This window comes from Quercus robur, chromosome 8, assembly GCF_932294415.1.
Source record: "Quercus robur chromosome 8, dhQueRobu3.1, whole genome shotgun sequence".
Lineage (NCBI taxonomy): Eukaryota > Viridiplantae > Streptophyta > Magnoliopsida > Fagales > Fagaceae > Quercus > Quercus robur.
The window spans coordinates 61,048,814-61,118,698 of record NC_065541.1 but is presented as its reverse complement, the minus strand read 5'-3'; the positions used below and the strand labels follow the sequence as shown (position 1 = coordinate 61,118,698).

The 69,885-nt window shown below is 35.1% G+C and overlaps 8 protein-coding genes, 1 long non-coding RNA gene and 2 other non-coding genes across 14 annotated transcripts in view; 7 read left to right on the top strand and 4 right to left on the bottom strand.

Moving 5' to 3' along the window:
• LOC126697462 (ubiquitin-conjugating enzyme E2 7-like) overlaps positions 1 to 888 on the top strand; it is a 3,106-nt gene extending 2,218 nt beyond the window's left edge. Inside the window, exons 5-6 of the mRNA XM_050394475.1 lie at positions 287 to 364; positions 572 to 888. Coding sequence (XP_050250432.1) covers positions 287 to 364; positions 572 to 649 — 156 coding nt within the window. The 3' untranslated portion in view covers positions 650 to 888. The remainder of the gene's footprint in view (positions 1 to 286; positions 365 to 571) is intronic.
• A 9,675-nt stretch (positions 889 to 10,563) lies between these two features.
• LOC126697460 (CASP-like protein 4C1) lies at positions 10,564 to 12,167 on the top strand. The gene is made up of 3 exons (XM_050394474.1): positions 10,564 to 11,123; positions 11,539 to 11,674; positions 11,796 to 12,167. The coding sequence occupies exons 1-3, from the start codon at positions 10,852 to 10,854 to the stop codon at positions 12,015 to 12,017; spliced, it is 630 nt and encodes a 209-aa protein (XP_050250431.1). The 5' UTR covers positions 10,564 to 10,851; the 3' UTR covers positions 12,018 to 12,167.
• A 1,298-nt stretch (positions 12,168 to 13,465) lies between these two features.
• Positions 13,466 to 15,883, bottom strand: LOC126697461 (uncharacterized). Its single transcript, XR_007646204.1, has 2 exons — positions 15,739 to 15,883; positions 13,466 to 15,505 (listed from the first exon to the last, which is right to left on the bottom strand). It is a non-coding gene; the product is annotated as an uncharacterized LOC126697461 (long non-coding RNA).
• Positions 15,376 to 15,448, bottom strand: TRNAR-CCG (transfer RNA arginine (anticodon CCG)). Its single transcript has one exon. It is a non-coding gene; the product is annotated as a tRNA-Arg (tRNA).
• A 9,329-nt stretch (positions 15,884 to 25,212) lies between the features above and the next one.
• TRNAH-GUG (transfer RNA histidin (anticodon GUG)) lies at positions 25,213 to 25,284 on the bottom strand. The gene has a single exon. It is a non-coding gene; the product is annotated as a tRNA-His (tRNA).
• Positions 25,285 to 28,925: 3,641 nt separating this feature from the next.
• LOC126697459 (UDP-glucuronic acid decarboxylase 6-like) lies at positions 28,926 to 33,339 on the top strand. Of its 2 annotated transcripts, none has more exons than XM_050394472.1 (13): positions 28,926 to 29,071; positions 29,655 to 29,770; positions 30,026 to 30,112; positions 30,280 to 30,367; positions 31,066 to 31,157; positions 31,244 to 31,308; positions 31,394 to 31,482; positions 31,720 to 31,797; positions 31,935 to 32,028; positions 32,207 to 32,273; positions 32,399 to 32,462; positions 32,559 to 32,599; positions 32,895 to 33,339. In XM_050394472.1, exons 2-13 carry the CDS (start codon positions 29,681 to 29,683, stop codon positions 33,078 to 33,080), a joined length of 1,041 nt encoding a protein of 346 aa, XP_050250429.1. In that variant the 5' UTR covers positions 28,926 to 29,071; positions 29,655 to 29,680; the 3' UTR covers positions 33,081 to 33,339. The 2 variants fall into 2 exon arrangements, with proteins under 2 accessions (XP_050250429.1, XP_050250430.1); XM_050394473.1 differs by lacking the exon at positions 28,926 to 29,071 and adding an exon at positions 29,316 to 29,464.
• A 2,437-nt stretch (positions 33,340 to 35,776) lies between these two features.
• On the bottom strand, positions 35,777 to 42,465 carry LOC126697458 (methionine--tRNA ligase, chloroplastic/mitochondrial). Its single transcript, XM_050394471.1, has 12 exons — positions 42,044 to 42,465; positions 41,383 to 41,526; positions 41,098 to 41,247; positions 40,468 to 40,635; positions 40,005 to 40,129; positions 39,676 to 39,769; positions 38,675 to 38,773; positions 37,671 to 37,851; positions 37,430 to 37,545; positions 36,679 to 36,834; positions 36,232 to 36,360; positions 35,777 to 36,118 (listed from the first exon to the last, which is right to left on the bottom strand). The coding sequence occupies exons 1-12, from the start codon at positions 42,350 to 42,352 to the stop codon at positions 35,948 to 35,950; spliced, it is 1,842 nt and encodes a 613-aa protein (XP_050250428.1). The 5' UTR covers positions 42,353 to 42,465; the 3' UTR covers positions 35,777 to 35,947.
• A 7,173-nt stretch (positions 42,466 to 49,638) lies between these two features.
• Positions 49,639 to 50,129, top strand: LOC126697457 (histone H4). Its single transcript, XM_050394470.1, has one exon. The coding sequence runs from the start codon at positions 49,731 to 49,733 to the stop codon at positions 50,040 to 50,042; it is 312 nt and encodes a 103-aa protein (XP_050250427.1). The 5' UTR covers positions 49,639 to 49,730; the 3' UTR covers positions 50,043 to 50,129.
• A 5,292-nt stretch (positions 50,130 to 55,421) lies between these two features.
• Positions 55,422 to 59,231, top strand: LOC126697456 (ACT domain-containing protein ACR9). The gene is made up of 6 exons (XM_050394469.1): positions 55,422 to 55,814; positions 56,454 to 56,672; positions 56,761 to 56,866; positions 57,572 to 57,926; positions 58,297 to 58,581; positions 58,680 to 59,231. Exons 1-6 carry the CDS (start codon positions 55,661 to 55,663, stop codon positions 58,824 to 58,826), a joined length of 1,266 nt encoding a protein of 421 aa, XP_050250426.1. The 5' UTR covers positions 55,422 to 55,660; the 3' UTR covers positions 58,827 to 59,231.
• A 916-nt stretch (positions 59,232 to 60,147) lies between these two features.
• On the top strand, positions 60,148 to 63,947 carry LOC126697454 (uncharacterized). 3 transcript variants are annotated; one of them, XM_050394467.1, is made up of 4 exons: positions 60,148 to 60,436; positions 61,491 to 61,620; positions 63,023 to 63,115; positions 63,301 to 63,947. In XM_050394467.1, the coding sequence occupies exons 2-4, from the start codon at positions 61,514 to 61,516 to the stop codon at positions 63,815 to 63,817; spliced, it is 717 nt and encodes a 238-aa protein (XP_050250424.1). In that variant the 5' UTR covers positions 60,148 to 60,436; positions 61,491 to 61,513; the 3' UTR covers positions 63,818 to 63,947. The 3 variants fall into 3 exon arrangements, with proteins under 3 accessions (XP_050250424.1, XP_050250422.1, XP_050250423.1); XM_050394465.1 differs by having other exon boundaries at positions 60,150 to 60,436; positions 61,410 to 61,620; XM_050394466.1 differs by having other exon boundaries at positions 60,150 to 60,436; positions 61,403 to 61,620.
• An 843-nt stretch (positions 63,948 to 64,790) lies between these two features.
• LOC126697455 (enoyl-CoA delta isomerase 1, peroxisomal-like) lies at positions 64,791 to 65,974 on the top strand. The gene has a single exon (XM_050394468.1). It carries the CDS (start codon positions 64,925 to 64,927, stop codon positions 65,636 to 65,638), a length of 714 nt encoding a protein of 237 aa, XP_050250425.1. The 5' UTR covers positions 64,791 to 64,924; the 3' UTR covers positions 65,639 to 65,974.
• Positions 65,975 to 69,885: the final 3,911 nt, after the last annotated feature.

Here is a 69,885-nt window from a genome sequence, read left to right as displayed (position 1 = left end):
CCAACTGGTAAATTTGTAACCACAATGGAGCCAGAGATCTTGATTTCAAAAGGTTATTTGCTGTTGATCAAGGCTAGCAAGACTGTCTTAGCTAGGCTCTAGTTTTTTCACTTTTTTGTTTTACTTTGCATATGATTCTCTTCATCTTAAATCGGGTGTTTTCTGCTTCTTTGATCAAGTTATTCCCAGATTTTCTGCTTCATTGTCTAGTGTCCTCCATATCTCATTCTCTTTTTCTCTATACCTTCTTGTACAACCTTACTAACTGATTTGACTTTAATTGCAGGTTGAGAGCATAATTTTGAGTATTATATCAATGCTTTCAAGCCCTAACGATGAATCTCCTGCAAATGTGGATGCTGCAGTAAGTCTCTATATTTATATTTTCATCATTATTATCAACCCTAAATTTTGAGCCGCAATTTTTTTAATCTATATAAAAAAAATTAAAAAAAAAAAAAAAAAAATCGGTATCAAAGTGAATGAACATAATAGGTTAAAGTTTTTCATTGTGGCTTACCTGATTGATTTGCTGATATACTTTTGCAACTTGTTAATTTTGTAACTAAAGAAACAATGGAGAGACCAAAGGGACGAGTTCAGAAAGAAAGTCAGTCGCTGTGTCAGAAAATCACAAGAAATGTTATAAAACCAACTAATGTGCTGCTATTGCTGGCTTCAATTTTTTTCACCTAAAAGTTCGTAATTTGTTATGACGGAAGGGATTGATAGCCATTAAGTCTTACATTACTCAATGTGGTCTTTTATTTTTTATTTTGCTAATCTATTGTAGCTTTATTTTCAGTTCACCATTAATGTCGCTTGTTTTGCACATCTTCTATTGATATTATTAATGAAAACTATATCATACATCGGATGGTTCTTGAACTTATTTGAGTTCAGCTTGTTTATGTTTATCCTAGTTATTGAACAAGTACAGTGATTTCTTCTTCTTCTTTTTTCTACCATGGAATTCATAGACGTATTGTAGTATTGGTTTCCTAGGCCCTATACAATGTAAGTGCCTCTATTGCTCTATTCGAATGGGTATGTAATTTTCTATCTCATCTACACGGAGTTGAGGCTGTGGAGTATAGTTTGTTGGGCATTCAGGCTTATTTGACCCAAAAACTTTTTTTTTTTTTTTTTTTTTTAACCCAAAAACATAAAGAAAGTATGTGTGCAATTTTTATATAAAGAAACCATTCAGATGGCCTTGATTGTGTTGAAACAAAAATTGGGTTATCCCAGTGATCCCACAACTGATCTGCACTACAATGTGAATATTACAGAGGCCGATGACCATGAAAATTTTATTGTGTAATCATCTTTTACCTGGTTATGCAAAGAGATTAAATTCGGTCCGGAGCTGGCGTAAAACACTGCTTTTACGCCAGCCAATGAAAACATGCCATGTGGTTCTCCTTCAAATTATATAACATTTCTCTAGTCTCTTCTTCTTTGGATTTTCTCTCTTTCTCCGTTCCCTCTGTATAACTCTCTCTTCTAGCCCTTTTTTTTTTTTCTTCTTCTTCCTTTTCCATACCATCAAATCCATTGCTTTCATTCTCTTGTGGTACTTATCTTCCCTGCTGATCTATGCATCAACACAGTGGGCATTAAATCTGAAAGTTTCAGAGACAGAAACAATGCTTCAAGTTGAAGGAAAAGAAAATAACACCAAAATGCAAGCTTCGGCCTAATCCAACAATATTCAACTTGGGTCTTTTGCAAGTCTTTCACAATATTCCTTAAACTAATCCAACAATGACAGAAACCCATATCTCAAATTTGCAACTTTTTACATAAACACGTCACATTTGACATCATAATCAAAAGAAAATTTACATCTAAAAGAGAAATCACAAATTCTACAAAGACTATCTTTCCCAAACTAAAATTTCACAATAAAAAAATGGGAAAAGGGGTTTTGTAACACATTATAGGGTTGTGCCAATGCACTGAACCACCGGCCTCCTTTTGAACCCAATTGGCTTCGGTGCTCTTAGCTCTGCCACGGCCAAGTCCATGAAGCATGTTTGGTTTTGGTGGGGTTGAGAAGCAGGGGATAAATGTGGCGGGAAAGATGTGATTATTTGCTTTTATTGAGCACAAAATGGAGGTGGATAAATCAATGAAGGGGAAAGTTTGAGACTTTTTGAGTGTTTGATGATCTTTGATGATGATTATGAACACAAACTCTGCTTTGGGTTGGCTGACTTTTTGTGTGTGAGAGAGAATCAGTCACAGATACTCAGATAGTAAAAGTTTTGTCTCTGAAAATTCAAAGAGTAAAGTAGAGAGAGTTACAGAGGGAACGGAGAGAGAACGAATTAAAAAGTAGTGTTTTACGGACAGAGGGAATGGAGAGAATCACGTGGCATGTTTTCATTGGCTGGCGTAAAAGCAGTGTTTTACGCCAGCTCTGGACTGAATTTAATCTCTTATGCAAATATTATTAACAGTAAACCCTAAATCTAGATAATTGGTGGTAGTGACGTCTGGTTCTTGAATCAATGTCTTTAACTGATTGGTTAATCTTACGTAGGTTTATTACTTTAAAAATATATATAATAGAATTTCAACTTCTTGCGTCTATTTGTCATCAGGCTAACACAAACTGATTTTTTCTATTTATCATTGTACCTCATCTATTTACGTGCACTTGAAACCCTAAAAGACTATCAAAATGAGAAATTTACCTAGTATGATTGTTCAAGCTGAAACAATTTGAATCAGACTTTCGATAATAATAATAAAAATTGAATAAGAGCATTCCCAATGGGTAATATGCAAATATGCATTGCACTGTAGCAAATAAATCATTAAAAAGTAAAAACACAATTCATTGGTTTATCTATTACTGTAGATAACAATATGTTGCTACAATAACATCTAAAAATAGTTGTAGCACCATATATATCAATTTTTTTTTTTTTTGTATTTTTTTAATCTCTCTCTCTCTTGGCATATCCATGTTACCTAAGGTAGAAAATGTATTATTTTAATGAATTGGAAAACAAAATAAAAAATTAGATATAAGGTGTGTTGTAAGAGTGGTTATTTAAAATAACAAAGTGGGTTTTTGTGATGCAAAATGTTTTTTTTTTTTTTTTTTTTTTTTTAATAAGCGGATGGGAATGCTCAGGGAGGACCTACAACACACCATACATTCAAAAGACTTAAGCACCCATTGGGCCTGAATTGTAACCTCTATAAATCAACACACGCACAACGAACCCCAAAATATCCTGATACGAGAATACACAGCTTTAAATGTATGAAGAGGGCTTAGCCCTACACTAGAAATCTATCTACAAGCCCACAAGCAGACCTATAGAATGCCCTCATTAGCACAGACGTGTATATATTTATTTCTAATTCCTTAAAAGTAGTATGAAAGCTTTGTTTTATGGGAAAAAGAACACTTATTTCAGGGACTGCACATCCACATTGGTGTGATTGGTCATTTACTCCACCCCCATTAAAATTCTGTCTCCATCCTTGACAACTTGACACAGCATATGAGAATACTACTACTCAATGATAAGGAGGACTCTATATATACTAGAAAATTAGCTAAAGTTCCGAACATGGGATTAGATTAATATATATATATATATATATATATATATATCATTTAGAATGTTGGTGCAAATGCTGGCCCCATTTATTGTTGTAGGAATTATAGGTTATCTTGACGTAAGAACAAAGAAGTTTTAGTGTCAAATGCTAAATAAAAACCAATTTTTAGATTAATTTTGGTTTCTTAAATACCTTTTCAGATTACTTGAGATGGCTTTGGATTTTGCTAACTATTACCTCACTCAAGATACTATTTCTAGCTCGAAGTGATTATTTGACTTCGTAGACTATGGTCTGAAGTTTAGAAACTCTTTACTTAATGGAACTTTTGACAAATGCACAAGTTAACAAGAAGAAAATGTGAAATGTGAAATCCTAAGAGACTAAGTTCCTAAAATGAGTAAGTTAAGCTATTATTTAAACTATAGTGACTACTCAAAATAAGTCAGATTGAAGTACATCATCTCGAAATTAAAGAACTCGAAATAAATCGTCTTGATTAAAGCTAAACTACAACAAATCAACTCAACTGAAATTGAACTACTTGAAAATAACTAATTCAAGTTTACTGGATTGCGCTAACACTACACTGCTTCGAAATAGATGATTAATTAAATCAAATTACATCAAACAACTAATAATTGCATCAAATTAATGGATACTTGACTGAAACCACAATTACATGTACAAAGGAGCATCAACTTACAAGAAAATAATCTCCTTACATATCTAAAAGACTACTTAATTACAAACTACTTCCTAAGAATCTATACTTATATATCTGAAAGGGAAAATTATTGAATACTCTAGGAGTATAATAAATGCGTACTCTCCCTCTCACATGAATTGTGGGCCCCATCATAAATTTAATTAGTGAGACCCACAATTATGTGAGAGTGAGGTATATATATTTATGGTACTTCGAAAATATCCAATAATTTACCCCTGAAGGTTAGGGATGGCAATTTTTCCCCGCTCCGCTTAACCTGGCCCTCCCCACTTCGCCCCATGCGGATTTTCCCCGCCCCGCGAAGGTGGTGGGGCAGGGATGGGGCAAGATCTTAGCCCCACACCACAGGACGGGGCGGGGATGATTTTAAACTTTTTAGACCCACCCTGCCCCGCCCCACCTCGCCCTGCCCTGCATTGCTAAGGTTTATAATTGTAAGTTTTTCATACCCTAAAACCCTACTATTTAAATAAATATATCAATATTAGTTTATTTTATTCTACCCAATATGGTTCTCTGCCTTTATTTTGTTATGTGTTATACTATTAGATTTTTTTTTTTTTTTAATTTTTTATGATTGTCTTGTTAAACACTTAGATATATTATTCAATTTTTTCTAAAAATTGATTTGATTTGATAGAATAAATTTAGTTGTAATTTCAAGTATATTTTTATTAATGAAATAGATTCCATTAAAAAAATTATACTAGTTATAAGGAATATTAACAAAAAAAAGAGTTTTACGGGATGGAACGGGACTTTGCAGGGCCCCAAGGGGCATGGCTAGAGTGAGAAAGTTTTTTTCCATAATGTGCGACAGGGCAAAAATAGGATAAAATAAAACCATACAAGGCAAAGACGAAGACCCTCCTATCCTTTGGCCTCGTACTGTCCATTGCCATCCCTACTCAAGGTGACCTGCTTGTGCTTTAAATAAGTTATATGTGTATGTGTATATGCATGTGTCCTGAATGAGACCTTTATTTATCCTTTTGAGGATGTAGCAGTTATTTTCTATCTTATTAATGCTTTATGATTACCCTGTGTCCTCCGTGTCTCCTGCTAAGCTGTTCAACCTTTCCTTTTCTGAATTCATGTCATTTCTTCTTTTTCTTGGCTTTTTAAGTCCAATGCTGACTAGTGACCTCTCAGGTTTTTTTATATGCGTGACCCAATCAAATAATGCAATGTGGGTCATTAATGATGAATTTAATTTTAATGGCCCAACACAACACAATGTGCACTCGCATAGCAAAAATCCCATGGAAATCATTTCAGTATATTCTGCCTTAATAACTGTCACGAGAAGCAAGAAATATGAGATTTTAAATAATCGTTAATGACCTCACCATTATTTCATTTTTACGTGTGTGTCCGTACGTGTGTGTATGTATATGCAATGAAAGGGACAGATTACTTCAATTCTAAAATCAAAACTCACTCTACTAGTACCGATTTAGGCTTCATTTAGTATGCGAGTTCAAGCATATAATTTTAATTTTTAAACAATATTACACATATTTTTATATATTTTTTTATTTATATATATTTTTAAAAAAATTGAAATTATTATTTAATCACACATATTAAACAGACCCTTAATTACCAAGTTCATACACTGTTACCATTTTATTAACCTCCACTTAAATTTCTGCCCACGCAATAAATAAATAAAAACAAAGAGATCATATTCATACGTAATCCATAATGCAGATTATTGGGGGGGAAAAAAAAGTCAGATCAAGACAAGGGATTATAGCTAAAAAGTAAAAACTAGTCTTTGCGTAAACTAGTTGAACATTAAAAGTCTGGTGAAGGTGAAGCACGCTAATGACGAATCATTCCGAAAGTTTCTAATATTGACTGTGGCGTACTACACGATTCAGACTTTTTGGCTGTCCTTCGTCAGGCAATTTCCTTATCACATTCATCATAATTTCCCTAGAAACCGAAAGCAGGTGAGAACTCCAAAAAGTTGGCGGGGTGTATCAAATTCTAAACAAAGGAAGGGCTTACTGTAGCAAAAAATGTGTTTAGCTGTTAAAGTAATTTATAGCATGCATAACAAGGGCTTTTCACGGCCTTCTTGTTGAGAAAAAAACAACAGATGGCCACTTCTGAATTTTGATGAGATCTGTCCATCAAGGTATGGTTGGAAGGGATTTAACTCATTTAACACATTCTATGGGGGAACAAAGAGGGGAAATTCTTTTTTGAAAGTGATAGGGAATATTTTCACCGAAACAAAACAAATCTAACCCACGAGAGTTGTCTTGACTCCGAGGGATCGTCACGTATAAGAGCAGGTACTTGTGATTGGCACCCTGCGATGTGATCTGTCCTATGCCAACTCGTCCAGTACCCCATTATGACGGACGATCCTCTACACTTAGTCTTCCAAGGCATTTGCTTGCCCTCCACTTCGTCGTAATCTCCAACTTACACACCACGTCCAAGGATCGTCCTAGACACTCGTATCTCTCAAGTAGGAGAAGTTAGACCTAAAAATCTGGAGACATTAACTTCACTATGCTTCCTATAAGGGAAAAGCCTAAATTCACGGGAATTTATTCAGCTCTATACCACTATATAAGCTCCTTCCCAAGGCAGCTAGAATTTCCTAACTCGTGTGTGTAAACTTTAGACGAGTGATTCACTGACAATTCATTGCATCATTAGAAAATTATTATATATATATACACACAGATGTGGTTGTTTAAATAAAATTCCTTTTTTTTTTTTTTAAGGAAAGAATTAGAAGTCGATCAACTAATAACAATTTGCCCATTAACACCTCTACTGTTAGAGCATCCACACCAGTTTGTCCATTAAAAAAAAAAATGTGAAATTTACACATTTAAGCCACAAATCTACTCACATCAATCCATCTATATCACTGTATATTTACATTTTTGCTATGGTAATTGTATAAATATACAAGGTTACTATAACTTTGTATTTTATTTTATTTTAATTTTTTTTCTCTCTCACTTCTCCCATCACCCATCAGATTCTCTCTCTCTTCTGTCTTTATCTCAACTTTAATCCTAGCAAAATGCTTTGCAAATTCATCATACATACAAATCATAGAAGTCATCAAATGTAGATCTCAAAATCTTCAAACCCATATACAAATCCTAAAATATAGATCTCAAACTCGACGGTAGCGGCAATGGAGAGGTGAGAGGTGAGAGGTGAGAGGCGAGAGAGTATTATTTTGAGAGAGTCATTTTGCTATCCTTAAAGAGGTGATTACGCTATTAATGAGAGAAAATGGAGGGCCACAATAAAAGTGCTATGAGAGATATGTGTTTTAAAATGGTAATAAAATATGTATGAAAATAATAATAAACAAGTTGATGATGCCAAAATCATCAGTCGAGATATTCGTCCAGATGGAACGCGTCATTGGTGCTTCAAGAAACTTGCACGAGATCAAGAGAATGAAACTTGCTTGATTGGCCACCGGTGTGGTGCCTGCCTCTGAACCTTCGATGATAAAGTTAGATGATGATTGAGTATATTGAGCAAAGATGAATGCATGTCTCTGGTTATCTAAGTGTAAGTGTTTTTTTTTTTTTTTTTGTGTACCTATCCCAGGAGTTTGGCATTGTATATATGTACAATACACCAGCCAAGGCATGGGAGAGTGTCGATGTGGCTAGATCTGGACTTTACACGTGGAGTGGCTGTGAGCAAAGGAGAGGAAACATTGGCTATAAGATATCATCATTGGCCCGTGCTAAGGGCGTGACTACCTTGAGAAGGAAGTAAGATATGCATCTAACGTGGGTACTCAAGCACTCACAAAAAGGGAGATAATGACCTTCTAAAGTCAGCTACTATAGAAACACCCCTTATTGGCTAAGTGTATGTTGGACCACTTCTGGGACACGTGTATCATCTTCAGCACCTCTGATGTCCCTTTTTGTTTGTTTTTAGACCCCTTAAAACACAACCAGATTAACCTATGTAATTAGCCAAGTGATTACTTAGTCCAAATTATCAAGTCTAGGTTAACACAAATATCATATCATTGACAAGTGAGGAAAATAAAGAACACAATAATATGATAACCCAAGAAAACCAAACCGGTAAAAAACCTGGGAATGATTTAACCTAGCTATCTTCAAGGTAAACTGAATCCACTATGAAAGAATTGAAATTTACACAATAGTGACTTAAACCACTAACATCCTATTGCTACCTCGAATAGGAAACTTACTACCACGACAACGTGATAGCTCCGAGTTTACGGACTACTTTTTTCTTGGATTCTCAACAAGTACAAGCACCCCCGCTTGTGTATCTTTAAGCTCTAAATGCAGTAACTGAATCCAATCACCAAGTTCTTAACATAATCTTGAATCTTGGAAACCCTAAGTATGTGTGAAGGCAACCACCTCTTGATCTCACAAAAGATTCACACATACAGCATCTGGAGCATCTCCAAAAACGTGGTTAGGGTTTTCTCTTTTATACTTAAGACAAAATATAAAACCCTACACATCAAACGAGCTTGGGCTGAGTTGGAAAATTCTGCAAAAAAACGTTATGCCCGAGTTTCGATCGATCAAGCCAAACAGAATTGCACAATAAATTTTACAGTAACTCGATTCCAACTTTATATAAAACGCATACATTTTAAGCAAGTCTAAACAAGACTAAAACCTGTTTTGATCATAATTTGCCAACATTACAAATTAGAATTCTAATACATTAGTTCTTAATCCTTAAAACCTAACACTCTCATTGGTCAATAATTGTTCCCCATGCAGTGGCAAAGACACTTATCTCCATGCCACAAACCTGATGGTGGCGTTCTCTCTTCTCCAACCACCAAATAAGACCTTAGCTATAGTAAGGTTCAAAATAAGGAAATGATGACTTGACACCTGTCTTTGTACTTAACCATATTCCTTGGACTATAAGAAGAACATACAGCTAGACTATTAGGATAAGAACCTAAGTAGATCTTTTGAGAAAAGAGTAGAAAATTGATAAGGAAGTAAGGTAGAAAACAATGTCTCTTTTGAGGAAGGACATCCTTGTTGTACAAGAGATACCATTTTTTCCCCCACATAATACAAGTTGAACAAAGCAGGAATGATTCTCTCTTGCTCAAACCGTGATTTTTCATCCATTTCTTAGTGTTTTCCATGTACATCATTTTTCTACTTTACATTCTTGCAATCACTTCCTTTTCTCTAGACATTATGATGTCAAAACTTGCATTTTTGTCACTCATGAGCTTTTTCATCGATATGTATTGTTAGATAGCTTATCTACTCTTCCATATAAGTTTAAATCTGACTTGCATGTACAATATATATATATATATATATATAGAGAGAGAGAGAGAGAGAGAGAGAGAGATTTCCCTTCTAGCAGGGGAAATTATTATATACTCCGGGTGTACCATAAATGTGTATTCTCTCATCTTACATGAATGGTGGGTTCCACTAATTAAATTCATAATAAGACCCACCATTCATGTGAAAGGAAAAAAACACAAATTTTATGATACTCTAAAAATATCTAATAATTTTCCTTTCGGCTGTTGGTGGCATTCAAGGTGGCTTGAATGCCCTCTTGTAACATCTTCTGGTGGCTTAAAGAGGTGACTTGATGTCCCTTCCAACAGCCATATCTCCTGCGTTCATTGGTGTGTAACGGTTTCCCATTTAATGTCCGTTTAATGGTGCTTTTGTTCATCCAATTTAAATTGTCTGGACAAAGAGAATTATATGGTTCATCATAATATATCTATGTAAATGAAAATATAAAATTAAATATTTACACTTGGGTGGAAAATGATGGTCAAAATCCATCCCTTCTAAACAGGTCCTGCACGGGGGTCAAGCAAGACGAGATATTTTAATCATCCCATCCATAATAATCAAAATATTATTTAAATAAATTTATGGCAGAGAAAAAGAAGTTCAAAGTCTTGAATAAATCCTTGCAGGTTTACCAAATAAATAAATAAATCGCTGCAGTTAAAATTCACCTATCAATAGGTGCACATCAATTAAATAGACCATTTATATATAATTTTAATTTATATTTTTTTCAGCGTGTATAATTTTATTTAAATGATACATAAAAATAATATTATCATTTACACGTAACTGTAGCTAAAAGAAGAAAGAAGAGTCAAACTTTTGTCCTCGAGTTAAAATTCTACTTTTAAAGCAAGACCCAAACGCAGCACCAACTACCAAAGTTAATAAGTACTCAGTACTTACTCGTAATAATCAATGCCCTCTGTCTCTCTCTCTCTCTCTCTCTCTCTCGCTCTCACATATCCATCATCTGGTCTTCTCCCACACTTTCCCTCTCATTTTCCTCTTTCCTCTTTCCTCATGAACCTCTCGCCCTCCCCCGTGACTCCGTGACTCACAAGTCACACACCCTATTAAAAAAAAAAATTCAAACCATTTCCACCACCACCGGTAAAGAGAAAAAAAAAAAAAAAAAAGGAATGATCTGCATCTTCTTCTACTACTACTACTACTACTACTACAGGCAGCAGCATGCGATCCCCTCAAGCCCTCCGTAACGGCGAGAACCCATCACCTCACCGTCGCAACAGTAATTTCTCAACACCGTCGGCAACTCCTCACCACCCAGCGTCTCACTTCCACTCCACCGTGACCGTACACAAGCTCCGCCGCTTCAACTCCCTCATCCTCCTCTTCCGCCTCGCCGCCTTTTGCTTCTCTCTCACCTCCTCTGTTTTCATGATCACTACCAATACACGCTCCTCCTCCTCTTCTCCGCATTGGTACGATTTCGAAGCCTTCAGGTAACCTAAACCCCCTTTCTTTTCCTTTTTTTTTTTTTTTTTTCAATCTTAGAAATTGATTAAAATTTTTTCTTTTTTTTTCTACTTCAAATTTCAAAATTTAAAGGCACTGAAAACATTTATTTATTTATTAATTATTTTTAATGTTTTGCTTTGGCAGAGTGAAAACGATTTTCGAAACACAAAACAAACAGACAAATAGCGATTTTCGAAAAAGAATTTCAGTTTTGCCAGATATGGAAACTGTTTCCAAGCACAATACTACAAGAACTTTGCTTAAGCTGCACTTTTTATAAATAAATAAAATAAAAAATTGAATTCAATTTTCCTCTACTTTCTCAACGGCCAAACGGAGTGAGACAGACCAAATGAATTTGCTAAAAGAAATAGTAGAAACTTACTGAAATTGACGCAGATTCGTGCTGGCGGCGAATGCGATAGTGGCCGTGTACTCTCTCTTCGAAATGGTAGCCTCCGTTTGGGAAATCTCTAGAGACACCACTCTCTTCCCGGAAAGCTTACAGGTCTGGTTCGACTTCGGCCACGACCAGGTCCAAACCCTAAACCTTTTGATTTATTTATTTTTTTCAAAAAAATATATATATATTCTGGATTTATAAATGTTTTTTGTTTTTTTGTGTGTGTGTGTGTGGGGGCGCTGTGATCTTCTAGGTGTTCGCGTACCTGTTGGTGTCGGCAAATTCCGCGGGAACGGAGATGGCGAGGACGCTGAGGAACACCAACACGTGTACGGCCACAAATGCATTCTGCGTCCAATCAGACATTTCAATCGCATTGGGATTCGCGGGGTTTCTGTTCCTCGGGTTTTCTTCTCTGCTCTCGGGTTTTCGGGTCGTTTGTTTCATAATCAACGGCTCTCGTTTTCATCTTTGAACCGAGAGAGTGAGGGAGAGATAAGAGGAATATTTGAGTGTGTCGGAAACGTAGGCTTTTTTTTATTGTGTACCGTACTATGTGATTGATATGAGTGACGTGGTGTTTTTCTTTGTGTATGATTGATTTGATCTTCAGATCTTTAGCTGTCGAGCCCTCGCACTTGTATAAAAAGTCATTAAAGTTTTCGGCAAACAATTTCTTAAGCTAACTCCAAACAATTTCTTCTTCTTTTTTTGATAATTAGATAGTTTTCGGCAAGTTTTGAACACGAAATATATGCCAAAAACACAACACTAGAAGGTATTAATAAAGTTACAAAGCTCTTAACATATTGGTTGGGTTGTATTGAGTTGAAGACACTTTTCAACCTATAGGTTTCTTTTAGTCTTGCTTAAGATATTTTACAATTCGTATCTCTACAATGACACCAAGTTAAGTTGCTCTCATATCATATGTTCAATCAGTAATCAAGAAATGATGGTAAGCAAGTACGAGAAAATATCAAAAATTCAAAGAAAAATTTTGGCGTAGAAGGGTCTTTATCATCAATTATCTGCAGCAGCACAAAGACACCATATATCAGCACTACACTCCAAAATGATCACGTCGGTTTCATAATAGCACAGAGAAGTCTATTGGCCCCATGACCCAGCTGGAACACAGGTGCTAACCAGAGCAACAAGCTACTGAATACTCAATTACAAACTGATTGGAAGGGAAATGATCATTAACTTGTATGCACTTGCCTGTTCTTCATACAATCATACTAACAAACATTGACTATGAACGTTCCCGTAAGAAATACTAATAGGTCTTATAATGACACATTGCTTGTTAGAGAAACCAATCCTAAATGACGGGCATTTTCAACCACTTTGTGTCTCTAAATTCTTTTCTAATTTTTGGGAGGTAGGTGAAGCGGGGTTCTCTCTTCTCCTTTTTTTTCTTTTCTTTTCTTTTCTTTTTTTTTTTTTTTTTGTGTGTGTGTGTGAATATGAAAACATTTATTTTCAAAAATGTAATTGATTTGAAAGTAGAAGGCATTCAGCTTTCTACTGCTAAAATTTGATTTGCCTTCAACCTAACCATCCGCATCTTCTATTTATCAAGGTTGTCTCCTCAATTATTCATGAGTGTTAGGTAAGGGAATTAAAATTTATTCTCCACCATAAGATAAGACACTTTCTGTTTTTTGTGGAAAGTAATTTTCAGGAAGGCAAAGCAAAAGCGAAATCATCATACTTCTTCTAGTATAGGTAAACACACAGTACAGAAGCTGTTGTTTTCATTAATAAAGCATCATGGCCTCTCTGCTCTCTGTACATTTATAGTTCATTCTCCAGATGGAATCATTCTATCATAGCTGTAATGTGATCAAATCAAGACTTTGCCCCATTAGTCTAAGTTATTGAAAATATGGAAAGTGAAAATGAAGAGGATGCTCATTCACCAAATAAATACTGTCAACACAAAACCATTTCAATAGAAGCATACACTAAAATCTCATAATTTCATGTACCACCAAAAATAACAAGGATGCACCAAAAATTTCCATTCACCAGTTCATAAATATATTCTCAATTCACACTACACCTATCTTCTTGGTCGCTTACAGTCACGTGGTGATAGAAGTACTGAATATCATCAATATCTGTTGTTTGAGGTTCTGGTCAGTTAACATTCCACAAGGAAGCTGACGGGGATGGAGGAATTTTTCAAACTTAGAGACCTCGCAAGTTCTTTTATGAAGTATGCAGTGGGGAAGGGTGATAAGGTCTTCCTTTGACACAATAACTAGCTTCCAGAAGGTGCTTTGTTGCTCAAATAACATTATAAAGCGGTGCTGCTTGTACAATTTTGCTAGAGGTATTCTAGCACGTTGAAGGATGGTCACTGGTGTTGACCGCCTGCAAGATCAGAGGAACTTGTGTCCATTCAAGCTGGCTTGTGTAGATAGTATTGCACATAGTAGATACTATCAAATGGCTTCCTTCTCAATCAGAGGTCACTAGCAATTGTCCTTAAAATAAGATCAAGGCAAAGCAGTAGGAGGTAGATTGGAATAAATTTAATGGTTCCACATGGGAATTCCTAAATACTCCTTTATTTGTTATCTAGCAATCACAAAGAGTCCACTCATGCCAAATGGGGATACAATGTAATTTGTTGTGGGTTTGCTGCAGTCTGCAGAAGTAGGAGATAGATTGACATGAGTTGATTTGTTTCCTAGTCGGAATTCCTAAATGCTCCTTCACTAATTGGCCAATAGTGAAGAATAGACCATCCACAAGACAGTTTTAGCCAAATTAGGATACAATGGTGATTTGTAGTGTGGTTGCTGCAAAAGTGGCATGGAACTATGCGATCGTCTATTTTCAAGTGCACCATTACTAAAAGACTCAGGCAGCACATGTTAAACTGATGTTTGTTCAAAAATATTATTGAATTCCTCGGATAATAATCAGCATTGAGGTGTTTATATGTTGAAAGGAAGAAGTTTAAGAGTTACTATGTGCAAGCTTGTCTTTGCTGTGGTTGTGTATTGTTAGCAACAAGGCTCAAACAAAGCAATCTACTGCATTTATATCTAAATCTTTATCCTTCTGGCTAAAGAATAGAGAACACAGTTGCATGAGAAAAAAACTTTACAGATATTACATAATTGTTTCTTTTAATTCTTTAAATAATGTTCATTTTACCCACCAAACACAAAGGGTAAAAAAACATAGGAGAAACAAGGAAAACAAGCTTTGATCATTTCAAGAAAAAGCATCGTAGACAGACATTAGAGCATACACAGATCAACCACAAGAACAATGTATGCATTAGACGTGAAGGAACGACAGGAGAGTGACAGAATCATGCACATATATTCAGTTGATAATTCTCCAACTTAATCACCTTCTAATCCAATAATAACCAAAAAGGTGAGTGAAAAAAAAAAAAAAAAGGCTTCTAATACAATATCACATTTAACACCTGAATTTATTTGGGCTACACTATTAGTAGAAATCATCACTCAATTGTATCGAAAGGAGACCTTTAAACACTTAACACGCATACTCTAACATCGACGAAACCAAAAGCATTTTCTCTCGGTAGCTTAATTATGTGCCATTCGTTAATGATGTATCTTAAGCCTGCTTATGCTTCCTATAGAAGTTAAAAGCAGCCCTATTGGACCTAAAATTATACAATGAACCTACTGCATTGGGTCCAAGAGTGTAGTAAAAACCTTCAATCTTCCATTCAATCAAATATTCCAATATCATTATGCAAATCACATAAAACAGGCAGAGAGGTAAATGTCACAATGTCATAAAATCATTATAAAAAAAATCAAAAAGAGTGAGGACGATCGCAGTGGGAATCGAACCCACGACCTTTAGATTCGGAGTCTAACGCGATATCCACTCCGCTATGCGATCGCGTGTGCTCTATTTCCTAAATGTCATATCCATATTACATCGAAAACTCATCGGCCCCTATCAAAAATTTAAGAGACAGACAAAGTTTATAGAATTGTTCCGCCGATAACAACAGAAGAACATAATATCCCGATACAAAACCCCAAAAAGAAAAAATCATTAATCAAAAATTATATGCAGATTATTAAATTAACGATGCAGATTCAGAAGAAAACGAAAAATATATGCCTAAACGGCCATGATTCCCCCCACAATTTATCGAGCAAGAGAGAGAGAGAGAGAGAATATACCTTTTGGTAGATCAGATGTGGACACGGCAGGAGTAGCAACCAGATCTCGGGGACGAAGACAAATTGTGTTGTTGTGGCGGTGACGAAAAACAAAGAGTGCTTTCTTATTAAATGGTGGGCCCATGGGCCAAGCGACATGTCATATGGGTTAGTTGAGTTGGGTTATTACCTGTTTATTTTCGACCAAAATTTTGTTAATATAAAAAATTAATTAGTATTTTGGTCTAATGATATAAAGTGATAATTAAAAGCGAATGTCATAAGTTAAAACTCTCTTTCAAAAAAAAAGTTTCAACAAATTTGATAACTTTTTTTTTTTAATATAACAAACATTCATCATATAAAATTAACTTTTGATAGAGTGAGTTATATAATAAATAAGGGTTTTTCTCAATCCAAGTTATATAATTCTCAATAGTCTTAGTATATTATGCTAGTAAGTGAGCATGTTTAATGCAAATTTGAGAAACATCCAATCTACAAATTTCATAACAATTATTATAATAATTAGGATGAGAAGCTTTTATTAGTTTTCGTATGGGTCATTATTGATTGTCACTTTTTTAAGTATGAGAAGATTTTTGTGTTTGCTTGGAATTTGGAAATCTAATTGTTCTATTTGTGTGATTTATTTTTAAGTATATTGTATTTTTCAAAGCCTTGTAATTAGACTGACAATCCTTAGGCTTCGTTTGAGAGTTGTATTTTAGCTGAGGTGTCAATGCTTCAATTTATCCCTACCAAAATTATCAATTTTTTTAAAAATAAATTATATTATTGTAATTATATCTGTACAGCACCGAGATCCCAAGACCAATGTAGGTCCTGGGCCAGGCCCAACGAAATACCCCTGTTGCCCTAGGCCCTTCTTGAAACTGCCTTAGCGCAAAAACGAATTTTGGGCCTTGAATTCTAAGAGGTGTTCGGCTCAAGCTTCCCCGAACCGGCATATGAACCGTGTCCGGGAGAATAGGATATGCTTGGTAAATTGCATTGCCGAGCACAATCGATTAGGCTGGAACCAAGTTCCAAGGATATAAATGCTGCTCCCCACTCTCACCTAAACACCCATTTAAATCAGATAATACTGGACCTCCTATTGCACTAGCGGTGGCTGTAATCATTTCTCCCCACTAACCTTAGCTATAAATAGCAAAAGTTTGGAAGAAGAAGGGGTTCAGAAAAACGGAGAAAAAACAGTCAAGTGAGAAAGTATAAACAGAGTGTTGCTTTGAGTCTCTCTGCCGAGAACGACCCATAGTAGGAAATCCTCAAGCCCACTACAAATAAATTGTGAGCCCAAGTGATTTAACGTCCAGAAGTCTCATACTTGGTTCTTACAATATCAATGATTGTCATCATTTTTTTATGGTTCTATACATTATTTTGAAAAATGTTGATAATTTAAGAAGTCTGATTATATAAATTGTGATTCACGTTGCACACAAAATTCCTTTAAAATTTTACATATATTTTTAGTGAATTTTTTATTTATTGTATTTATTGTATTTATTCAAAATATTAATTGAATAATTATATTATTTATCATGTTGTTGGCCCAACCCCAATCAAACTATAAAACTAAAAATCACTTACTTTTTTTTTTTTTTGTGGCCTGGTTTTTAAAATTAAGGAATGTACATTTTCTTTTTTCTTTTCTTTTTTTGCCTTTTTGTGTTTATTGATTATAAAAGTATCTTATACTCAGTTTGTTTCAATATTAATGTTTTTATAAAAAATGAGTTATTTTCTAAAAATTATTTTCCGAAAAATTATCTCATTTTCTCATATTTAGTAGTGAACTTTAACATTAAGATAAAGTAGTTGTTTTTAACTGTTTTGATGTTTTCATATTGCTTTTTAACTTTCCTTATTTAGTATAGTGTGAGATAGGGTTTCTTTTCGAAAATTTTTGTAGAAAACAATCTCAAAAAAAATAGTCATATTTTTAGTGAATTTTAATTTATTATAAATTTGATTGTATTTATTTATAATATTAATTAAATAATTATATTATTTATCATGTTGTTGGCCCAACCCCAATCAGACCATAGAACCAAAAATCACTCTTTTTTTTTTTTTTTACTGACCTAGTTTCAAAATTAAGGAATATTCATTTTGATTTTTTTTTTTTTTTTTTTTTTGTGATTATGGGTTATAAAAGCATCTTATAATCAAGGTGTTTCAATATTAATGTTTTCTAAATAATGACTCATTTTCTAAAAATTATTTTTAAAATATTATCTTTTTTTCCTAAATTTGGTAGCTAACTTTAACAATAAGATAAAGTTTTTTTCAACAGTTTCCATGTCTCCATATTGCTTCTTAACTTTCTTTATTTAGCGTAGTGTGAGATGGAGTTTCTTTACAAAAAAAATTAGTGGTAAACAATGATCTGAAAAATTAGTTATATTTTTAATTGGATTTTTCGTTGACAAGAAATAGTTTTTATTTGAATTATTTTTTCCAAAGCTATTGAACACTAGAAAATGTTAAAAATTATCTCACAAAGTTTGGGTGAACTTCACATTTATAACAAAATATGGGCAATCTTAGACCAAGAAAGATTTAATTACCTCATTTTCCTATATTTGTTAGCGAACTTCAACAACAGGCTAAAATTGTTTTCAACAGTTTATATTTTTCCATATTGCTTCTAAACTTTCTTTATTTAGCTTAGTGTGAAATAGAGTTTCTTCCAAAACAAATTTAGCGGAAAACAATCTATACAAAAATAGTAATTTTTTTTAATTATATTTTTCTTTGACAATAAATAGTTTTACTTTGCCCTTTTTTTTCCCTCATTTTTCTATATTTGGTAGTGAACTTCTTCTTTTTTTTTCTTTTTTTCTTTTTTTGGTGAAAAAGATAATAACATAAACTAAGAAGAAGCAGCAGAAGCAGCACACAGTCTGTTAAAGCACAAACCAACAATGTCTTGTTCAAAGAAAACAAATACGTCCACAGGCGGACTTTCAAAAATTCTAAAATCTAAGTCTTGATTAGCACCTATCCTGGCAAGAGCATCTGCACATTGATTCGACTGGCGGAAGCAATGTTTAAATTGCACCTGCTAAAACTTGGAGATGAGCATCCTACAATCATCCAAGATGGGAGAGATCACATCATTAACATAATCGGTATTGCAAAAAATCTCCACAATGGATTTAGCATCCAGTTCAAAAATAAGCAAGGAGATATTCAAGTTACTACACAGCAAGAGGCCATCCCTTAATCCCCATAATTCAGCCACAAAACTGTTAGTGATCCCTATATGCCTAGAGAACCCAGAAATCCACTCCCCATGACTATCACGCACAACTCCTCCACAGCCAGCCAAACCCATACTTCCTGCCGCACACCCATCCATATTTAACTTGATCCATCCCTCAGGAGGCTTTTCCCAACGACAAGCAACAACCACCCTTGGCACGGGGCACCTTGGAGAGTTAGCACAATACAAGAACTCGATGTACATATTCTCAATAACAACTGAGAGCTTCGGATTCTGAGCTTTACTAGAGAACACCATCTGATTTCTATCTTTCCAAATCATCCAAATAGAAAAGGAGAATAAAATACTCCAATGATTCCTTCCATACATCACCCTGCTGCCCTTACTCTCATTCATTGTTAACCACGCTTGAAGGTCACTACTCCAAAAGCCTCGATTCGTGAAACTAACTCCCAATTGCAACCATATAGCCTTAACCCGAGCACAATCTCGAAGGGCATGCAAGATTGATTCTTTATCTACTTGACAGATTGGGCATAAGTCATCAGCCCCCATCCCCCTCCTAACAAGGCACCCTTTGACCCCAATACTATCATGCACACACCTCCAAATAAACGTTTTAATTCTAGGTAAGGTATTCGTTTTCCAGATCCACCCCATAGACAAATCATGCATATAGTTGGAATGCTCAGCCAATTTATAAGCACTTTTAACATCGAAACCGCCTCTGGTATTGCCAGCCCAAACTAATCTGTCAGCCCCTCTGTTTGTGATAGACACCGGAATAGCTAGAATCAAATTCTTAATATCCACAGGCAGAGCAAAAGGAATACGACCCCAATCCCAACCTGAATCAGTCAACACATCTTTAACCTCAAGTAATTCAGCTTCACGGGTTAACGGGCCTTGGATCCTATGGCGAATGGGACCCCCTTTGATCCAATTTCCAAACCAAAAACTCTGCTTACTGTCTCTCCCCACCAGCCACATACTCCCTTTGTTGAATACCTCCCTACCTTTCTTAATAGCCGTCCAAATCTGAGAGCATGGCAAGCGATCTGCATTTATGGCCTTTGCTCTCCTCCCAGAACAATATTTATGTTTTAAGACCCTTGCCCAAAGCATATCTTGCTCTGTGTGCAATCTCCAATTCAGTTTTGCCAATAGAGCAATGTTCCTTCCTCTTGCCGTTTGAAGACCAAGACCACCTTCCTCCTTAGCTCTAGTAACTTTTTGCCATCCAACCCAATGAACCTTTCTTTGGTTCTCCATAGTACCCCACAAAAAATTTCAGTTCACCCGGTCTATACCATCTAAAACTCTTCCGGGAAGAGCAGCACACTGCATTACATAGGAAGGAATAGCCGAAGAGGAAGCTTGGATAAGCACCGCACGCCCCGCCAAAGAAAGCAAATTTGCTTTCCAACCCGCTAACTTTTGTTTTACTCTGTCAAGAATAAAATTATACTCTCTAGAAGACGTGCCCGGCTGTCTAATAGGGAAACCCAAATACTTTCCTAGGTAGGGGGTAGAGGCGAAACCAAGGATGTCACAAAAAGCCTCCCTATCATCCATATCAACATTGGGAGAGAAGAAAACCCTCGACTTAGCTTCACTGATTGATTGCCCTGACATCTTGCAAAACTCATCAAGCACATCCCTAACAGCACAACAGTTAACATTATCTGCTTTGGCAAAGAGAACCAAGTCATCTGCAAATATCAAATGGGAGACTGAGGGGCCTCTTTGAGAAGCTTTGACTGGACTCCAAAGTTTAGCACTACATTTTTCCTCAATAAGCTGCCCGAGAAAGTCCATGCAAAGAATAAAAAGATAGAGCGAGAGAGGATCCCCTTGCCTTATCCCTCTTGAAGGGTATATCGGCTCCAAGGCTTCCCCATTGAAAACAATTGAAGTAGACACCATCGTGACACAACTCATAATAGTATCGATCAAATTAGTAGGCATATTAACTCTAATAAGCATGTCTCGAATGAAGCTCAACTCCAATTTATCATACGCCTTCTCAAGGCCAATCTTCAAAGTCATGTACCCAACTTTCCCTTTTTTTTACTGAGAGAATGGATGACTTCCTGCGCTATTATAGCATTATCAATACCCTTCCTACCCAGAATAAAAGCTGACTGGCACGGGGAGATGAGTTTGTCCAAATACGGTCTCAACCTGGCAACAATGATCTTAGACACAATTTTATACACTGTATTACATAGGTTGATAGGTCTATAATTACTGAGAGTCTCCGGACCTTGAATCTTAGGAATAAGGGCAATATGAGTAGTATTAAGGTAGTCCGGAACTCTCCTATCAGCAAAGACTTTTTTAACTTCACAGATAACTGAGCTACCTACAGTAAGCCAGAACCTTTGAAAAAACCCCGCATGCAACCCATCCGGCCCAAGAGCCTTAAAAGCTTTTAAAGACAATAACACGGCCTTTATTTCCTCCTCCAACACCTCTCCACTAATACTACACTTTTCCTCCTCCGATAATCTGATCTGCCAAGAAGAAATCGTAGGCGGAAGAGCAGAAACACTAGAGAAGGAGGTGGTATAAATATCACTGTACCCATTCTTCACAAATTCTTTGACAGCCTTCTCCTGATGAATCCATTCACCCGCTGCATCTTTGATAGCCAAAATCTTGTTCCTCTTCCTTCTCACCAAGGTAGATACATGATAAAAAACCGTATTCCTATCCCCTTGAATCATCCAATTCACTCTAGATTTTAACGCCCAAATTTCCTCTTCCTGATTCAGAACAGTATTGAGGTCACTAAGGAGATCATTCTCTAGTTTAAGAAGAGAAGCCAAGGGATGCACAGCCATAGCTTTCTGGATGCCATTTAACCTAGACATGATGTTTTTTTTCCTAGCAAATACGTTACCAAAATGCTCCTTATTCCACCTGGTTGCCTCTTTAGTGAAAGACTCAATGGCCTGCGCCAACTCCGTGCCCTGTCTCCAAGCTTGATTAACAATGGTAGGGAAGGTGCAGTTAGACAGCTAACAAGTTTGAAACTTAAAGAGTTTCCTCCTATGCTCATGAACTCTAGGCTGCAATTCCATCAGAACCAGAGAGTGGTCGGAATGGCACCTCGTAAGATGGACCACACGAGCCTCAGGGTACATCAAACACAAATGAGAGTTTACAAAAAATCTGTCAATCCTCTCTTGAATAAGAGCCTGAATCTCCCTTCTGTTAGTCCAAGTAAACAGAGGCCCCGAAATGCCTAAGTCAATCATGCTACAAGCATCTAAACACTCCTTAAACTGAAGAGCTCTATTTACACTCAACCCCCTTCCACCAAATTTATCTCCTTCCATTAGCGGCTCATTAAAGTCGCCAGCCATAACCCACGACAAATCATGAACTTCGGCCATCATCTTAAGATTACCCCATTACACCTGTCTTTCAACGCATCTTGGGCTAGCATAAATCGCAGATAATAACCAGTTAAGATTAAAGGAGCGTACCTTTACAATCACGTGAATTTCCTGCTCCGTGTTTGCTAACTGGGAAATTTCCACTCTATCTTCATTCCACAACAACCATAATCCACCTGCATAACCAATTGTATCGGTGTGAATAACTCCATCAAACAGCAAATCGTCCGTAATCTCCTTCGCCCTATCTCCCCTAACCCGAGTCTCCATCACTATCAAAATAGCTGGGTCATGATTGTGAACCAACTCTCTAACATGACTTTTAAAGGCAGCCTTCCGTGCACCTCGACAATTCCAGGCAATAATATTCACAAGGGAATTTAGAGCAGAACGAAAACACTCATCAATAGGACATGGGGGCTTTACCATCACCCACAAGACCCAACCCAGTAGCTTCAGAGCATTCTTTAGCGCTGCACTCATCCCCGGCACCTCCAATAGACATACCCACCCCGGATTGCACTTGCCCTTCCACATGGAGACCACCAGCATGCAATCGCCCTTCACCGTACCTGCTACGGTCAACGGGAGCATCATCAACCATGCTCTCCACCTCCGTCGGCAGGCCCAGCTCCAAACCCAGCTCAGACGCGTACGAAAATTGACAGGCGCGATCCTCGGAGCCACCACCATCGTGCTTCAAATCTTTAATGCTAACGGATTGGACGTTCGTAGCTGCTCCCTACCCTGATTTGCCATTGGGAGAAACACTTCTTGGCGCAGATGTAAAGAGTAGAACATTGTTGGTGACTTGGAGATCAGGTGGACTGTCCCTACTGTCAACAACGTTTGTGGTTTTCCTTGACTGAGCTAGAACTTTCTTGCCTTTAACTTATGCTTGTGGGCTGGGCTTAGAGGCCATTTTGGGCATCTCCATCTTAATACCCTTATTTCCATTCTCAACCGGTTTTGGGCTTAGAGTTGAAAAAGTTAGGCCCTTCAACTCCTTAAAGCCTTCCACTTCCGTGACACTACAAGCACCTTGGGCCCTATTCCTCACCTTAGGTGGTGACATTTTCCTTTTGATATCTCTAGAAGGCCCAGCCGGTTCACTCCTTGAATTCCCTTCTCTAGTCCACTGAACATCCCCAACGTAATGGCGAGCTTGTGGTCCCATATTGGAACTTTTGTTTTTTGCTCCATTCACCTTACGCTTCACCACGATCCACGGATCATATGCACTATCATGTACATTGTTCTCACCGTTACCCTGTACGATATCAGGCACGATCTCACTGGGTCCCTCATTTGCCTTATCAGCATTAGCCCCAGAGAATTGCATGACCGGGTACTGTACTTCTCCGATTCCATCTCCATCGTCTCCTTCGGCGGTACATCTTGGCGGATTGAGTACGGGCAGCTTTCCCACTTATGGCCCATTCTTCCACAGTCAAAACACAGTTTCTAAATGCCTTCATAGCACACAGATTGTTCAAGCTTTCCAATCTTAAGAGCTGTGACTAACGGCTTAGTTACGTCAACTTGAACACACAGTCTAGCGAACCTACCTCTAGCTTCCGACGCAGTGTGAGTATCCACCCTTAACACATTCCCAATGGCTTTCCCAATCAGAAAGAGTGCTTCAGCATTATAGTACTCAATTGGCAACCCATTGAGTCTAATCCAAACAGCAATCGAGGACACATTCGCCAACTCCGGTTTGAAATTCGGCTCCCAAGGTCGTATGGACAAGAAATGCTCGCCAATAAACCAAGGGCCCTTTTGCAACACATTCTCAAAATCTTCTTTGAGAGATAGCCGAGTAAGGAAGAATCCGTAGCCTAAATCCACACAATCAAGTCTGCCCGCTGGTTTCCACAAAGCCAGAAGTCTTGTTGAATATAGTTAAAGCCAGTCGACCTTCCATAAACCTTAACAATCAACGCCCTTGCCCACGGGTGTCTAATTTTCTATTTGAGCTCTCTCGGGAATTTTACAGCAACCAACCCTTACTTAAGAGCCTCTACTTCGTCATCCGACTCCTCATCGTCCTCCATGAGGTCTCCGAAGTTGAAAGCTTGAGTGTATGCCCCAGGAATCTCACCCACAACCTTGTCCTTAAAAGAAATGGTTCGACTCCACATGCCTTGGATTTGGTTTGGAGATGATGGTCTTGAATCGCTGCTATCGCTGAAGCCTGCATGATTCACATTCTTAACCTTCTTGTTACTACGGGCCAGTTCCTCCTGTTCCTCACGCGAAAGGGAGAGAGAGGAAGAGCTAGCCAACATTTTTCATTCGCCAACATTTGGTAGTGAACTTCAAAAACAAGATAAAGTTTTTTTTTTTTTTTTTTTTTTTGGACTAAACAATAAGATAAAGTTGTTTTCAACAATTTTCATGTTTCCATATAACTCCTTCACTTTTTTTTCTTAGTGTAGTGTGAGATAAAGTTTCTTTCTAAAAAATTTTAGCGGAAAAAAATCTCTAAAAAAATTCATATTTTTAATTGGATATTTTGTTGACAAGAAATAATTTTTTAATTTTTTTATCAATTTCTTATATTTGGTAATGAACTTTAACAATAAGCTAAAGTTATTTTCAACAATTTCCATGTTGCCATATTGTTTCTTAACTTTATTTATTTAGCGTAACATGAAATAGAGTTTCTTTTTGAAAAATTTTAGCAGAAAATAATCTCTAAAAAAAATAGTCATATAGTTTAATTGGATTTTTCGTTGACCAGAAATGTTTTTCTTCACAAAAGCTTTGAGTGAACTTCACAATTATCAAAAAATATGGCAAGCTAAGACCAAAAAATATCTGATGACAAATTGTGGCTGCTGGGATTCGAGCCCAGGTCTCCACGGCCACAACGTGGAATTCTTACCACTAAACTACAGCCACTGATTGGTATTATGTCTCCATATAGATTATTTAAATGTTTCTTTTTCCTTAGCATTGATTCAGTGTCTTTTTTTTTTGAACAAGGAGGCAAACCCAAACAAATTATTTTGTCTCGTATAGTATACTACCACTACATGGATGCAGAAACTCAAGAAATGGACTAGACCAAAGAGCTTGGATTAATATATATATATATATATATGTGGAGAGGGAGAGAGAGAGAGAGAGATGAATTCAAGTTATACTATAATAGATTTAACTTTAAATAATATTACACCACTTAATTTTTTTAATTGAATGTAAATTTTGACAAAACTATTATTAAATTATATCATTTTCATATATTCTTCATACTTGCAAATTTGAGAAAAAAAAATTTCAAAGTTAAACAATTTATTAACAACATGACTATTGATCTTAAATAATTTTGAAAATTTATACATATAAATGATGGAAAGATAATGATAACATAGTCGCTAAAGTAGCTCAACAAAAGCATAGAAATAATAAATGCTAAACTTAAGCTCAATGCACACAAATATCCCCATCATGTGTAGTCCCATCCAACAACCTTGATATAAGTGTAGGCCTTAGTGCATTAAGCATGCGGGAAAGATGAAGTTACCCTAACAGGGGTTTCCTAGGATTCAAACACCATTCCAAATACACATAAAAAAAATTAAAATTAAAAAAAAAAAAAAAAAAAAAAAAAAAGAGAGAAGAAGAAGAAGAAGCTCTGGTACCATTTTTTATTCCATTTGGCAATACACATGTTATTGATGTGGCATAAAAAAAACAATTTTTTATTTAAGCCGTCAATCACGTCAGCATTTTTCATCCATTATTTAATAATAGAGGCCATTTTGACACAATACCAAAAAGGTAAGGATCAAAACGATGCATTTGAAAAGTTAAAAATCAAATTGACATATAGTGTAAAGATTAGGAACCAAATACGTAGTTAATCATTTTTCAAGTGAAGAATGTCTACCATAGAGTTTCTTACTATTGATATAAATCATAAACATAGTCAACCACAATTTCAAGTGCGTGTACAGATTAAGCTATATGGCTTTTGATAAGGCGAATTATCATTAAACACTTTTAATAAGGTGAAAAAAAAAAAAAAGTGCTCTTGTAATTGCTTATCTCCCCAAAATCAGTTGCCTAAATATAAGTTTTTGTTAGCTCAACTAGTAAGGTTTTTTTATCATGGAGAAAGAGATATGAGATTCAAATATTGCATACACCAAAAATCAATAAGTGTCAAACTTGATGAGAAATAGCAATCATCACATAAAGATATAGGATCCAAACCCCATCCACATTTAAATTTGCTATATTATAAATTAAGAACAAGCTATATTGGTTGAAAACAAATGGCAAATATCTTTGAAAAATACTCAAACCAATCAAGAAATCTCATATCAATGGGAAGATAATTGAGGTCATTTGAAATAAACACATTGTCAACTATAAGTAATCTAAGATTAAACATATTTGAAGAAAAAAAAAAAAAAAAAAAACCTTAGGAAGACTTCAAAGTTCAAGTAAAAAATCAACGGGTGTCCATGTCTTGGCCTGACGATGATAAAGAGTAATTATCATGAAATATACACTATAAACTATAAAGTTGAAATTTTATAATATAATCTATCTTTAAAATGTTCTTCATAAAAGAGAAAGAGTTCAAAGTTCAAGTAAAAAATTAACAGGTCTTGAACTTATGATAATAGAGAGTAATCATCATGAAATAGACACTATAAATTATAAAGTTGAAATTCTATAGTATATTGATTCATGCTAACAGGTGCCCTTAGGGCAATGGTTAACAATTTATTTTAAGAAATCTTTTACATTACTTTTATGGGAAATTAAAAAACGGTCAAAATATTAATTGCATTTCTTTTCCCATAAATACTTTTTTTAAATGGATTGTTAACCATTTTCATTCGTTAGAGCATTTGCTCTGGCACTTGAATATGCCAAATGTAAGCTTTAATTTACAATTCAACCCAAAAGCATCCTATAGCTGTACTGGTAAACATGGGATATACTAAATTTTTTTGGCATAGTGCTACAGTGCCATCGCAAATATAGGATGGCACTGTAGCAACTTTTTTAGATCACAAATTATTATTTTAATGGTATTGTAGCTACTTTTTAAAAATATATGATGATACTGTAGTAACATTATATTATTTTAATGAGTAAAATAGGAAAATAAAAATTGGGATGTTGGGTATATTGTAAAATTATATGAGATAATTGATAAAATAATTTTTTGAGATGGTAAAATAGAATAGTCTAAAAATACTAAATGTGAATGCTCTTAGCATTTACCTAGTATATTTTATCGTAATGTGGTAAGTTATCGTGAGTTTTAACCTAAGCTATTCCTAAATCCTACTTACTAGAGTCAAACGTGATGAGTCGAATCTGACGGCGCAGATAACTGCGATCTATAGACTAATAATAGACCTTCCATGTATATCAAACTCTAATGTCAAAACATGAGATGTACCTGTAATTGACGTGGCAGACAATATCCACGACTCTGTATAGGAGTATCTTTGACTCTTTGTATTTTGTAGATAAACCATTCAAGCTACTAATCTAAATTGTATGTTCTGTTATTAAAAAAAAAAAAATTGTATGTTTATTATGTTATTAACACATTCATGTCAACTTTTCATTCAAATTAGATATATTTATTAGATATTAAATTTATTACACGCAATCATACTTGCAATGAAGCTTTTTTTAGGTTTAGTGGTCCTATTTTATAGCAAAAAAAAAGTATGTATCTTTATTTTTTATATATAATTTTTATTTTGAAAATCTAATTTTTTAGTGGATAAAGCAATTTTTTTTTTAAAAGTAGATAAAGTAATTTGAAAATTAACAGGAGAGCGATCCTATTTTTTAGGTAATGTTTTAGTTGGAGTTAGAGTTGTATTTTTACCGGATTATCTTTTAGTTTTGTCTCTACTTAAACATAGAGGTGTAAGAACATTTTCGAAAAAAAAAAAAAATGAGAATCCCAAATAAATATGCTATATCCACAATATTTTCATAACGAATCATAAGTGACAGATTGTTACATATTGTTATTGGTGGGTAAAAAATTAATTTCAGTGGTAAGTTTAAATTAAAACTAATAAATTCTCAAAAAAAAATTTAAAACTAATAATAACTTAATTCTCAAAAAAAAAAAAAAAAAACTAAACTAATAACGACTTAACACATATAATTTGTTGTGAAAGTGTCGTAAAAATATTATGGACACAACACTTCTCTATTTATTATTTGATCAATTAACTTATTTTTTATATATAATTTTAGACCATCAAAACTTAAAATTTAATAATTTGATTGATCTTCTTAATATTTTTGATGACTTATCTACTTGATTTTCAAAAACAAATTTAATAATCAAACTTTTTGGATGCTAAGTTGGAACATTTTTATTGGTGGAATACACCATACTTCCCATGAAGTTGACTCTACCGGAAACAAGCCGCGAAATAGGGGAACAAAACCCATGAAAAAGTTAAAATTGTATGTACAACATTTGTAGGATTAAGACGATGACGTGGCGCTAAGTGATTGATAATGATGGGTAACATCTTCCGTTGAAGATAGACCGCGATGTTCGGTTACAGAATGGAACACAGAGTCTCACTTGTGTGCTTATTAAATAAATCATCAAATTGTTTAGATTACTCATTCAATTTGCAAAAACCTTAAATCTCTCAAAACAAAGAAAATTGTTGATATCTCCAAGGTAATTAAAACAGTAATCTTATTTTATAGCTGTTGTAAATGTTTGGTTTGGTTGGGTTTAGCAAACCTCAGTCACACACTCACACATGTGACAATGAGATTCAGATAGCACGAGATTTAGATCTGAAAATCGTTAGGTGTAATGTCTACTAGTTTCTTTGGTGACAAGCTTTCAATTCTCTCTGCTTTTCGTGTTTTTCAAGTTTTCTTAACTCTCTCTCTCCTCAGTGGGTCTGTTTGGTAGTTAAATTTTATTTATTGTTTTTTTTTTTTTTTAAAAGCAAACTTTTTTTGGTGCTGTTCAATTCCATTTTGTTTATAAAGCTTTCATCTTTCACTTGCACACATCAAAAACTCAATCAGTGTTGAGAAAATTTTCACAACTCATATTCAGGTGATCTGATACTCTCTCTTTTTCTATTTTGTTAATTGAACAATTGTTTTTTTCTGGGTTTTGATTATGGTGTAGGTCTAAATCTATAGGGTGTGGGTTGGTTTGACTAGAATTGAATGAGTTATATAATTTGTGGGTTTTTGTGGATTTGATCGTAAATTGAGAGTTTTGACTGTTTTTGGGGTCTCAGGCGTTCAAGAAGGGATCTGATAGCAAATGGCTAAGGAAGCTTCAAACGGAGACACTAATGCAGCTTCCAAACCACCCCCATCCCCATCACCCTTAAGAAATTCCAAATTCTTTCAGGTAATGATGGGATTGTTTATTATTTGTGTGTGTGTTGTTTTGATTTCATCTATTTTATGTTATGTCTTTCAAGCTTAATTTTGGATGATTTTGAGCCTGATTTAACATTTTACTTTTTTAAGTATTTTGGCCTAAGTGCATTTGTTTGTTGGCATTATCTGAAACAAAATTCTTTCAGAGTTATCGTAGTGGTATAAATCCCTTATGTTATATGATCTTTAAGATGTTATGTTAAATTCTCTCTTTTGATGGCAGTCCAATATGAGGATTTTGATCACTGGAGGAGCTGGATTCATTGGTTCTCACCTTGTGGACAGGTTGATGGAAAACGAAAAGAATGAGGTAACTACCCCCCGGCCCCCTTGTTTTGTGCATTATATGAATACTTCAAATCGAATCATAGTTTCAGTTTATGCCTGTGCGTGTGCTTCATTGAATTTTTATATTAAATGTTTATCTTTCTCGTGTCATTAAACTTTATTTTATTTTTCTTTTTTCAATTTACTCAGGTGATTGTTGCGGATAACTACTTCACTGGCTCAAAGGACAACCTAAAAAAATGGATTGGTCACCCAAGATTTGAGCTTATTCGTCATGGTATGTTGTCTCTTATGTTCTCGTATTTTAAATTGTTAACTGGCGAATGCCCAAGATTAAATATGTGCATCTTTTGAGTATAAGATGATGTTCCTAATAGCAATTTTAGAATTTCCAATTAAAATTCAATATTAGAGCCAACCAAAAAAAAAAAAAAAAAAATTGAGCTGGATGGAAAGTTTGATAGACATGTGCATTATGGTTAAATAGAAAAAGGTTTACCCAAATCCCATGGCATAAAATTTCATATAATCCAATAGACCAGATAAGAATTACAGTAGTAACCAAATTAATGGCAATTAAGAAGTAGCTTGATGCAGGCAATTCTTGTAGCATTGTTTCTGAATTTTCCCTTTTCTTTTGAGCATTTTGCATATTATCTAAATTTTTCAGTGCTACCATTGCAGTTCCTGATATCTGAATGGAGCCTTTAATTAGTTTCTTATAACCATGATGCCCATAAGCCCTGGTTCAAATGGCACCTCCACCTCCCACAAGAATGTGCGGGAAGGGTGTTTGTAACTTAACAATAAAATAAAATGAATCTATCAATGTTGTACCATCATATATCTTCCCTCCCCCCCCCCCCCCCCCCCGCCCCTCTCTCTCTCTCTCTCTCCCTAGTTCAACATTTAATGCCATAAATTTTGTCCAGATGGTGTTTGTATTTTTGACATGCTGGGTTTATTTTCTGGCAGATGTCACTGAGCCATTGCTGGTGGAGGTGGACCAAATTTATCATCTTGCTTGCCCTGCTTCTCCCATCTTCTACAAATACAATCCTGTGAAGGTGTGTATATCCGTATTTATTTCTTTCTGTTACTGATATTTGGCATAGAGTGGTCGTCTGACTTGTAAGCTTTTGATACTTGACAGACAATAAAAACAAATGTGATTGGTACATTGAATATGCTGGGACTTGCAAAGCGAGTGGGAGCAAGGTCCGAGATTAGTATGCATCTCGTTTGATATTGCCATTTATGAATATATTCTTGCTTTACTTAAGATATGACAATGTACATGCAGGATTTTGCTTACATCAACTTCAGAGGTGTATGGAGATCCTCTTGTGCATCCCCAGGACGAAAGTTATTGGGGAAATGTTAACCCAATTGGTATGTTTGCCATTCTGCTAACTCCATATTTAGACATGGTTTATCTGGACTTTTTTGAGGTTGCATTTTTGTTGGGGCTGAATCTCATTGCATCTTAATATGAATGTCATCTGTATAAATTGTGAAAAGACATCTCTCAAAGTTAATACAAGTGAAGTTTTTATTCAACACATACTAATTATACCAACTTTTTGCACATTCATGTTATCCTGATTATGTTTTTGACTAAATGTACAGGGGTTAGGAGTTGCTATGATGAGGGAAAGCGAGTAGCTGAAACTTTGATGTTTGATTATCATAGGCAGCATGGGATTGGTAAAAGCTACTTCTTGTCTTTCTTTTTTAGTCCCTCTGCTATTTAAATTTATGAAGACAATGTTTTTGATGGTTATGTTTTGTATGCATCACTATGGAAGTTCTTACGTTATCTAGTTGTAATGATCCAATGACAGAGATTAGGATTGCTAGGATTTTCAACACCTATGGACCTCGCATGAATATTGATGATGGGCGTGTTGTCAGCAATTTCATTGCTCAAGCAATCCGGTAATTTTGTCAGAGCATTGACATTGTCTTTAATAAACATTGTATTGAGTTTTTCTTTTTACTTCCTCCCAAACCTTTTGCATTTTCAATGGGAACTTTCTGTCAATGTTCCTTACCGAGGTTAGATCAGTTGACATATATTTCACATGCAATTTCTGAACGTGTTATTTTTTTCCAGTGGTGAGCCCTTGACTGTTCAAGCGCCTGGAACCCAGACAAGGAGTTTCTGTTATGTCTCTGACATGGTATGCAAGATCTTGCTATTTGGAGATTGTTTTATATTATGGATGGTTTAGTTAATTTCTGAGTACCATTTGGGATTTGGCTGTATATTATTTTGACCCTCAACTCTTTATTTCCAATGTTGAAGGTTGATGGCCTTATTCGACTCATGGGAGGAGAGCACACTGGGCCCATCAATATAGGGAATCCAGGTTCTTATACAAAATCTGCTATTCGTTTACATTAAGTGTTTTCCAGATATGAAATTCTATTTTGGCCAATATTAACTTAGATTTTCTTTGTTTTAGGTGAATTTACCATGGTTGAACTTGCAGAGACTGTTAAGGAGGTCAGTGTTTTTTTTTCTCCTCCTTACTTGAAATGTGATAATAGATCTCTTTTAGTTATGGAGGTTTGTTATCACATTCCATTCCTATGCCAGCAAATATTACATCTCTCATAATATTGATGACCCTTTATAAAGGAGCATCAATATGTAGAACTCTTATCCAAAAACAACTTTTTTTACATGCTGTCTGTGTCCAAACATCACACCATCAGACATGAAACCAAATATTAATTTAGAACAAGAGAAGCTAGTATATATAAACATGGAAACTGAGAATTTATTATGTCACCTGCAGCTTATCAATCCTGAGGTGGAGATCGCAATGGTGGAGAACACCCCCGATGATCCTCGCCAGAGGAAGCCAATTATCACAAAAGCAAAGGAACTGCTAGGATGGGAACCAACAGTCAAGCTGCGCGATGGCCTTCCCCTCATGGAGGATGATTTCAGGACTAGGCTTGGAGTCCCCCGAAAGAAGTAAAAGTACATTTTATAGCAATGAACTGCAAGGATGCAGGCACGCTGTGTGCATTCATTTCCCGGTTTACATCAGCACAAGAGTTTGAGAAATGCTTGAAACCGGCATTTTACTTTGGTGCACTATATGTTCTTTATTCCTATATATGTGAATTGGTATTGGCTCTTATTTTTGTAATGAAGTTTTACTCATAACCAGGAAATTCTTTACCTGGGCATTTTTTACGGTATTTGAATAAAATATTTAGGAAGAATATTTTTTAGTTTGTGGTCTCAGTCATACGTTCTTACTTTATTAATGCTGTTGTTGATGTTGCTCATACCTTTACCTCTTGTGTTTAGTTGAATAGTATTTTATTAGAGCTAAAAATCTTGTGATTCAATGGTACTTTTCAGTTTTTCACTAGGGAGAATTTGGGTTATAAGGAAAAAAAGATAACTTGATATATGATTAGAAGACGGCTGCTTTGATTGTTTGGTTATTTAGACTGGCAGATCATTTCCACATTCTCGCTCCATATAGCTGCATAAAAGTTTCACAATTTATACAGCATAATCAAAATCACTATCCAAAACTCTTTTCATTATCAAAAGCTCTTTTTATGTTTTGGGTACTGCTAGCCAAGTGAAAGGTGGTGACTTGAATGGCTTGATCAGAGTTTCTTGCAATCATTTGGCGCAACTTCAACTAAATTTTAATGACTCTCTTTTATTTTTATTTTTACTTTTTGTTTTTCTTTTATCAGATATTTGCAGAAGAAAATTTCTCTTACCGCAAATTTGATGTACTTTTTTTTCACCTTTTTTTTTAGTTCAGTTGTTCCGTTGAAGGGTTTTTATTCCCTCCCATTTCATATATCTTGAGATATAGCTCTAGATCTACGAGTAGAAATGAAAAATTAAAGAATCTATAATTGAATGGGGATAAAAATTTACACACCCTGTAGGTCGGGAAAATTCCCGACCTATCACAAGTTGACACATCATACTATCAAGTCCACAAAATACAGCCAATTACAAAGCGTCACATTCTACTACTAGGTTTTGCTATCACTACTCAGAAACCAACAGAAATTTGCCAAGTGCTATTGAAATAGAGGCATAAAATGCATGCAAAAACCAATCACACATCAGCGCATGTAAGTGATGACATAAGTAGTTCAGCACGTGTAAGTGATGACATAAGCAGTCCAACACACGTAAGGGATGACATATGCGCGTGTAAGCGATGACATAAGCGGACCAATCAGGCTATGACATGTGTCACCAATCAAACTCCGCCACATGTCGCTCACCCACCCCAAACTCCTATAAATAGAAGCCTTTCTAAGGCAATTAATAGACACCAAGACATCTTGGGAGAGAGACCAAGAGACCGGGAAGAGATCTTGAGTTCAGAAGTCCAAAAGCTCTGCTAGAACCAAGCCCTGAAGCCTCCAGGAACTTCAAGAACTTCAACTTCGAATACAAAGAACATTTGAAGAGAAATCATCCAAATCATCTTCCTAGATCTCAAAGGTCACTGGAATCAAGCTCAAAAGCCTCCAAAAACTATAAATTGGTGAAGTTCTACAGATTCAAGCCTCCAAAGTCTCGAAGAACTTCCGCCACAAACCTTCAAATACGAAAAACATTCGAAGAGGAATCATACAAATCATATTCCTAGTCTTAAAGTTCATTGAAATCAAGCTCAAAAGCCTCTAGAAACCTTAACAAACCACAAATCAGTGAAACTCTACAAATTCAAGCCTCCAAAGTATCGAAGAACTTCCACCACAAACCTTCATAAAAGAAGAATGCACGAAGAACACGAAGAATACGAAGAACATGAAGAACAAAGAATTTCTAACAAGTTCATAGCCAGAGATTCATTGTAATTCCGTTTCAAAGATCTTCGATCCATTCCTCAACCAAATTGAAGGATATCCTGTGTTAAAATCAAAATCACATTACCACAATTCCAATCAACAAATCTTTCAAGGAAATCAAATTAAAGGATCACTCTTTTGTAATCACAGAGAATTGTACCACACATTCATCAATACAAATTCGCATTTGTGAAACTATTTTACTTATTTGACTTATTTCGAACTAGAAATTTAGTCGTCCACACACCCATGAATGCATCAAAATTGCATATTTTTTTGCTCATTTGCCTATATGAGGTCCTGCAGGCCAAAAATTCATGCATCTAATCTCTATCAAAAAGGACGCGATAAAAGAGAAAAAGGATAAATCGTAGATATCAATAATTGAGGGAAGAGTGATTTGAACCTAGACATCTCTGTTAAAAACACTAGAAAATGTTAGTTGAACTACAAACTCTTAGCAATCACATAATTCTAGCGTCACGAGGGTTTTCACTAGTGTCTTAATTAATGCATTTTTACATATTACTTGAAAGAGCTTAGAAAGAAAAACCCTTAATAAGTTTTAGCACCCGCAACATTAGCTTTTGAAAGTTTAAAATCGCCCATCGATTTGGCTAAATTTGATTCCTATGTGACTGTGTGAGGCGTAAAACTATTTATTGCCCCTCAAAAAGACGCCAGGTTACATGACTAGAATCATATTGTAAGAATTTCTTGCACTTTGTTTGAAGTGTATATCAAGCCAGTTTTGAACAGAGCAATCCAGAAGTTCAATGTAACATAATGTATCTTGCATAGAACGTTTATAGAATTGGTTATTGCTCACATAGAACTGAAGATGAAATACTGGATTAATTTATTGGAAGTATCTATTACAAAACAATCTATTACAAAATTATTGCCAAAAATGAGTACAAACTCTTACAATTGACAATTTGATAAATAAATAAAAAAAGTTGGAGAAATTTGTGGTCAGGGAAAGCCAACTATGTCTCTTTCCCTAAGCCTCTGCAACCCCTTGAGCCTGAGGTAGCCTATCCTTGTTTTTCACTACCTTCTTAGCTGCTTCACCCCCATCTTCCTCTTCCACTTGGTTTTCAATCCTTGCGAAGACTGGTTTTGGTTGAGCCATTACCTGACCACCCTTCAGCCCACCCCACTTGGTCTCACTCTACAGCAGAAAACCTTTAAATTAGTTGCTAATCAAATGGAAGTATATATATGCACAAAATTTTTATTTCATTTGTGAGTGTGTGTGAGAGAGAGAGAGAGAGAGAGAGAGACCCATGTTGCAGTGTCAAACTGGTCTTTTGAGAAGCCAAGCTGTGCATATACTCTCCAGCATAAGCTTGGTGTGACCGGGGATAATGCAATTGCTATAATCCTCAATGCTTCCAATATAATCACAAGGTCCTGCTCCAACATCAATAAGAGTAAAGTCTTAAGAAATTAAGGTATTGGCAATTAATAAAAACTTAGAAAAACTTCAATGGCTGAACTCAATTTGTACGAGGTCCAATAAAAATAAAGTAGAAAAACTGGCAATAAATATTACAACAAATAGTCATTTGCCCTATATTGGTGGGTTGCAACAGATTTTCCCCATTGGTTTTAGATGAACTAAAAATGAAATAGAATGCTGAGGTAATTTGAGACTAAAATGCACATCAACATGAATATTATAAGTCACTGATTGAAGCAATTAATAATTTATGTGTACTTATGGAAAACCTTTGCAGCAGCTTCAGAAGCAGCACCCCCTTTCTTAAAGAGAGACCATGGTGCACGTTCATCCATGTAGGAATTCCCCGCATTTCCAATCTCTAGAATAGCCTCACAAGCTGATGATGGTGAGAGTTTTTCATAATGAACCCTAGCTTTTTCAACCTACAAAAGTAGAGTGGGAAAGTCAGAAGGCCTGGGACAAAAGGTTGATGCAATTCATCACAAACAATAATTCCCAAAACAAAACAAGAAGAGAACATTTTGCAGAAGAGAGCCCCTGGCATGCATCACCAAGGTAGCAAGTTGACCTTTATTTATTAATACCATAGGACCAACCATAAGCACATATACTATTCATAAGAACTTTCAATTAGAAACTTTAGTCATTTACGAAAAAATACATGCAAGAAGAAACATGTGAAGTGACAAATAGAAATGAATATCAACATTCAAACACACATTTGCATGGGAGAGACTAGTCTGTCTCCAACACATCTTATATTTTACAACTGCTTTCCCCATTAATAGGAAGTTGAAAATTTGGTAGTAGGAATTAGCTTGCTATTTCAAAATTCAGAATATTCTAACAGGAAGCCGAGCAGCTGCCAGTGTCAAGGGGACCCACCAGGCTACAAGTGCAGCAGTCACAAAAGGCTAGTCATGGTTAAAAATTAAAGTCACTTTTTATCAAGTCATTCCACTAAAATAATGCATCCTTGGATGACACATGAATTTATAAATTTGAACCAAATCTTACCAACTTCTGCACAGTATCCTGGAATGCATTTCCTTCAGCTGCAACGGTGGAATCGACCACTAAAGTTGATTGGCAGTTCTTTTTTAGAAGTCCAAGAGTACGGTTAAGAAGATTTCCTGCAAGGAATAGTTAAGGTCATATATATGAATACACCCATCAGCTTCACAAATTCAAAAAAATATAAAAGCAGCAACCCCAATGATCCACAAAGACTGGTTATAAGAAGCCAGAGTAGATATACCAATTGTATTGGCAAGATGTGCATTGACAATATTGATAAAACGGTCTTCTGAATAGTCCCCATCACTGCCAAATTCCACCTCCTTGAGGAAGAAGTATCTGACTGCATCAGCGCCAAATTTATGAACCAGATCATTTGGATCAAGTGTATTTCCTAGTGACTTCCCCATCTTCATGCCATCCTATAATTTTACAAATAAAAAGCATTGCTGCATGAAATAAAATTAGGTATATGAGACAAATTTAAAAACTCTAGCTCACTCGCATGACTATTGATAATTTAAGGACAAACATACAAAATTTTATGTAACAAAGAAATACACTTCCACTAACTGACTTTAAGATGTCTAAATTTATGAGACAACAGCAACTAACGAAACCGAATTGTAAGACTTGTGGTTCAGAGAAATTGAAAGCACAATATAAAGAAAACTCATACCCACCAGTTAAGGAAGATGAATATATGGATGTACAACTGGTGCAAATTAATTTGGCAAGATATGATATATGCGAGGAATGGGAAGGTGCAAGAGCACTTCTTTCATCACAAAGGAAGAGAGAATGTTAAGTATAGAATTCCACTTAGCAACTAGAAAACAAACTCAACATTGAGTAAATAATTAGCCATAAGTTTACTATATCCATTTGACCACTCTCTTTTGATTCAAGAAAAGTTTGATGAGATGTTTTGAGACCATTATTGAAATGTCCACCATCATACAGAGAAAATACTGTGAGATACTAGAAAAGGCAAGATGCTCAAATTTTCTAATCTGTATGGAGCCCCATCAATGCAAGCTTCACTTTTCAAAAATATCAGATCCATAATTTTCCCCAAGAGAATTTAACCCTCGGGAAATATGAGGCCCAACAGCACAAATAATAAGAAAGAATATAGCTGTTCTAAGATTATAAAACCAACAGCTCTCTTAGGAAGATGTAGCACATGAAGATATTATGCATATCCATAGAGGGAAAAATGAAATATATTCTGAGTTCAAATACCTTTGTCAAAAATCCATGGCCAAACACCATCTTAGGAAGGCTTAGTCCTGCAGACATTAGCATAGCTGGCCAGTAAACTGCATGAAAACGCAAAATATCCTACAGAAGAACGAGAAAACATTAGAGAAGTATAATACTTCTGAACTCCATATAATAGTGTGGGAAACCACCTTTCCAACCATTAGAATTTTAGGAACATAAGACAGTTAGTTATTAAAAAAATATATATTTGTACAAGGCTCCTGACAACAACAAAATGAAAAGAAAAGTCACCCAAAAAACCACATATGTCTTATAATAACAAAGACAGAAAAATGACAAGCAATGAAGCAACACTGACCAACATTGCAAGTCATTGTTCCAGGAAAATTCACGAGTTCAGCATCAAATACATGGATATCACAGAGCAGATTTTCCATCCCAAGATCAAATCTGTGGAATACCCAAACATGCAAATAATGTGCACTGCATCAATTATTCCAGATACGAACTTATTGATGCAAAGCACATTCATGAAAGTGTTGCGCCCTACTCCTGCATCAGTTATACCTCAAAAACAATCTAGCATTATTAATATTTAATACAATTTGAGCCAAAAATATGAGGTCATATTTCACAGCATCCACAATCCAGAGTCGAACGCTGAAATACGCCACCTACTTGGAGAGAAAATTATGTGCAAAAATATTGAATGACTCGGGTCTTACAGCTTAATAGCTTACGAGGTTTTAATAATTAGCATAAAGATGATAAATTTAGTACAGCTATTAGATGGTTAACCACACAGTTTCTAACAAGCATCTTTAAAGAGCATGTGACACAATAAACCACATTCCAGAGAACATGGCCAGAGATCAATTGGAATTACTAACATGGAAAATATCACATTTTGGTGTCAATTGTAAATGGCATGCCAATTAAAGATATGAAACATTCACACTAGTGTAATATACTTTCTGAGAAGAAGAAAAAAAATCATAAATGCATAGAAGATGCCATACCTTCCCAATCAAGTGTAGTGAGGCAGGCCAACCTGAAGAAACAGCACGTTGTAGATTGGGTTGCTCTGCGACCTCTGATAGTGCTGATACATATCTGTTCAACAGAAAAAAAATAAAATAAAAAGTCAATAGAAGTTAATAGATAAACATCTCTAATGATATATAAAGCAGAGGCTTTCATAAATCTATTTCAATTTACAAACAGCTGTTTTCATAAGTTGGAGTTAACTGACTACATGTTTGTGGTGATTAAAAAAAAAACATTTGTCATACAAGTTAGGACATTAGAAGCTTAGCAAATCCCGAATTACTAAAGAAAAGGACTTTACCCTAGTAATGCATCAAACCACACATATATAGTTTGCTTATTGTCATTAGGAACTGGGATGCCCCAATCCACCGATGCTCGAGAAATGGAAAAATCTCTTAGGCCACTTTTGATCCAGCTTTGCACCTTGAAGAAAATTAATAATAAAAGTAATCAATAGAAAATTCCATATAGCAAGATACAAAAAGGATATTCATAACATTTCAACAGTAAATTGCTAAAGGAGAAAGAGAGACAAAGAGAATTTAGAGTAATCCCAATTATTGAGCTTACAACATTGAACATCCTCAATCAGGATGCTCAGGCTCTTAGCAGGAAACTAGTCATGCTGAAAGACACCCCACCCCTGCCCCCCCTCCCCCCCAAAACCCAAAAAAAAAAAAAAAAACTTTTACAGTAAAACTCAGGGACAACTATTAAGGACATACTAGACTAAGTTTTTACAAAATTCCCTACCATCTCACCTCATTTAAACGGAACGAAGGCTGGACAAAATTTGGATTTTGTGTCAAAGTTTCTTCCAATAATTTTTGATATTTTGATAGTGCAAAGAAATAATTATCCTCTTTTCGCAGAACACACGGCTTCAGGTGCATAGGGCAACAGTTGTTATCAAGCAATTCTTTCTCATCCTGCAGATTCACAGAGCTAAAGATATTACATTATTGTAGTACATAAACACAAAACCACTCTCAAACAAAACAACCACAACCACAACAAATACATAAACACACACATTCAAACAAGACAACGCATATATGTAAATGGAAATCATCAAAAACCTATTATTAAAAAAAAAAAAAAAAAAAAAGGAATTCCACATAACAAGTCTCAACAAGTTCTTGCAAATATCAAAGAATATTTTCTACACAAATACTAGCACACACCTCCCCCCCCCCCCCCCCAAACAAAAAAAAAGGAAAGAAAAAGACGCTTTTTATAAAATGCTCCACTACATGTAATGCAAGAGCCCCATCACTAATACAAAAGGTTGTGAATATAAAAAAAATAAAATAAAATAAAAGCCGATAAGGGAAATTAAATTTAGATAATGTTGTTAAATCCACATTTACAAGTTCAAATGCGAATATCACCTTATACTCCTCACAGTTGACACAATAAAGTCCTTCATAGTCAGCCCGATAAATATCACCATTGGCAAGAACCCTTGAGTAAAATTCCTTCACAATTGCTTCATGCTTGGGATCAGTCGTCCGAATGAACTTATCATAAGATATGTCTAACTGCAGGCAGAAAGTAAACAACAAAACGAAAAAGATTACAAAAGAAAAATGGAAAATATGCACGGCAAGTGGAACATTCAACAAGTCAGGCCAAAATAAACTGAGAGTGAATTTCTATCTTGGATTTAATATTACATCTTTCCAGAGTGTCTTATATGCTTGTGAAATGACATCGCAATGTTCACTCGGATCGGAACCCTGGGCTGCAGCAGCAGTAGCAATTTTCTCTCCATGCTCATCAGTGCCGGTAATGAATACAACTTTCTTCCCTAACAGCCTCTGCCACAAGATATGAACCGTAAATATTTTGCCTTTTACATCACATTGCAACACTAGAATCGCCCAACAACATAAAAATAAAACAATGCACATTTTTCCCTGATTTGCTTGTAAAATTATTTAAATTATATGCTATTAAGAATATATACACACATTGTCTTTTCAAATAAAACCATAAATCTATTCGAATTTACTCTTCATTATTATAGAGCTGAGCTCTTTACTTTGTTTTTAGACATCTCATCAATCCATGAAACATATATAAACCACAAATAAAACAACTGAAATGAATTTATTACTTGAACCTTGGTAACAAATAAGCTAGCTCAAATTCAAACATTAAACAAATAAAAGCAACAGAGAAAGCAAACCCAACTTTTTGTTTCTCTTAATTTCATACATATAGCAACCAAATATAAATACTTTCACAAAAATAGCATCCAAAAAAAAAAACAAACTTTATGCAAACCCCACTTGTTTAAAAACATTTTTATCCAAAAATAAAAGCAAAAGGGACCTGAAAGCGAGCAATGGCATCAGCGGCTATGGTAGAGTAAGCACTGCCCATGTGGGGAGGGGCATTTACGTAATAAAGAGGAGTTGTTAGGACAAAGGGCTCGCCACCATCTTGGAGATTCTTGTCTGAGCTAGCGCTTGTGCAAGTGCAGAATAAAGCTCTTTTTGACCGATAAGAAGAAGAAGAAGGAGATGAGAAGAAAGGGTTTGAGCGAAAATGGAAGGTGGGCTTGAGTAACTTGGATGTATTATGCAAAGGGTTTAAGAGCCAGAGAGTGTTCTGTATCGATTGGTTTATTCTCGCTGCCATTTTTTTTTTTTTTTTTCAATCAGTCAGAGTAGAGTTCAGTTGAAGTGTTCTGGTTTGTTTGGGGAGATAAGTAGGGGGGAGTTACGATTGTTTGGGTGGAAGAGATTCAAGTGACTGATAAATCACCACGATTAAGGTCCTTTTTCTTCAGTTTAATTTTTTAAACCAATTTAATACAATTTTTTTTTTAATTCATTTTTTTCATGTACAGAACTTTTTATTTTCTACCAAAGCAAAAACCTTATATTTTTGTCTAGAATTCAAAAAAATAAAAATAAAAATATTTTTGTCTAACTTATAAAAAGTCAATAACTTAAGCCGTTTATTTTTCTTTTCTTTTCTTTTTTTTTTAGAAACAGTAAGCCGTTTAATTAAATCATGGTGGCATAGGTAAAACAAAAACCTCCCACTCCAAGTGTGGGTTTTGACCCCCCAAAAAAAAAAACCGCATGGTTACTGTATCAAGGTTCGATTTATTTATTTTTTAATTGAACTCCATTATAGATTAAATGAACACTTCTCATACAAATATGAATGTGACACTTTTATATGTATATATATAATTCAAGAGTTAAAATAGGAGAGAAAAAATTGGAATCATAAACATCGGGGAGATTTGGGTCATGTCCAGTAGGACTGGACCCGTTGGGATTGTAACACGTGTTCATTTTTTTGACACGTGTCACTATCCAACTAAGTCCAATACACTGGAAGCACTAGACCTAATCCAATGTCCAACTCATGAGCATATAAACTCATATATTATATATTTCCTTTCCTATGTGGGACTCATGATTTTTACCACTTTTAATAATATCTTTGAGTGAACATAAAAAACATCAATTTCTTATTCACTCCATGTTATTTTTCCAACAATCCCCTCGTAAATAGAAATTGATAAACACAATGCAAACGATAATGCAAATACACAGAGAATAAAAGAAAAGTTATTATATCGGGAGAGGTGGTTTTTGGCTTTGAACCTTCCTTTGTGAAAAACTATCGGATATACTAGCTAATCAGTGAACACGATATTTTTAAATTGTCAACCGTTTGTGTATACCAAGACAATAAAATTCACACAGCTCCTTTTTGAACATATTTTGTTTTTATAGTTGTGTTCATTTCAACTCTGGACATATCTTAGTAAATTCATGAAGTGCTTTAGAGAATTTTACCTTGAAACTCTCATGGAAGTGGCCCACTTCACACTCATATAGGTGACTCTTATTAAGAGTATCCTGCTATACCCTACTTAGAATTCCGAGATATAAGAATCATTAAAAGCAGAGCTTATCCAGATCATCGCTTACAGGCATGACCATTTCATCATAAGAATGGAAGGAAGATGTTATCTCTATAGTGATAAAAATAGTCTCCACAATTCGGTTGTCCCTTTGAACCTAGATCTTGGAATCTCCAGTCAACTAGGTTGGGTTGTCATCCCAAAGACTTTTAGGTAATAGGTTTTAACCCCATTCCCCTCGATGAACACGTAGTTTATTTACTCTCCACATAAACAATTGATTACGGATCTGTTTAATAATCTATAAATACTTTAATTTAAGAGCAACTGCCTTATGGTATTGTCTCCAACAAACATGTAAAGACCTACCATAACTTTGTGCCCTACCAATATATACAATTAGGAGACACAAGTATCCAGCAATGCATGTTTGTTTAGATTTATAAAGACTTCTCATAAAATACATATGCTCTTAGTATAAGGTGTTCTCACTAGACTATCTTCACATCTCTCATGTGGTTGAGATAAGAAAAGTCCATCAGATGTATTAGAAAATTTAATTACTTGAATCACATCTACAACACTTACATGCGCATATCCAACAACGATATAGCCCCTTGTGATATATTTCACATTACACACTAGTCGCATTAATCTAAACTCATTTGATATCATCTCATTGTCAAATTTTTCATGTCATTGCATTGAAACTTGTTTCAATCCATACAGAGATTTAACAAGTCTACACACTTTGTTTCCTTGTACAATAACCATAAACCCCTTTGGTTTATTGTGTATCAAGAAAACTCATATCTTCCTTTTCTTTATAGCCTTCTACAACAAATCTTTCCTTGTAATAGTCAGTAGTTCCATCAACTCTCAAACTCTTCAGTGGTAGATCCACCAATTACCATGCATAAATTTCAAAGATTGATTTATTGCACTATCGACAATCTTTTTTCCAAGAAGGCACTTTAGGATTTTGCTTCTTTGAAGCTTTAAGTTCATCTCTAATATATAAATTAGAAAATTTGGACCAAACAACTATGACGTTTGTCCTTTTACTGTGCTTAGGCTCAACCTCTCTTCCATCAACTCTTGATCATGAGAGACACTAAACGTAGACTCAAACTTTCTTTAAGAAAGTTTAACACTTGAGATATATTCTAATTAATTGTCATGCATATAAAATAATAGATTCATAAATTAGAAAGCACTATGCACTACTATTATGACCATAACCAATCACAATCAATGGTTATTTATCCTTTAGGAATAGGAACCACCTCCTTCATTAAACACACCCACATTTAAAGAATTTATAGAAAGACGATCGCTCTTTCCATAATTCACAAGGTGTTTTAGTGGTTTCTTTTAAGGCATCTCAATGAACAAATAATTGGTGGAAATAATAGCTTCCCCCCACAAATTCTACTATAATCAAGAAGTTATTACATTCATTCTCAACTTCACTCTTATAATGAATGAAACTCTAATACCTCATCCTTACTTACTTGCAAGCACTCATAACAGACTCTTGTGCACACCACATTTTGGACAACCCAAATATGTCAAGTAAGGTGTGTAACATATATTTCATCCAAAGAAATATTACAAAACATATATTGGGATTAAACACATTAATATCCAATCAAGTTCACACACGCTCAAAAATTATATATACATGTATGTAATTAAATAAGGCTATATGCACTCAAGTACAACAATCATGTGTCCTTCATATCAATACAAACAATTTAGCCAAGGAGTGAACTGTACACTCTGAGTGAAACCCCATAATTACAACCCTACTAGTGTGCAATTGGTCTCATTCTTGGGCTTATATCCACACATTTGAAATTATTAATAATAGCTCTCATAATGCTATTTTAATTATCAAATAAAGGATCACTTGATGAATTAGTAAAGGCTAACCAAAAACTAAAAAATGGCAGCCATGCCCAAAATTGAATGCATTTAAATTGATTTTTTTTTTCTTCATCGAAATTTCCAATTTCCTCTAGCTCATACGCCATTGCACATAAAGAGGCCAAGAACATCCTTTTGAACAAGCACGACCAAACGTGGTCATCGTTATAAAGTTTAAGGTTAGATATTAATATAAATAAGAGAGATGCTACGTCCACAATATTTTTACAACAAATCATAGGTGATTAGTTGTTATTAGTTCAAATTTGAACTTAATACTAAGATTACTTTTTTGTCTCAACAATAACAACCAGTAACAACTTGCCACTTAGGATTTGTTATAAAAATGTCGTAGATGTATTATTTCTTTATAAATAATTCACCTAACAAATAATCATTGAAATATCTCTAAGCAAAGGCCAAATGAAAAATAAGCATGTCTTCATTTATATATACCAACATATATGATGTGGGGCTAGAGAATTTGTGATTCCGGCCCACTTTCTATTAGGGCCCAAGGCCCGCGCCGAGGAGAGGTGTTGCCAAGGACATGCACCGAAAGTCCAAATGGCTTAGAGATATAGCCGAGGACGATCTTGTCCTCGGCATCCCAAAATCTAGAAGAAAGGAACGGCATGCCATCAAAGGCAGCCCCAGAGCGCCCTCAGAAGAAGGGGCGAGTACAGTGTACAAAACAAAGGAAAGGCTGCCATTACTGCAATTAAGTACTCTGCGCCTGACAGAGCCATGCTCCTCATCTTTTACAACCACCCCCAACCACTTTGGGTATGAGCTGATAAAACTAGTATCAGCTCTATAAAGCTGAACCTACACGTGGACCTTCGAGAGGGGAAAAAAACTAGTATAAAAGGAGGAGGAAGCAAGCCAAAAAGGGAGGCAGATCGTCTCCAGGACCATTGAACCCTATCGTAAAAAGAATAATAAGAACATTAAGCCCCTCGGACGAGGTCCAAGGACCGAAGCCACTTAGGCCGTGCTGAGGAGAAAGTCTTCTTGGACAAGCTTAGTTCATCTCTGTGTAATTATCATGAACACCATGACTAACGACTGTACGTTCACCAAGGCCTAGCCTTTCAGCTCACTCTCTACAAATTTATTGTTTGGGCTTTTAACATTCGAACCCAATACGAATTTGGGATCGTTACAAATTGAGTCCTTACATATGACAATCTGAAACGGTTTCAAAAAATTGTATCTCTTAATCAAACTGTTAAATGCCAAAAATTTATCAAATATCATTATCCTCAAAGATTTACAGCACTATATTTATATCTCCAACCAAAATAATATTTATTGATACATTCACAAACACAAGCAATATTTAACATCTTAAGAATTACTAGCCAAGTTTAAGAAATAATTATAAATATATACTTTCAAACGTTGCTGTGCAAAATAGAAAGTAAAGCTAACTGCAGAAACTGAGCAGGCACAATTCGAACACAATAAACAAAAGACTCTAAAAAGCCCAGCCCAGCAATAAACCGTAAGAGACAAAGTAAGCCTAATATCATATAATATAATCAAAACCACCAACACTGTCAAGCACGAAATCAGCTTTATCAAATGCTTAGAAAATATCTAAGACACAATAAAGTTGAATTTATGTGTGACTTTCCAGGTAGTCATGTGTTGAAAGACCCTGTCCGGGCCGACCTCATTCTAATGGCTGAGTAGCAATTACAACAATTGAATATTGAAAATATCTAAGACACAGGGCAGTCACAATTCGTAAAATGACTGAACAAATTAAAACAAACCCCAGCCAAACAATGATTCAAGAAAGACAAATATCCTAATATTATATAATATAATTAAAGAAGATAGATAGTCTTGAAAAATCAAAATTACCAGCACAGTCAAACACATAAACTTTTGTAGATCATAAATTAATTTATAATATAAACAAGTGGATATTTATGCTAAGCGGTAAACACAACCTCAGTTTTTCCAAGCTTTGCGCAGAGTACATGCAACTGCCGATTCAACTTATCAGTGTCCAGCGTCTTATTTATTTTTATTTATTATTTATTTTGAAGTTGGAGGATCTTGTCCACGGTTTACGGAATCTATAAACCTCTTTTTTAATTAAATTTTTATTAAAAATAGGTCCCATGATACTATTCACAAATTTAAAATTTATTTTATAACAGTACTTTTAATTTTCAATAAAATATGCAATATTCAAACACATTTAGTATTTTTCAACAAACCCGAAATTCCTAATGTATATAACAGGAGTAAATTAAAATATAAACAAATTTGCTTTAAGATTGTTGGATGTATTTCTGTTGATGGCAATGCCAATATTGGTTGACTCAGTAATATGTGAAAAAATATATTTGGAACAAAATTCTTCCATGGTTTGTATGTCAAACAATGCTTTATGCTTGTGTATGAATTGCGTTATCACCGTAGATGTCTCTTATATATCTAATTAGAATTATGTCCTCCCAGTTTTAACAATGATGGAGAGATTTTTGTGTGTGTGTGTGGGGCAATTTGTTCATAACTATATCCTTGTGATTTTAGATGACTTGGCGAATGCTTGGCACCTGTGCTAGATCAAGACCCTTTGGACAGGAGGAGGAAGGGCTTTTGTAAAACTAGCTTGTTTCATTTTCTTTTTTTCACGTTCTGCTAAACATTTCATCGGTGGCTAAATGGATAATGTAGGTGCAGTTGTTGGAGGAAGTCAAACTAGTTCTTGTTGAAAACATAGGTTGGTGTATTTGCAGTTGTTCAATTGATGTTGCTTCTGTTATGAGGCTCAAATGCAACTGTTAAGCCTGAAGATGAATGTATGCACCATTTACAATAGTTACCCTAAAACTTTGTATTAAGTGTTACACTATAGTTCCACTTAATAGCTTATCATTCAAAATGCTTCTTACTAACCCCACTAATTAATATATGGAGTAATTCTCTCCCTTCCTTGAGTAGGGAGGTTTCTCAAAAAAAAAAAAAAAAAAAAAGGTTAATATATGGAGTAGGATAATTACAAGATCCAAACTATGTTTCAGCTAGACTCCCTTATGTGAGTTTGTTTTCTAACTTACACACTCACATTAAATGTCATTGTTCATGAAACCTCCTTAGGAGCTCATGTTTTCCAATTCTCTTTGTTGTTTTGTGTAATATTCAATTTATTATAAAATTTGCCTTTTTTCAATTATATGTTGAAAGTAACTACATGCATGTGATGTGTTACAATTATTTGATGTTATGAACATATTATATTTCTGAGTTACATAAACATATGTCAAATTAACAGGAGGTGAGTACTATTGGGCCTTGTAGCTTAGTGGTATCCGGTTCCGTTATAACTGTTAGCTCAGGGGTTTTATCCCCTGCAACTACCCAGCAAAAAAATATATATATTAACAGGAGGCGAGTTTTGTTTTCTCTTATTGACAACTAATCATTGATTTTAGAGATGAGTTAGGCTTAGTAATAAGAGTGCATTTAGAAATAACTTTTCCTGATGTATAACGTTAAAACTTAAAAATACTCAAAATTTTATTAAATGAGTTTTAGAAACTAACATGTCACAAATCACAAAATAGTATAGTAATTAAAATATTTGTTTATTATGTGTTGAATATATATATATATATATATATATATAGATTTTACTTCATGTTTATAAACTATTATTATTTGTTGATTTGCTTAAAATTGGTTAGGGAAGAGTATAACTATAGAATATAGAAATCTATATAAAAAAAATTATATATAAAATATAAATAAATAAAATTTTAAAAGGCAAAAATATTCTCAAACAAACATTCAAATTTGTCCCAAAGAAAGCGCCATACAAAAATTTCCGTAGCCCGCCACACAGCACAGGCAAAAATAAAAAAGAAAGAACTACGATCCGCGTCACACATTCATCTAAAACCCCTCAACCGTCGATCCTCATCTTATCGACGCTCCAGAACCATCCAAACCCAAACACGCGGATCCATCTTCCCATCCATCGATTACCTTAAAAATCCAACGGCGCCTACCATCCCAAACCAAATTCAAAAAGAACCCTTCCCATCCCGCTCAAACCCCCAAAACCCCCTTCCTTTAAATACCCAACTCCACCATTCACTTACACATCAAAAACCCTAACCCTAAATCCCCAAATCTCAATACACCAAATCCAATCTCAAAAAAGCTTCAAGAGCAACAAAAATGTCAGGCCGTGGAAAGGGAGGCAAGGGATTGGGCAAAGGAGGAGCCAAGAGGCACAGGAAGGTTCTGAGAGATAACATTCAGGGAATCACAAAGCCAGCCATTCGGAGATTGGCGAGGAGAGGAGGAGTCAAGAGGATCAGCGGCCTCATCTACGAGGAAACCAGAGGAGTCCTCAAGATCTTCTTGGAGAACGTGATCCGTGACGCCGTGACTTACACCGAGCACGCTAGGAGGAAAACTGTGACCGCCATGGATGTGGTTTACGCGCTCAAGAGGCAGGGAAGGACCTTGTATGGTTTTGGGGGTTGATTATTTGAAATTGTACCTGTTTTTCTTGGTATATGTTGCTAAGCGATAATTTTTAGTTTGATGAATGAAATGGATTTTTCCTTCCTAGTTTTGTGAAATGGATTTAACTGTGAAATGCATTTCTTATGCTCAATCTGATCTGAATCAATGTTTGCGTTTTTTGTTTTTATCTTTTCAATTGGCTGAAATGGTGATTTTGAAAAGGATCTTTAGATGTGAAGATCTCTGGCTAAATGAGTGAGTTTGAGCTTACTTGTGTATTTTGGATGTAAGTTTTCTGCTAGAAGTTTATTGTTTATTATCTCCTTGATGAAGTTTGATTAAAGTAAATTTACATTTTGAATTTTTTTAAAAAGAATTATCTGTATATTTGGATGAAAGTTAATTAAGAATATAATGTATATATTAAGATACATGGACATCGATATGATACTAGTATAATATGGTGATGAGTATTTATAATACAAATACAATATGGATTTGATATTTTAAATGAAGTGTTTTGTACATTTTAGATCATTTCTAATAGATTAGCTAAATATGTTTTTTGGAAAGTAAGTTCAAAAAAGTAGCTCCAATCAATTCTCTATATGCAAAACTTTTCCAAATTTTTGTTTAATTGCTACTGTTGTTCTCTTGATCTAGAGAGTATTATGGTAACTCTAAATAAATTGTTTTACTTAAAAAATTCATACATTTCAATAAAAAAAACAATTTTTTCTTGCTCTCACAATTACAAACACAATGGTTACAAATATAACAATCTTTCTTACAATTTTAAATTAATCAAATCATAACAATAAAACCAAAAAAAGAAAAAAGAAGAAGATAGAAGATAAAAGCTATTTGACCCATTTGGATTGTGTTGGGGACAAAGATGAGTGACGGTATAGTGACCCATCTTTCATGATCTTTATCTCTATACCTATTTGCTGGAATGTTCTTGAATGAGGAAGAAAAAGAAAATAAAAGAAGGGGGGATAGAGACAGGACATTGGACATGTGTGTGGAGGGAAAAAACAAAAAAAAGAAATGAAATGTATGGATGAAAATGAAATGAATGAAAGGAAAAATAATATAAAAAATAAAAAATCTTAATTGAGAAATGTTACTACAATATTTTCACAATAAATTTTAAGTAATAAATTGTTATTAGTTAATATTGGTTAGTAAAAAAATAATTTTAGTGGTAGATTTATATTGAAACTAGTAACAACTTTTCACATAAATTTTATCGTGAAAAATGTTGTAAATATAACATTTTTTATTGAAAAATATAATTGTTAAAAAAAGAATAAATAATGAAAAAATAAATAATATTTAAATAAAATAAATAAAAAATCTGTTAGAAAATGTATTTAAAAAAGTAAGTAAATAAAAATTAAATATTACAGTTTACTATCCAAACTGTACAAAAATATGGAAAAGTTGTTGGAGATCTCTTAGTGTATATATTTAGAAAGATTATACAAAGATATATATATTAAAAAACCAAAAGAAGTTACAAATGCACAAATTATAAAAAAATTGAAGGGTAATATGGGTTTTATTAGGCAATTTGAGCTGATCATGTTTGGCTTGAAATCAAGTGGGGGAAAAATTGTGTTTAATGAAACTTAAGTGTTTAAATTAAGTTATATATTAGAGCATCTCCAGTAGATTATGTAAATTTTTGTATTGTTTGGAGAATGAAAAATGACTTTTACCTTTTAACTACTTACTTTTTCAAATACACTTTCCAACAGATTTTCTATCTCATTTAAATATTATTTTTTCATTTATTTTTTAATCTTTTTTTAACAACTACACAATTTCCAATATTTTTTTATTCAATACCTGATTATTATAATAGAAAAAAACATTTGAAGAATGAACAGTAGCCCATCCGACTTGATGAGCTACTATTCATGAGTCAAAAAAATTCCGGACATAGAGAATCCATTGGAGACTATTTTTATGATGTCATTCTCTATTATAGAGATTTTTATGCATTTAGCTACACCATTGAAAATGCTCTTACTTGATTGAGCTTAAACTTGATGGAAACTTTTTTTTTTTTTGGGAGAAACAAACTTGGTGGAAACTTGAGTAGATAAGTGGACTAAATATGTGGTTAATCCACTAGTCCACCCAATTCATGAGTTAACAACTAAATTATGCTATAAATTAATAATTATAAAGTGACATGTGGTTGTTCCACTCAAGTTTTTTTTTTTTTTTTTTTTAATTCTTACCCAAAAAAAAAGTGTCATGTTACGAAGATAAGGTTTTTACATCAAATAATTGAATGTCTGTTTTGGCTAATATGGGCAAATATCATAATGATAAATGTATTCATTTATCAAAAAAATGGAAAAGGAGAAACATGATAATTGTCTCAATCAAAAAAAAAAAAAAAAAATGATAATGTCTGGTTGTCTATTCTCGAATCTCAATACGTTTTGTGCGGTTGTCAATTTAAAAGGCCAACTTGTTGTACCTGACACAGTGTTTATGTCCAAATCATAGCTCCTTGCGTCAACTTCAATCAAAATCGTGACGAGACAACCTCAGGTTAAAGTTCTTTCTTCCTTATTAGTGTGAACTCGATTACATCGAATTTTATGTGTGATTTTTTTTTTTTTTTTTTACATATAAGAAATGCGTGATTATTTTAGAAATGCTCGTTGTCGTTGCTGTTGGACAATCTTAGGGTGGTTAGATGGTCTTATCTGGCTTTTTGCTTTTGTTAATTATCTCCAAGATTTGAATAGACAAAGGTTAATTTTTACAATATTCTATTAACTCTTTTTTTTCTTTTTTTAGAAAAAGAAGTTTTATAACTTAATTATAATACTTTATCGTCTTTTTAACAGAGGGTTCGTTTGAATATGATTGATTTTGTCGGAATTGAAAATTGAAAACATTATAACAAATTTTTTTTTTTTTAAATGTGTGAATAGTATCGTGAGACTCATTTTTAATAAAAAAGTTGTCGAAAAGTGAAATTTGTGGGTCTGTAAACAGTGCACTCATGCACTGTTCACCGTGGAAAAGTCAACAAATGCAGGCTAAAAAAAAAAAAAAAAAAAAAAGGAAAATACGGAAGAAGCAAAACGTGGACGTGATAAGTTGGATCCAAATCGGCATAGAATCTAGGTTCGAAATTCTTCCTCGTCTTATGGAATTATATTTATAAAAAAAACCGACAGTTAGTTTTTATTTTTTTAATTAATTTTTTTGAATATATAGCATCTTAAATTTAATACATTAAGACTTAAGTTCACTAATTAAATTCAAATTTGTTGTTACATATTAACCACTTAAATACAAATAATATCTAAGTTTTACCCTTCAATTTTGAACACTTAATATGTTTTCATCTCTCTTTAATACAGTGAAATTATTATTACTCTGTCTTTTTTTTTTTTTTTTAAATAGTTTTAGGTTCAGCTTTTTGAAATTGGCATTTTTGAAAATGTGGGGGTTTCAAAAAGTACGGTATGAAACTGGACTTTTTTAAAAAGCTAAGTGTTTGATAAAAACTGTTAAAAAGTACTTTTTGAAAAAATTGAGTGTTTGGCTTGCACTTATAAAAGTGGTGGTTTGAGTTGTAAATTATCAAAAAGGACAATGTATATATAAGGGAGTGTATTTCATACTTAAACCAACTATTTAATAATACTTACTTAAAAAAATACTTATTAATAATAATAACAATAATAATTTATTTTTAACTAAAATTTTTTGTAAAAATATTGTTAACTAAAATTTGTTGTACAAATATTTTAAAAATAGCATTTCTCTAATATAATTTTTTTTTCATAAGCTTACTTAAAAAAAAAAAAAAAAAAAATTTCAAGCCGGTGCTCCACACCACATGTATAACCAACACAAAACCTTTTTTTTTTCCTTTTTTTCTCAGCCACATCTTCTTCACCTTTTGTTTTTTTGTTTCTCCCTTATCTCTATTTTCCTCCACACACTTCTTCACATTTTGTCTTCTTTCAAGTTTCAATAGCTCTCTCTCTCACTCTGTTTCACATCCTCTAAACTATTACTTCATCAAAGGGGAGAGAGTGAGAACTGAGAAAGATCAAAATGAAAAATAGAGAGATCTCGGCAAACCCGAAGAAAATGCCACTAGGTGAAAGGTTAGGGGACAAGAAATCCCGCTTTTACGACGTAGAGACGGAGTTCAACGATGGCATGCCTCTGCTCTTGTCTCACAATCTCTCTTCCGCTAGCTTCGACTTCGTTGTCGCTACTCTAGTTCATATAATTGCCCATAGAGACGGAGTTCAAACTATTACTGCAAGGGATTAAAATTTTTTTTTTTCCTTAGCTAATTTAGGATTTTGTTATAGGTTTTTTTGTGTTTGGATTTGGAAATTTGTTATTGAATTGAACCTGGGCTAGACGCTATTTTTTGTGGTCTTTGTAGCAATTAATTTATCAAAGGGTTCTGGGGCTACAAATGACGATCTACCTCGATTTATTAAAGAGTAAAATTCGGTTTTCAATAAAATGTGAAGGGCAATTTGATAAATGAACACAAAGTCCAACGCATGATTTTAAAAACCAAACCATGCATCAAACCGTTTTTTTGAAAATTTTCAATTCAACCCTGGTTTTTGACCGGTTGTTGACCAGTTTTGGGAGTTTTAACAGGATTGAACTGGTTCCTAGTTGAACCAGTTGGACCGACCGGTTCGGTTCTAAAAACTATGGTCCAACGGTAATATTTATGAATGTGCATGGGCTTTTGGAAAAGACATTAAAGAGCTGATTTCTGAGAACGTGCATTCCCCTTCATATTTCAAAAGTTGTGTTTTGAAAAAAAAAAGCTGCATTTTGAAACTTCACCAAACGTTTATATTATTTTTTTGGTTTTAAAAAGTACTTTTTGTAAGAGGAAAGTGCAAACAAATGGGTACCTAATTTATGGCATCCACTCATGATAATAGTTTTTTATCATCAAACCAAGACACTAATAAGCTTTTGGTGGATGCATAGATTGAATTCTAAATTTCTTATTCAATCACTAAAAATTTTATCAATTGAGTTAATCAAAAACCACATTATTGGGCATATCTAAATACAGCCTTAAAATACATCCCAATTCCCATCCCTATATGAGAGAAGCAAGCAATGGAGTGTTATCCAAAGAGACCCTGAGGTCCGTGACTCCAAACAGTTGCAGATTACAGTAACACCCATTAAAAAAATCATAAAAAAAAAAAAAAAAAACGCGGCTAATAGTTTGCCACAGATATTTGATAGTTGTGACATGGACTTAGCTATCAGGTGGGCTCCACCAAGCCGACAACCTCTTTTTCTTCTGACTTCCTCTCTTTTGGAAAAATGGCAAAAAACCAAATATATTTATAATCTCACCGCTGTGTCACAAACACAAAAAACCGTACAATACACTAATACAGATTATAGACCATTTCCAGCCAACCCCTTTGCCCTATCTACCATTTCGCCGCCGCCGCCGCAGCAATAGAGCTCAGCTCTGGAGCGAGGAGGACGATGATGAATATATTGATATGTAGCTCCTAGGGAGGGTGGGGGCATTAAAGTCATTTGGTACCTCTCTCTCTCTCTTCTCTTCTCTTCTCTGCTCAGCTCAGGAAATGGGCATTCCCTGCGACGACGTCGTGTTGATTCAGCATGGCGAAATTCCCGACGAGCCCTCCGTCATTACGGTGAATTGTCCCGACAAGGCTGGGCTTGGCTGCGATCTTTCTAGAATAATCCTCGAGTTCGGACTTTGCATTACCAGAGGAGGTGAATGTTTCATGTTTCATGTTTCATAGTACTGTGTTACTTCAAATTCAAAGCTTTGCTTTTTATAATTTGCCCTCGTTATTACTGTCTCTTACTCTCTTAGCTAGAGATTTTTATTGAGATTTGTTTTTTCTCTTTGTTTGTACAAATTATGGGTTGCCACTTGCCACTATCTTTGTTATTGACTTTGCTCTCTGTTTTTTGTTTGTTTGTTTGTTCGGTTGGAATTTATGTATCTTTTAAGAATGTCTTCTTCAGAATTTTAGTTCATATTTTTCGTTGGATAAAAAGAAAAAAGAAGAGAGGTTTAACCATCCACTGCAACACAACACTAATTCTAACTTTTACATCATTGTTTCTCATGTACCCACCTCTATGAACAAGTGCCAACTCATAATATAGCTAAATCTATTGGGAAGTTATAATAAGTTAGATTGAATTATTGTTGGGATTGCGAGTAAATGATAAGAGAGAGGGAAAGCGAGAGTAAGAATTAACATGTTTCGGCTACCATCACCACTATTTCATTATTAATTTTATTTTTTCTTGCCGTATGGTTATCAATGTCTCTTCTGACAGTGGTGTTGATAAAGCTCTGTTATCATTTGAATATTAATTAATAATGTCGAATTTGTGCAGATTCTTCAAAGGATGGAAGATGGTGTTACCTAGTATTGTGGGTTGTTCCACAACATAGCTCACTTAAAGTTGATTGGGAGAGCTTGAAAAGCCGGCTTCTAGCTGCATGCCCTTCTTGTTTGTTTTCGTATTACTTCAATCAGCAGTCGAATCGTCCCTCGCCATCTCCACTATACCTTTTAAAGTTTTGGTGCCTTGACCAAAAAGGATCATTACATGGTATGCACAAGGAACTCTTTAGTTATTGTCCTCTATAATATACTTTTTTCTGTGAAAGAAGCTGATGTATTGTTTGGCATATATGCAGATATTACTAGGGTGCTTTGTGAGCTTGATCTTTCAATTCAAAGAGTAAAAGTGATGCCAACCCCAGATGGCAGGGTTTTAGACCTGTTCTTCATCACAGACGGCATGTGAGTTATTATACTATGGTTCATAAGAATTTTACATTAACAAACATGCGGCGTTTTTAGTTTGTTGTGTGATATAGAATGCAGTCTATTCTTTAAGTTGGATCTTTTGGGGCATTTTTTTTATTTAAGTTCTACTTCTTAAAAATGTTGAGACTTGAGTTGATGCCTTGGATTCTAAATTAACTTAATCTATTTCTAACAAGCTAGGCGGATCACCTGTTTCTGTTGGATTGGTGGGTTGCATTGAACTGGATGTTTTGCTATCCTCAAATTCTCATTTCTGGCTTGGCTGCCATTAACAAACAAAATTTCTTGAACTTTTGCTGACAATTATTAATAACTGTACAATTAATTATTATAAATAAATGACTAATATATCTTCCACCATGATGTACCCAAATAGCCTTCTTTGATTTGATATTGGGAGGTTCCTATACAGAAAACATTGATGACAGGATTGCAAAAAAAAAAAAAACCTTAATTTATTATTGTTCAATTGACTGCTCGGTCTCCAGTTCGTTAAGTGTATCTTTCTTTATGACAAGACTTGGTTCAGTTGGGCCAATGAGCTATAGTTCAACTGGCACTTCTCATAATAATGGGATGTAGGGTGAGGTCAATGTGACTGAAATGACTGACAGTGGACTTCTATGGATCAGCAGTTATGTCTTATGAACCGTGATAATTTAAACTGAATCATTTCAGGGAGCTATTAGACACAAAACAGAGGCGAGAAGATGTGTGTGAACATCTGACAGCTGTTCTAGGAAAGAATTTTATCAACTGTGAACTTCAGTTGGCAGGGCCTGAGTATGAGCGTTTGCGGGGGTTTTCAGATCTGCCACCAGCAGTTGCTGAAGAATTATTTAGTAGTGAGCCGTCAGACAAGTACACTTCCATGTTGCAAGCTCTCAGCCCAAGTATGAAAACAGTAAATAAGGCGACTGTTACTGTAGATAATATAATGAGTCCAGTGCATACTTTGCTTCAGATACAATGTGTTGATCACAAGGGCCTGATATATGATGTTATGAGGATTACTAAAGACTGCAATATTCAGGTACTTAGTCATGAGTTCCTTGCTTGCTGTTTGACCCTGTTGGTTACGACTAGTTGTCTCAATATAGTTAGGCCTGATTCTATAGATCTGGCTTGTATAGGAACCTAAAATAGTTTTTCCCTTGTAGTTATCCTCTTCTAGCTGGTCAGTTTGCTGTCATCTGTGTTGATTGTTATGGAGATAAGAGTTTTCTTGGATGGTTGTGGTCATTTAGCTGTCAATGAATGATAGCTTTTCCTTTTAAGTGGGAACACTTTCATGTTTCTTGTTAGGCCAATGTGCTTTTTCAATGCTATATCTTTGGGTATTATTGATTTATGCTTTCAATAAGGAGTTGCCATATAAGGTTGTCTTGTTGTTTCTTATTCAGATCGTCTATGGTAGATTTTCTTCAAGTGTGGAAGGCATCCGAAATATGGACTTGTTTGTCCAGCAAACAGATGGGAAGAAGATTGTGGATCCTGAGAGACAGATCGCATTGTGTTCTCGCTTAAAAGAGGAGATGCTTCACCCATTGCGGGTGATTATTGCCAACCGGGGCCCCGATACTGAACTCTTGGTTGCTAATCCAGTTGAGTTATCTGGAAAGGGAAGGCCCCGTGTATTCTACGATGTTACATTTGCTCTAAAAACGTTAGGAATATGCATTTTCTCGGTAAGAATTTGATGTGTAAATTCTTTTGCGAATTTTTTCATATGTTGTTCCTTTACATGAGAACCTCTCTGAATAAACTCCCTTTGTTTTTGGTCTAGGCTGAAATTGTGAGGCATTCAACATCAGATCGCCAGTGGGAAGTCTACAAATTTCTCTTGGAGGAATCACGTGAATTCCCTTTGGCAAGCAGTCGAGCAAGAAGTCTGATTGTAAACAGAGTTCGAAGAACATTAATGGGCTGGTGAGCTGCTTCATTTGCTACATTTATTTTGGTGAGGAATGCAGTTTGGCAGCAGAATAGTATATGCACTACTGCATTTTCTCGACCAATCGACATCTCTACCTTGCAAGTGCGTCTTTCTTTGCTGATGCATGACAGATGAGTTTTCAGTTGTTGCAGTTTGACTCTTTTTTGAGTTAGCAGATCCATGTGTTGTTGCAAGGCTCTCACCATTGTAAATAATCCGACGTTTTGTTTTTCGAAGTTTAATTTTTTTTTGTAACCCATGTATCTTCATATACCTATCCTCAAAATTCCTAGTATCTTGTAAGTGAGCTTGGCAAGCAGTTCATACTTCATAAAGCCAACCATTTCAGCTTTAGAATGAATAAAAGGACTGAAAAGAATAGATAAGGTTGATCCTGATTAATTTGTTGATGATCCTTAACTGTTCCCAAAATCTTAGAACTAAGGCTTGGTGTACAACACTTGGGCAAAGTATATTTCCAAACGTGACTTAAAGTCGTGTTTTCAAGTTATAACAACACATTGTGTATAACATATTTTCCCTTTTCAAACATGGGTCGCCTTCTTTTTCCTAATTACTAATTGTCAGGTAATGTCATGCATATATGTTTGCCTAGTTTCATGACATAGAAGAGTGGTAGAAAAAAAAATTGACCTAATTGTAAAGCACATAATGTAAAAACCAGATTTTCAATTGTATGTGTGTGTTTATCAGTTTATATTTTGCACTCCTAGCTCTCAGAGTTGTCCCTGCACGCTTCGCTGTGGCACATGCTAGGAGGATGAATGAGAAATTACAGGGTTGGCAAATGACCGTTGTTTATTAATTAAATATAAATATAGTTGTATCTTCACAGTTATACTTATTGGTGTCAAAAGGATAGTTATATAGATAGGACCAATTGAGTGTTAACTCATCCTCTTTTAACAAATGGCTTTCATTTTCGTGATTCATTAATTAGTTATAATTATCTCACCCTGTATCCTGTATTCAATAGAGGAAAAATAGTTTATGTGTCAGGCGTATGAGACTATTGTCTCACTTACAGATGAGTCCCACATTTCATCCAACAAAATATTTCTCTATGGAGTTCCTATTAAAAATTTTCATAATTTGTGCCTATTAAAAAAAAATCATAATTTTGTACCAAAAAAAAAAAAAAGAAAAAAAAAAAAGGACCATTTCTCCTCCCCAAAAAACAATAATCTATTTGCTTATAATTTTTAAAAAAAATAAAATTAAGTTGAGAATTGAATTTGATTGCCATCTCTTATAACTTTTATCATTTCCATAATGTTGGATTGGATTATCTATGAATCTATTTGTAGAGTTTTTACGTGGGAGAAAATTATTCAGCAACAAAAAAAACCAATAAAGACGTATCTTGAGAAAGGTGGCAAACCAAACACCCAATCCAACGGCCAACACAACCCATTACTTCATGATTACGGTGTCGTTTACTAAAGCATGCTCGTATGAATTCGTCAAGTTTAAGATTTAGCTGATTAGGATTTTAATAAACCTGTTTTTAAAACCTTTGAAATCCGCTATTCCTAATCTGGGGTTTTGGTCTTCAGCTTCTGTTTGGTTCTAACGTATGAACTAAGGTATGTTCCTCCTTTACAATTCAGACATAACTGTATTTTTATTATAATTTTTTTTTGTGATTGTTTCGTAATGAAACCTCCCTGGTGGTGAATTCTTCTTACTTTTTTTACGCTTTTTGGTGATCAATGATGAAACAGGTTTCTAGATTTATCTGAATTTTTCTTTTTTTCCCACCTTGACTTTCTGTTTGGTTGCTGAGAAAATGTAGGAAAATTCATTTGGTTTTCAAGAAAACAAAGAGTGATGCTAAGTTTTAAAAAATTTCCGGGCTTTTGTTAAATTCCCTTGATGGGGTTTTTTTTTTTTTTTTTTTTTGGGGTGTGAATTTTTGAAATGTGGGTTTCTCCAAATATTTGGAAGCTACATTGTGAATCAAGGTTGAATATGAGGTTGACAGATAGGCTAGTGTATTGGGTTAGAATCCTTTGCGTATTGGTCAATAAGGGTACACTGTTTCGTTTCGTTTTGTTTTTTGTTTTTTATTTTGGGTGTGTTCTCTGGTTGGTTAGATATGCACTTATGCTTATTGGTTTTTGTGGAAAACTTAGGACTTAGAATTAAATGAAAGTATGACATTGAAACTATTTAGGAGTGGATAGGACGGATTGTTGTTTTTGTGGTTCTGGGTGAAGAAAAGTTCAAGTTTTTTCTTTTTTTAATCCTCTGTCACTCTCACTTCCAGTAGCTTCTAAAAAGTTCAATTATAGTGGCGTCCTCAGTCTAATATTGAAGCAGCTGATGATGATGACGGATTGTTTGCTTTGCTTCCTGTGCTTCAATCCCTTTTTCATTTTTTGTCCTCTTTGTATTCTCACTCCATTTTTTTTTTACTGATGTTTGATTGTTTAGTTAAATTAGGTTGGAATAAGAGTGTTTTGGTTTATAATTCTTGTTTCTTCTTCTTCCTTTTGGAATGACTGGAAGTAGACTTTGTTACATTATGGAATTTTTGTTTTCTGGTCAAGTTTGCAGGTTGGAAACTCACTGGTTTGGGATTTATTATCTAGAGTCGGTGGTGGTTTGGAATCGATTTCTATTTTGCATATCCCAAAGAGAATTACTACCAATTTTTTGAGATGACCCTTGATAGGAGCAGAAGCCCAGCACGGGCTAAGAGGTTTCGAAGCGGTGAACGGGCATCCTATCGTGATGCACCTTATCCAAGGGACCGTCGTACTTACCGGTAGGCTTTCACCATGGTTTAATAGCTATTCTAGACTTGTATGTACATTTTATTATTCTTGGCATTTCTCTTGTATAGTACCAGTATGCTAGGGCAATATTCTTTGCTTTTTTTGTCAAAATATATCATAATTTTCTTAATAATATGTGATTTCTGATGTTATACCATCAAAGTTTATTTGTCACTAATCATACTGTTTCATTGTGATCGTAAACTAATTAAGTTTAACACAAACACGCACACACACACACACATAATATATATATATATATATATATATATATATTCCTAAGTTGTTTTACATCAGAGTCTTAAGCAGAGCAAAATGCATATGGTGATTCTTATATCCCACACTAAAAAGAAGAAAAATCTCTTTATCCTTTTATGAGTTTGTGTAGCCATAGGTTAGGTTATCAACACCTGTCTGTCAAGCCCACAGCCTTCTTTTGTATGGGAGGTGATCATTATATTGATATAAGCACCTGTCTGTCTGTCGAGCCCACAGCCTTCTTTCGTAGGTTAGGTCAAGAAGAACTCCCAAGCTTTTTTGCTGTTGAAATAGGTTTAGGTGATCGTTCTAGCGCTAAAGGTTGCCAATTGAAAATGCGGTACATCCCAAATATTATTTTTTGCCTAAAATTTTCTTTTTATCCCTGTAGTATTTGGCTTTTTATGAATGGCACTCTACAAAGGGGAAAGAAGTTTTTGTTGGAAAAATGTAGCTACAGTGTTATAGATTCTAATGTGTTGTAAATTTATGTATTATAAAGTATTTAGGAAAAAAAAAAGGTTTATTGATGATGGTGCAATAGTCAAAGGACCTTTTAAATTTTAGTTTTAGTTGGTAGCTTTGAAAGGTCTTGGAATAGACCAGGCTGGATAGGTACTAGTGTATGTAGCTGGCCCTGCAGGATGTTAAATTGTTAATTGAAATGATGAGATCTTCCATATGATGTTGCATAGGACATGGTAGAATCATTGAAGAATGGAAAATGGAAGAAAAAGGAAAAGAAATATGAGAAACTTGAATTAAATAGTGAATATTAATTTCAAGTTTGGGAGTTCTTCAATATGTAGTATGTGGCAGGCTGGAAGGCTGGAAGGCTGAAGCATTGTTGAGGTGGCTTGCTTGTGATAATTTTGCTTCAGTTATTCATTGATCCACTGATAAGGTTTGCAATTGTATATATTTTTTTCCCTCGTTAATGAAAAGTAAATGCTTATTGAAGTTAATCTTTTAGGGTAAGAAACACCTGCTGAAACTTCTACGTTTTGAAATTGGCAAAACTTATTCATTCATGTGTGGACTTCATCTGTGTGTTAAAAGTTAAAACTATGATCTTTCTATTGAAACTAGCAATTTTTGGTCTATATTGTATCTTATTATGCTGTTACTTTTCAGGCAAGACTATCTGTGCAACAAATGTAAGCGACCTGGGCATTTTGCTAGAGATTGTCCAAATGTGACCGTATGCAACAACTGTGGACTTCCTGGGTGAGAATTTCCTTGTTTAATTTCTGTAGGTCCTTTCATGTTTTATCAGAGGAAAAAAAAAAAAAGCATAAAAACTTGGCTTCTTTACATTACTGTGAATCCCGATTTTCTGTTGTTCTAATTAATCTGCTTTCTGCAGAAAGGTGCTGATTGTTTTACTACTGTTACATGATACTTTATTCTAGGCACATTGCTGCTGAATGCAACTCGACAACTATGTGTTGGAACTGTAAGGAGCCTGGACATCTAGCGAGCCAATGCCCCAATGATCCAGTGTGCCATATGTGTGGTAAGATAGGTCACTTGGCTCGCGATTGCACGAACCCTGGTCTTCCAGCTCATGATGCAAGGCTGTGCAACAACTGCTACAAGCAAGGACACATTGCTGCTGATTGCACCAATGAGAAGGCCTGTAACAATTGCCGTAAAACTGGTCACCTTGCTCGTGACTGCCCCAATGAACCTGTGTGCAACATCTGCAACATATCAGGTCACGTGGCCCGTCAATGCCATAAGTCAACTTTGACATCTGAGATAGGAGGTCCTTTCCGTGATATCGTTTGCCGCAATTGTGGTCACCCTGGCCATATCAGCCGTGACTGTGTTTCTATTGTCATCTGCACGAACTGTGGTGGAAGAGGCCACCAATCTTTTGAGTGCCCTTCTGGTCGAATGTTTGACCGTGGCCTACGTAGGTATTGAGCACCTTGTGGGTAGGGTTTATTCTGAGGTTATTACTTACTGAATATTGAGTCATGATACATTGTGATTATAGATTGACTGATTATAAATGAGAGAAATAGTAGTTGTCTGTCTCCCTTTTGAATTTGAATTTATAAGTCTCCCAAAGCGCTCTTTTCTAGTTACTGTTGCGATTTTTTTTTTTTGGTTATGAATTTAATCATGTAACAAATGATCTCTTGTGGTATGGTACTTAGGTTTGGGACTTCTATGTTCAAGCCACTTGGGTGACTTTAATGGTTGGTTAAATTTATGAGAGTAGGCAATGGTTTGCCAAAGGGCTCTGTGATGGATTGGCAGGACATGGATTACTCACTCAAGGAGAGTCTTATGGCCTTTGCTGCGGCACCAGTGAAGCCAGTGCTTGCATTGGCCCGTGGCAGTCTTGTGCAGTTGTGCTCTTTTATGGGTGCATGTTCTACTACTAACTGTTTCTGGCCATGTGAAATAGGCTGTATTGATTGGAATTCTGACAAAGATTTGTGGTCACTTTTACAACCTCATATAACTTAACAATGTTACAGAACTAACAGAAGCCCTCAGAATAAAAATGTTACAGAAATCTGAACATGTCATCCGTAACGTGATTGCAGGCAACGTTTTCAAGTTACTGTTGCAGTTTTTTGTACTAAAAGATTGACTAAAGTAAATTTTTTACTCTTAAAATTTGTGGTTGTTTTCATTTTGACTTTTAATGTTTCAAAGTTTTCAATTTAATGCTTCATGTTTAATTTCGTTTTCATATTGGTCCCCTTTGTTCATTTTCATTGGTAATAATTTGATAACACATGTATATGCTAAATGGGCCTAAGCCCAGTTAAGAACCGACTGAATTGGGCCTTCATGAATCCAAAGAAAAAAACAAAAAAGTCAGCTTTTGACTAATCGAAAGCCGCCAAAGGTCAAAGTACTTAGTACCGTACACGTACCTGTCCATGCCATTTTAGAATTCAGAAGCTCCCACCAATACTAGCATTCGTTCAGTTCAAAGTTCGAACTCACAAAAGCAAGATTGTCTCTCTGTCTCTGTCTGTGTGTGTGTGTGTGTGAGGGAGAGAGGGATCAGAGATGTGCACGTTAGAGAAAAGAGGCAGGATTTTCATCCTAACGATAACAGGTTCCGATGAACACAGGCTAAACCCAACGCTCATCGACGCAATCCAATCGGCTCTACATCGAGTCCGAGCCGAGTCAGCCTCCTCTTCAGCTCTGATCACCACCGCCCAAGGCAAGTTCTTCTCCAACGGCTACGATCTCGCCTGGGCCGGCACCTCAAAAGCTCGAAAGGAACTCATGAACTCCAAGCTACAATCCCTCGTAACCGACCTCATCTCTCTCCCAATCCCCACCATCGCCGCCGTCTCCGGCCACGCCTCCGCCGCCGGCTTCATCCTCGCCCTCAGCCACGACTACATCCTCATGCGAAGCGACCGAGGCTTTCTCTACATGAGCGAGCTCGATATCAAGCTCGTGATCCCGCCTTGGTTCATAGCTCTCTTCGAGTGCAAGATCGGCTCGCCTAAGGCTCGGCGCGCCGTCATTTTGACGGCGGCTAAGATCACGGCTAAGCAAGCCGTCGAATTGGGGATCATCGACTCGGCTCACGATAGCGCTGACGAGACCGTTGACTCTGCTGTGAGATTGGGCGAAGAGTTAGCGAAAAGGGGATGGGATGGACACGTGTACGGTCAGAATCGCATGCGATTGTTCGCTAAAGTCTTGGATCAGATTGCTCTTGACACCACCGAGAGTACTCAGACTCAGACTCGATCGCGGATGTAAGCAAAACGCGTGTCGTTCTGGTTGTCAGTTATAAAACGGTAGTAGCTGTGTTGTCGTTCTGTGGTGCATGTATAATTTAACGACAAGTACTTGATAAAAAAATAATAATAATAAAAAAATAAAATAAAAAAAAAGCCCATTGATAACGACGTATCAAAAGGTTGTGTAATAAATTCCAGATTTTTAGTTCAATTAAGATTAAAATTCAATGGCTTTTGGACTTTTTTGACAAATGCATGTATGTTGTTTGAAAACGAAATTACTTGCTTTTATTTTTCCAATAATGCGACTGATCATGTTTGTTAAGGGAAATTTTATGGTCTTCTTGGATTCTCAGTGGTACTGTTTTTGTTTTTGTTTTTTTATTTTAAAACATTGTTTGTTTTTTAACACTCTTAAATCAAAGTGACTGTTCATGCTTTTTCCCAATTAAATTCTGAGGTTACGGCTTGAAGAACTGCAAGTCAAAAGGTGATGAAAATGAAGACAAAAGAGTCACATTTTATGTAACTACTAACTAGTGGGAACATTTACACACACAACAACTCAAATAAATGGATAAGAACGAGGAACCAAGATGAGAACAAACAAGTTGCTAAATGCTTTTGACATAAATGAATAGATGGTTGAATGCAATTATGCTTTATGTTTTTTTTTGTTTTGAAAATGATGTTTCATTTTTTTTTGGTTCAGTATTTCGTAATTTTCTTATAGTTTATTTGCTAAATGTTAGAATAAAAACAAGAACAAAAACAAAAAGCTCTATGCTTTATGTTTTTTTTTGTTTTGAAAATGATGTTTCATTTTTTTTTGGTTCAGTATTTCGTAATTTTCTTATAGTTTATTTGCTAAATGTTAGAATAAAAACAAGAACAAAAACAAAAAGCTCTTTACTTTTCATTGAGAATATGTCTAACAGTTTTGAATTACAACTATTTATATTTGCTCTATTCTAGAAATAACATATCTATTAAATCATTTATGATATTTATCTTACAACAAGTATTACAAAGTAGGTTCATGACTTATATGCAAGAGATTAAGTTTATTTATAATAAGGTCATGTTAACGGGTGTCCTTGGAGTAATTGTTAATAAACTATATGTGTGCGCCCTTTTTCTGGTTAATGGGTCAACCGTATGATTAGGCTCACAATTTACTTGTTAGTGTAGGTTTATGGGTATCCTACAATGGGAAATTCATCAGGACAAAGATTAAGGCCCATTAGTACTGTTAGTCAAGCTGACTGAGCACCTTTGATCATGTGTTTCCTTATTTGTTCTCTCTTTATTCTCTAGTTCTCTACCATCCAGTGTCCAACCCCTCTTTCTTCTATTTGCGTGCTATTTATAGCATTTCGTTGGTGGATCAGCAATGATTGCTTTTAACATTCTTCATGCGAGTAGGGCCATTAGAATTATTCCTGACGAGAGTGGCCCCACTTTGGAAACAGGAACTCAATTCTTGGGGCTAACAATAGACACCGGGCAATGCTCAGTAGTGATATTCCAAGGCATTACCGGAGTATACCGGAATGGATCTGAGCATGGCTACCCCTGATGACTACACAATCCACGGTTCAATCTGCTGAACAACATGGATTGGACCTATTGATAATGGGCCAATGACCGTACACTATATTATGAAAGTTTTGACATCACTTTTATGGAAAATCTAAAAAGCTGTCAATAAAATTAATTGTTTTATCATTTTCCCATAAAATATTTATAAAAATAACTCATAAACTAATGCCTTTATAATATCATTTTCCTTTATGATATTATTAGTTTTTTTTGTGGGAGGATGGGAAACCGAAGACAAGAGCATACAAGAATATGTGGGTAGAGTTCAAGACAAAAGGGGCACACCTTAGAAGGTTTTGTTAAGGAAGCCTCAGAGTAAACACAATAACACAATCACAAAACCCGAGACAATTGGCGTGCCCGAGGAACCAAAGGGTACGAGTACATTCCTGGAAGGGCTGAGGTTTGGCCATGAAGACCACAGAAACGTGACCGAGGAAAGGAAGGAAGGTTTGTCCTTGAATAGGTGAAGGAATGGTACAGATAAAACATCCATCACCTCCACATTCAATACTCTGCACCAATTTAGTTGGCCACATTAATGGTGGAATAACCCCTGAATAGTGTCATCACAGCTCACAACTTAACATAGTAACCTTCTAGTAAGGCCCTAATGGGACAAGTATCTGAGGAAAAGGCCTTGGCTGTCTAAGTGGAAGGCTATGATGCAATCTAAATGACTATATAAAAGAAAGGGATTCCTAGAAGAAGGGGGGGTCAAGAAAAAAGCAGAGAAAAAAGAGTGATAACATTGTAGATAAGGTTGTACACAGTGCGGTGCAGCCGGTTTTTTAGGGCATTTTTGCACCACACCTATAGGAGCGGTTTTCCCTCATCTCTAACCGCACCTCACTTGTGGAGGGGTGGAAACTGATCTACACAAGGTGCAGTACAAAATACCGGTTCGGTGCGATTAGTTCGGTTAATTCCTCACTTTTTCATAAACAAAACACAATGCAATTAACAACCTAAACCACATCATACTCATGAAAAAAAAAAAAAAAAAAAAAAAAAACCCAATATTCCAAAAACAAAAAATCAAAAGAAAACAAATTCACAATCTTTCTCTGAAACATACCCATTTCAAATCACAAAAACCCAAATAAATAAACAAAACCAAACCTATAAAAGATCAAACAAAACCATTGAAAATAAATTACATAAACAAACCTGGTAAAAAGCATTACATTTGTAAGGAAGAGCATCCGAAGTCAGAATCATCACTAGAAACTCTTGAGAATATTGTGAAAAAGTGGAGAGAGGAGAGGGTGAAACTCCAAAAAATACGGCATCAAGCACTAGATTGCGGTGGCAGCAAGCGGCGGTAGCAAGCGACAGAGGTTGAGGACTTTTGTTGCTGACTTGCTGGGACTGGAAGAGGCAGGCGAATGAGAGTGAGAGATATAGAGAGGGTGGGTAAATAAAATTAGGGTTTTAAATTAAAAGGCCAAAAAACTTTTTTTTTTTTTAATCTGATGATAAAACTACGTCGTTTTGGAGTTGATATTAAAATTTAATATCAGGTCCTAAAACGACGTAGTTTTAGTGCCAGATTTTATATAAAAATAAAATAAAGTAAGAAGAAAAAAGAAAACCTATCCTTATGTTAAGTCTAGCGCCATTTTCTTCTTCTTCCTATTCCTTGCATTTGCTTTCATGGCTTCTCTGGGTTTTCTTCAATCTACTGAAACATAAAAATAAAAAACTGTAAACATTGATACATATATGTTAAATTATAGTGTGTGTATTTATATAGATACCGGTGTGATGCGGTTTCTCGTCGGAGTGCAAAACAGTCACCGCTCGCCGCACCGAACGTCTTCGGTTTGTCCAAATCATCGCCGACCACGACGCTAGCCAGTTTCGTCGGTGCTGGTCGGTACCTGAACAGGCCTAAGAACAAGTATTAACCTACACCTCGGCCTAAAATCGAGGAGCATTGTCGAATTTATCATAGACTTAAATTATCGTACTTTTCCTGACTTATGTATCAAATATTCATTCCAAGATCACTTTGTAGACTTGTTAGAAAAGTAAACAAGGTTGATTGGCATCCCATCTCTATCAATTAATTGTGCGAGGTTGAAATTTTCCTTATTCTATTTTGGCCTGCCACATGTTTCAATTTAGTCTGTAAATTTTTGAATGGTTCAATGTTATAACTGCACAATTTTGCCAATTTTTGATGAGTCATGTTAATGGACGCCCTTAGGACAATTATTAATAAACCATAATAGCAAACAACATTTATTATTTTATCATTCTCCCAATAAAAATGATTTTAAAAATAGTTCATAAACCAATGCCCTAAAAGCATTGGTTAATGTGAGGACAGGAAAATCGAGCACGTTTATTGGGTTGTGGGCCGTGCTTGAGGACAAAGAAACAGTCGAGGATGGTTAAAGGGATTGTATAAGCCTAAATTAATGGGCCGGGGAGAGTAAAGGAGAATGACGAAGCAGCTGAGATTGCCGAGGAGCTGAGCCACCTTGGGAGAGCTTTAGGGTGTTAACCATTTTGGAAAGATAAGTTTCAGGGAAGGTAACAGAGCCAAGCCAACAACAAAAGAAGAAATATCTGAGAAAAATGTTGTCACCACCACATTAAATGCACTGCACCAAATGAACTTGCCGCATTTTTTGAGAAATGACATCTGAAAGTGTC

Excerpts from the sequence above, each read along its gene's own strand:
- LOC126697460 (XM_050394474.1), top strand. The coding sequence starts at position 10,852 with ATGCGATCCCCTCAAGCCCTCCGTAACGGCGAGAACCCATCACCTCAC. Across the intron at positions 11,124-11,538 it reads TACGATTTCGAAGCCTTCAG|ATTCGTGCTGGCGGCGAATG; the intron begins GTAACCTAAACC and ends AAATTGACGCAG. Across the intron at positions 11,675-11,795 it reads TCGACTTCGGCCACGACCAG|GTGTTCGCGTACCTGTTGGT; the intron begins GTCCAAACCCTA and ends GTGATCTTCTAG.
- LOC126697459 (XM_050394472.1), top strand. The coding sequence starts at position 29,681 with ATGGCTAAGGAAGCTTCAAACGGAGACACTAATGCAGCTTCCAAACCA. Across the intron at positions 30,113-30,279 it reads TGGAAAACGAAAAGAATGAG|GTGATTGTTGCGGATAACTA; the intron begins GTAACTACCCCC and ends CAATTTACTCAG. Across the intron at positions 31,158-31,243 it reads ACAAATACAATCCTGTGAAG|ACAATAAAAACAAATGTGAT; the intron begins GTGTGTATATCC and ends GATACTTGACAG.
- LOC126697458 (XM_050394471.1), bottom strand. The coding sequence starts at position 42,352 with ATGGCAGCGAGAATAAACCAATCGATACAGAACACTCTCTGGCTCTTA. Across the intron at positions 37,546-37,670 it reads ACATCTTGCCAATACAATTG|GAAATCTTCTTAACCGTACT; the intron begins GTATATCTACTC and ends TATTCCTTGCAG. Across the intron at positions 36,361-36,678 it reads CTTCTGAAGCTGCTGCAAAG|GACCTTGTGATTATATTGGA; the intron begins GTTTTCCATAAG and ends ATGTTGGAGCAG.
- LOC126697457 (XM_050394470.1), top strand. The coding sequence starts at position 49,731 with ATGTCAGGCCGTGGAAAGGGAGGCAAGGGATTGGGCAAAGGAGGAGCC.
- LOC126697456 (XM_050394469.1), top strand. The coding sequence starts at position 55,661 with ATGGGCATTCCCTGCGACGACGTCGTGTTGATTCAGCATGGCGAAATT. Across the intron at positions 57,927-58,296 it reads CTAAAGACTGCAATATTCAG|ATCGTCTATGGTAGATTTTC; the intron begins GTACTTAGTCAT and ends TTTCTTATTCAG. Across the intron at positions 58,582-58,679 it reads TAGGAATATGCATTTTCTCG|GCTGAAATTGTGAGGCATTC; the intron begins GTAAGAATTTGA and ends TTTTTGGTCTAG.
- LOC126697454 (XM_050394467.1), top strand. The coding sequence starts at position 61,514 with ATGACCCTTGATAGGAGCAGAAGCCCAGCACGGGCTAAGAGGTTTCGA. Across the intron at positions 61,621-63,022 it reads AGGGACCGTCGTACTTACCG|GCAAGACTATCTGTGCAACA; the intron begins GTAGGCTTTCAC and ends GTTACTTTTCAG. Across the intron at positions 63,116-63,300 it reads AACAACTGTGGACTTCCTGG|GCACATTGCTGCTGAATGCA; the intron begins GTGAGAATTTCC and ends ACTTTATTCTAG.
- LOC126697455 (XM_050394468.1), top strand. The coding sequence starts at position 64,925 with ATGTGCACGTTAGAGAAAAGAGGCAGGATTTTCATCCTAACGATAACA.